This window comes from Scyliorhinus torazame, chromosome 2, assembly GCF_047496885.1.
Source record: "Scyliorhinus torazame isolate Kashiwa2021f chromosome 2, sScyTor2.1, whole genome shotgun sequence".
NCBI classification, from domain to species: domain Eukaryota; kingdom Metazoa; phylum Chordata; class Chondrichthyes; order Carcharhiniformes; family Scyliorhinidae; genus Scyliorhinus; species Scyliorhinus torazame.
In genome coordinates this window covers 37,190,185-37,262,273 of record NC_092708.1, presented here as the reverse complement: position 1 = coordinate 37,262,273, position 72,089 = coordinate 37,190,185, and the positions used below count along the sequence as shown (strand labels likewise).

General features: G+C 50.4%; 1 long non-coding RNA gene across 1 annotated transcript; it reads left to right on the top strand.

Annotated features, from left to right (window-relative positions):
- The first annotated feature begins 12,254 nt into the window (after positions 1-12,254).
- LOC140407761 (uncharacterized) lies at positions 12,255-71,529 on the top strand. The gene is made up of 3 exons (XR_011939784.1): positions 12,255-12,320; positions 69,221-69,301; positions 71,120-71,529. It is a non-coding gene; the product is annotated as an uncharacterized lncRNA (long non-coding RNA).
- Positions 71,530-72,089: the final 560 nt, after the last annotated feature.

Here is a 72,089-nt window from a genome sequence, read left to right as displayed (position 1 = left end):
CTGCTGAAAAAGGCAGGGGAGATTAAATACCGAAGATGTCATGAACAAAAGGAAGTGGAAATGCTAGTAGTAAAGAAATAAAGCAGAGTAGGTGTCAATAGCAGAATAAAGGTCAGCTCTGACTGCAAAAATATGAAAACAAGATACAAACTGGCATTAGGGGAAAGATATTTTCTTTTAACATGTTAATTCAGGGAATTTATAGATACTAGACAGTGGTGGCCATTTGAAACTATCTTCAGCCAGAAGTGGATGATCCATCTCAGTCTCCTGCATCATAGATGTGAGTTCTCAGCCAATTTGATTCACTGCAAGATATGGCTGGAGGCACTGGATATGGCTATAGGCCCTGACAACACAACCACAGTTATACTGGAGATTTATGCTCCAGAACTAGCCACATCCTTCCCTGGTCTGACCTACATGTGGATCCAAACTCACAGCGACAGACTCCTTTAAGCCACATGGTTTTATCAAATGAAAAGTCATGAAAAGGGACTCTCCATGCATTATCAACATAGAAACCGTAAATGACAACAGCTTACCTAGCCCCGTCAACCCTCCAAAGTCCTCCTTACTAAGACTGGGGCTTATAGAACATAGAACATACAGCACAGTACAGGCCCGTCGCCCCATGATGTTGTGTCGACCAGCTTGTGGAAAGAGTTTCTTTTTTACTGATTTGTGGGATGTGGGCATCAATGGTATTACCATAGCTGAATTCCACACTACTGAGCCTGTATATAGGTTTATATAACTTGTCCTGCACACCAGCAGGACAGACCCATCTTGGTGCACAACTGAGGGGTGTTTTCAGCATTGACTCCAGACCCCATGAAATCTCATGGGCAACGGAACTTCCAGCTTATTGCCACATATCACACCCCTGCCCGCCCTCAGATAATTAATCAGGGCTCTTCCATGTTGAACACCAGTTGGAGGAAGCACTGAAGGTGACAAAGGTGCAGAATGTCCCCTAGGCGGAGGCTTCAATGGCCATCACCGACACTGACTTGGTAGCACCACTACTCACTGAGCTGGCTCTGCTGTATCTTAAGGACATAGCTGCTCGATTGGGTCTGAAGCAGGTGGTGAGGGAACCAACAAGATGTAAAAGCATTCTTGATATCATCCTCATTAATTTACCTGTCACAGATGCATTTGTCCATGGGTTGTGTGAGCAGTGTGTACCATGCAGCAACTCAATAATGTTTCTTCGACAGCATCTTCCAAGCCTGTGGCCTCGACCACTTTGAAAGACAAAGACAGCAGATTCGTGGGAATATCACCACCTGCAATTTTCCCTCTCAGTCAACCCCCATCCTGACTTGGAAACATATTACCGTTCCGATACTATCACTGGGTCAAAATCCTGGAACCCCCTCCCGAACAGAACCTACACCTCCGGGACTGCAGCAGCTCAAAAAGGCCACTCACCAGCATCTTCTCAATAAGAATTAGAGAAGGGCAATAAATGCTGGCCTAGCCAGCGATGCCCTCATCCTGTGAAACAATAAATGAAAGATAATCGGATTCTGAGCAGGCTATCTTTGACATCTCATCCAGAGTGAAGGTTTCTGAGAAGCCTCTTCCCAACCTCCTTTTCAGATGACCTCCGGTTTTCGGCCAGTCATGACGGTGCCCCCATGATGACTGTCATGATATTCAGGTAAACATCGTAGCACATACATACTGATGGACAGATCAACGGACCAATCAACACACACACAACACCACAGCCAAACACAGGCAAGAGCATACACAGTACAAAACAGGGAACACAACACTTCCTGAGGATTCCAGCAGGGGACAGCTCAGGGCACAGAGCTCATAGCAAGCCACTCAGACATCCACCATGTGCTGAGTGCCACTACAAGATAGTATTAGGAATAGGTTCACAGATTCTAGGGTTATGATCGAACCTCAGTAACCGGTTTACCACTGTAAATAAATGTTAGCAATAAAACTGAGTTGTACCATTCGCCAACCGTGTTGGTTCGTCTGTGTAGCAGAGTACCCAACACATCAATGACAATGCTGCGAAGGGCACATCAGACTACCAAAAACTTGGAGACAGGCTCCAGTGTGCACCGGTGGGCTCCTCTCTGGGGTTCAGGTAACCAGAACATTGCTCCAGTCCAGCGGTGATTGGTGTGATTAACACAAGTGTTCCATGGAGTTTCGCGGACAAAACTGGAAAGACATGCAACAAATCAGCTGAATGGATGAGTAACATTTTGGTTGTAATGGTGGGATAGGGATAATTTCACTGGAGTGGTCATCTAGAGACGGAGGTTAGTGCTCCATGGACATGGTTTCAAATCCTCCAAGGCATTGAAATTCAATTAAGAAAATCTGGAACATAAAACTTGTTTCGGTCATGGCATCCAAGAAAACTCCAAAGAAACCTTTGTGATAAAGCCAATCTGGTTCACTACTGTCCTTGATGGAAGAAAATCTGTCAGCTTCACCCAATCTGGTCTACATGTGACTCCAGACCCACAGCAATGTGGTTGACTCTTAACTGTCCTCTGAACTGGCTCAGCAAGTCATTCAGTCCAGGGGCAATTAGGGATGAGCAGCACATTATGGTCTTGCTAGTGACACCCACACCATATGAACTAATAAAAGATTTGTTATCCAATCTCTCCTCACCAGACCCATTAATGCATGACATTATAGAATTATAGAATTTACAGTGCAGAAGGAGGCCATTCGGCCCATCGCGTCTGCATCAGCCCCTGGAAAGAGCACTCCACTTAAGCATACATCTCCACCCGTAACCCCACCCAACCTTTTTGGGCACTAAGGGCAATTTATCACAGCCAATCCACCTAACCTGCAGATCTTTGGACTGTGGGAGGAAACCGGAACACCCGGAGGAAACCCACACAGGCACAGGGAGAACGTGCGGACTCCGCACAGGCAGTGACCCAAGCCGGGAATCGAACCTGGGACCCTGGAGCTGTGAACCAACTGTGCTAGCCACTGTGCTGCACATGCCCACCTGGCATTCTGACCAGCATGGGATGCTGCCCAGGACACAGCAGATGTAGCTGATACCACAGCCCACACCGTTTTATTCCTTCAGGACCTCCGTGCTGGTACCAGTGACAATATGGAGCCTGACTTCAGGGCTCAACTGTGCATGATAATACCCCTGTAGAAATTTGCTTGCGGCCTTTTTAAATTTATTCTCAGTTAAATTTCAGTCATTATGTACATCGGCATTAAATGGGCCGATATTCTTAGTTATCCTCCTGGAACTGAATAGAACAGTGTTCTAATAGTCTTATTTAAACTGGAAGTTCGGGTCATTTCAGAGATATTATTGCTTCCCTTGCAGTCTTGTGATTTCTGTATAATCAATCACAATATGGCATACTTTCTAAACTTTGATAAATCATTATTGACATTTTTTAAATATGTAATGGATCCTGATTAGGTCTGTTGCCTTGATCATCATCTTTTGATAAATGTGTCACTGAATGTATTATTATGGGGTAATGTAAATCTCGCTTTCGTCTACAGATGTCAAATCTGTTTAGCAGAGACCCCAGTGGCATCTCCTGTTATAGGCACACATGATATAAGCTATGAAATGAAAATCGCTTATTGTCACAAGTAGGCTTCAAATGAAGTTACTGTGAAAAGCCCCTGTAACACTAACACTCAAAATCTGTTGCAACAGATTTGCAAACTAGGTGTCTTACGTGAGGAAAATCCTTTATTGCTTGTCGTCTGCTGCGGAATTTTAATCGTGGCACAATCTGTGAACAAATTTGCCACTCCACTGACCTCCAAGCCAGCTCAGGGCCAATGGCTGACAGTGGCTTTGACTGAGAGTGCCAATATTGACAGACACTGGGCAAGATTAGTTGGAGAGATTAAGCATTTTACAATGGATATTTAGTTTGTAATCCCTTCTGCAAGATCAGAGGTCGAATGCATTCCAGTGGCAATAGAAAGCATAGAGAATGGCTTATTGTCAATGGGGGTGAGATTAACCGACATTGATCAATGTGCTGTTCGACTGACCTTAAGGATGGAAAATTCATGGGCAGGTGATGGTGACTAGATGGCAGATTAAAAAATATGAGTTGTAGCAACAACTCTGAACTTGGATCCAGAAGGTATCAATGATTGGGTCATGATAAATTTTAAGCATATATTTTTTGCCTTGCATGGAATACACAGCAGAGAAACAGGTCATTCAGCCAAAACAGTCAATGCCGACAATTTTCCTTCACTTGAGCCTACTCACATCCTTTCTCATCTCACTCTATCAGAGTTCCGCTGTATTCTCTTGTCATTTGCTTACCTAGTCTACCTTAAATGCATTTATGGGCAAAGATTCTCCGTTTCCCGACGGCGATTTTGCAATCGGCAATCAGGTGAAGAATCCGTTTATCTGACAGAATCCGGGTCGACGCCTGTTTTACGCAGGTTTTGCCTGCTTCGCCCCCTCCAAAATGGTGTCATCGCAGCACGTTCGCACGCTGTTGAGACAGCCTCAGGATGTCACCTGAAGGCTCTCCCCGATGCTCTGCCCTCGATGGGCCGAGTTCATGACGGCGTGGGGGACGTGTCTTACAGCCATGCGGGAACCCGGCATGGTGGCTGCGGACTGTGTCAAGCACCGCCAGTCAGGTGGGAGCCGTGCTGCTGGCCGGGGAGGGGGGGGTGGGGCTGGGGGGTTCGGCCAGGGCTGGGGGGATTGGTGGAGGGTGTAATGCCATGTATATATGGAGATAACTAAGGGGTTAAACTGTAACACAACACTTGAGGGCACCACTAGATCCCGCTAAAAGTATCAGCTCCCAGAGCGTCTTGGTCTCTTTCCACCCAGGAGTGACCAGACAACAGTAGTGTCTGAGAAATCGATCACAGCATAATTCGCACGTGTAGTTTTGAATCAGTTAATACATTAATATTTAATTACTTGATTACTAGTGATAGTACTGTCGAGTGTCAAACTCAATTATAATTAATCGTTACTTTAATAAATTAGTTTGCTTTAAGTTGAAGACTCCTGGTTTCTTCAGGATCACACCATCAGACCCTTCTGGATCAACAGCAACTAGTAACTAAATATATTACTAAACCAGTAATATAATAGGGGGTGGCCAGGGGGTGTCCAGGGGGGCACTATCTGGCAGGTCGGGTCCGTGCACGGCCGACGCCGTGTTGTACCGCGTGACCGCTGTAGGTCGTCGCCGTACCCATGCGCGGCCATGGACCCGGCAATTCTCTGACCGTTTATTTTGTGGAAGCCGGGCATTTTACATGGCACAAATGCTAGCTCCTCATTGGTCGCAGCATCAGTGAGGGGGCAGCACTAATTTGGTCACGGACGCACTTAGTCTCAACATCGGAGAAAATGGCCCTGGTCTTTCAATGACTGTGTTGTAGTGAAATTTCGTATTTCCATCACTATCTGGATAATGAAGTTTCTTCTGAATTCCTACTGGATTTCTCATTGACTTTGCTTTATTCATGGTCTCTGGTTTTGCTCTTCCCCACATCTGAATATGGCCGGGATTTCCCCCCACACCCACTCCTTCCTGCTCCCACATCCGCCCCCGCAGCGTGTCTTGCGGCAGTAGACGCGGCTTGCCATTGGCTGCTAGAAGGATCTTCCAGTCCCTCTGGGGTCTATGGCATTTTGCATGGCTTGTCCGTCCTCCCATTGGTTAACCAGTCACCGGACGAGGCGGGGGGGGTTCCCTTCGGTGAGATAAGAAGATCCCGCTCTCAGGAAGAGTCAGAAAATCCTGCCCATTCTCTCTGTGTAATTAAGCATCTGTTTCCGACTCTTTTGAAGAGAAAAGAGATTAATTTGCTCATCCTTTCATGACATATATAACCTCAATGTTCAGGTATCCTCCATGCAAATCATTTTTGCACTCTCTTCAATACCCCAAAGGTAATCAGGGGGGCGACTCTCTGAGCCCCGCGCCAGGCCGGAGAATCGCCTCAACCGCGCGGCGACGCATCGACGCCGGCAGCGATTCACTGAGGTGCGGAGAATCGCCGCCATTTGCGCTGGCGCATTTGACGCAGCGCCGGCCGCGGGCCACTGGAATCGGCAGGGCCGGCGATTCTGCGGCCCAGATGGGCCGAGTGGCCGCGCGGATATGACAGAGTCCCGCCGGCGCCGTTCACCCCTGGTCGCTGCCGGCGGGAACTCTGCGCGAAGGGCCGGGGGGCGGCCTGTGGGGGGCGGGGGGGGGGTCTCCGTCCCCGGGGGGGGCCCCCGATGGGGTCTAGCCCGCGATTGGGGCCCACCAATCGGCGGGCCGGCCTCTCCCCCCCCCCCAGGCCTACTTTCTTGCGCGGCCGGCACCTGACCACCGACGCCATGTTATGTCGGGGCCGGCGCGCAGAAGATGTCCCCCCACGCATGTGCAGGTTGGCACAGCCCAACTGCGCATGCACGGATTGGCGCGGCGCCCATTTGGCGCCAGGAAGGGAGACTGGAGCGGCGTGAACTGCTCCAGCGCCGTCCTGGCCCCCTGTTGGGGACAGAATAGGTTGGACCCGGGCTTGGTTCGCGCCATCGTGAAACGCGACGGCGTTCACGACGGCGCGAACACTTGGGCTCCATTTGGGAGAATCGCCCCCAAGAAGTCTACATATAGGCTCTTTCCAAAGTTTGATACAAGTTTAGCTTAACTCTCTACTTTTTAATTCTATTCCTCTAAATGAGTAACCTCATTTTCCTGAACAAACTATATTAGCCAGAATTTGGTAAATTTCGAGCATTGTGATCGAAAGCGGCATCCGAGTCCTTGTCAATCGACATGGCAGCACGGTGGCACAGTGGTTAGCCCTGCTGCCTCACAGCACCAGGGATCCGGGTTCGACTTCCGGCCTCGGGTGTCTGCCTGTGTGGAGCTTGCACGTTCTCCCCGTGTCTGCGTGGGTTTCCCACGGGTGCTGCAGTTTCCTCCCACAGTCCAAAGATGTGCACGCTAGGTGTATTGGCCATGCTAAGCTGCCCCTTAGTGTCCATGGATGTGCAGGTTAGGTTATGAGGTTACGGGCTAGGGTTGGGTTAACCTAGCTAGAGTGCTCCTTCAGAAGGTCGTTTCAGACCCGATGTGCCAAATGGCCTCCTTCTGCACTGTAGGGATTCTATGATAGAGCAGCCTGGAGACATTTTACCGCAGGCATCTGCTGGCCCAATCAGAGGGTCAGCAATTCAACAGGCCCATCCATTGAGGTGGCTAATGTTGAGGCGGCAGGGAAAAAAAGGAGATGGCTCCTCCATGTTGAGGCATTTTTGAAAAGCTAGGAAGCTTTTCTTTTAGTTTAATGTGCCTGGACCAGCCAGGCAGGCCCTAGTGGTCAGAGGGATGAATCCTCCAGTGACAGAACAGTAGCTGGGGGGTCAGCTCTTGATGCTGAGGGCTGTCGTGTTGGGTGCTCTGCTACACAGATGAACAAACACGGTTGCGGATGGTACAACTCAGTTTTATTACTAACATATATTTACACTGGTAAACTGTTTACTGAGGTTCGATCATGACCCTTGATTCTGTGGACCTATTCTTAACACTGTCTTGGAGTTGCACTCAGCACATGGTGGAAGTCTGAGTGGCTTGCTGTGAGCTCTGTGCCCTGAGCTGTCTCCTGCTGGAATGCGCGGGAAGTGTCGTGTTCCCGGTTTTATAATGTGTATGCTCTTGCCTGTGATTGGCTGTGGTGTTGTGTCTGTATTGATTGGTCAGTTGATCTGTCCATCAGTATGTATGTATGTTTGCACCATGATGTTTACCTGAATATCATGACAAGGGCCATGAAAGAAAACCTCCACCCACAGTTTACCTCTTGTCTTGCAGCGAAGACCGCTTCCAACTCCAGTAAAATGTGGAAGGTGGTTATTAATTCACCAATTCATTGGTTTAATTGACCACCTGCCTCCAATCAGCGGGCAGGTGCGTCACTGAGGTTCCCAGCTTTGCGATTGCCTCATGATGGTTGGAGATATTGGGCTCCCCTTTCAACAACCCCCCTTTGTTACGTGTCCTACTGCCCCCCAGCCCATCTCCAAAGGACTGGTAAAGTCCAGTGGATTGCCTCACAGCTATCTGTGTCGAAATTCATTTGCCAATTCCATGCCCATTCTGGGAGCTCATTAAGAACATAGAACATAGAGTGCAGAAGGAGGCCATTCAGCCCATCGAGTTTGCACCGACCCACTTATGCCCTCACTTCCACCCTATCCCCGTAACCCAATAACCCCTCCTAACCTTTTTGGTCACTAAGGGCAATTTAGCATGGCCAATCCACCTAACCTGCACACCTTTGGACTGTGGGAGGAAACCGGAGCACCCGGAGGAAACCCGTGCAGACATGGGGAGAACGTGCAGACTCCGCACAGACAGTGACCCAGCGGGGAATTGAACCTGGGACTCTGAAGCACAGTGCTATCCACTTGTGCTACCGTGCTGCCCACCTTTGGTGTGTTTGATGTGTTTTTGGCAGTTTTTGCATTGATGTGTTTTTGTCATTTTTTGCAGCCCACTCCAATGTTGACCACCCCTCCCCATTAGTAGCTGGTGAAAAATGCGAAAATTGTGTTTTTGATTCCAAAGTCAAAATCATGAACATGAATTGATGAAAGGCAGTGGTCGCAGCATCGGTCATTGTAGGGGCCCCTCTTCTCACCTCCTGTCTCTTGGAAAGCTACCCTTTGTTCCTACTCTCTGCTTTCAGTCTTGTAGCCAACTTGTTATCCATTCTGTGGGAGTGACTACATCTTCAAAGTAATTTATTGGTTGTCAAGCACTTTGGGATGTCTACAGGTCACGAAAGGTGCTGCAAATGTGCATCTTCTTTCTTTCTGACAAGCTGCAATAAGAAATTGAAAGATTTCATTAGATGTTGGCAGCAAGTCCCAGAGACCCACCGAGCAGAATAATAGTCCTTAATTCACAAGATCAAGTTTTAATTAGTTATCACCTCATTTGAGGGAAGATCTGTAGATTCTCGGAAACAAAAGTCCCATTTACTCAGGTCGAGTCACTGAGCTCTTGGGATGCTTTTGCAATTTGACAACAGTCGATGGGCTCTTAAAGCAAGTGTGGTGTAGCAGGCTGTAAAGTTAAAAAGTGAGAATATTTGCTGAGATGTGAAGGATGCTTTTACTGCCTTGGCATCTGCCCTGTCTTTGATTTAAAATAGTCATGATTAAAGGTAAACGTGGAGCAGTAATCCCAGGATGTAAATGTTTTCCTCTTTGATGACGCCCCAAGGTGCTGAAAGAAAGTAATAAACACACAGGGACCTCCTGTAAAATTGCAATATTCTTCGACAACAGTTTTCAGCCATTGTTCATTCAGCCCCACCCCCCCCTCCCCCCCACCCATAACTGCCCATCCCTTCTTCATTCACCGGAATGAAGAAGGGATGGGCAGTTATGGGTGGGGTGGGGGGGGTGGGGAGGGGGGGGGGGGTTTGGGGGGGGGGGGGTGGTAATTAGTGAAGAGGATGCAGGAACTGTGAAATTTTTGGAAAAATAATTTCTGCCTGTCTGAAAGCAGATGCTTCAAAAGGCATACAGTCAGTCATATCTGTTTCAAACACACCAATGACTTTGCTTGCCACTTTACGTAAATGTTAATTTTCCACCTAAACGATCACACTGGTATAGAACCATAGAATGTACAGTGCAGAAAGTGGCCATTCGGACCATCGAGTCTGCACCAGCCCTTGGAAAGAGCAGCCCATTTAAAACCACACTTCCAACTTATCCCCGTAACCCAGTAACCCCACCTAACCATTTTTTGGACACGAAGGGCAATTTAGCATGGCCAATCCACCTAACCTGCTCATCTTTGGACTGTGGGAGGAAACTGGAGCACCCGGAGGAAACCCACGCAGACACGGGGAGAACATGCCGACTCCACACAGACAGTGACCCAAGCCGGGAATCGAACCTGGGACCCTGGAGCTGTGAAGTAACTGTGCTAACCACTGTGCTACTATGCTGCCCCTTAATGGTAATAAGGGAATAAAAGTTTCCCTGTGCTTTATAACTTCAGTGTTGGTAATACTGCAAATGACAATACTTCAGTTCAGTTCAGGAAATGAATCATAAATCATGTAGTTGAAGTGAGATACAATATTTGTATCCATTCGATTGTGGATGAAGGAATCATAGTTTGGACAGTTCCATTTTTATTGAAAGCAAAGCATTTGGTTAAAGATCATAGAATTTTGACAGCTGTGCAATTGCAGAGTAATAATCACTTTACATTTTTAATTCATGAGCTGCCTATTGCTTTCACTGTTTCTATCATTCAATTAAAATATAACTTCAGAGCTCAAGAGGCTGACAATCCATAACCAAATATAATGGTGGACTGATTGGGGGATTATTAATCATTAATGGATTGTGAATACATACCAAACTCTCAAGCAGACACTTTGGTCTGAATAAATGTCTGGAATGATGTGATAGATGAAGGTTTGAAAAGCTGGGTAATTTAGTGATATATTTAGAATTGATCAGATTCAGTAAAACGTAATCGGAGACTAATGCACTGGCTCCTATTTATTCTAACCAGAAGAAGAAAGGTTTGGATCAAAACTACAAACTGTGTTATTTATTTTATTCATTTATAGGATGTGGGCAGCGCAGGCCAGTATTTATTGTCCTTGAATTGAACAGCTTGCAAGGCCATTTCAGAGGGCATTGTAAGAAGTCTTACAACACCAGGTTAAAGTCCAACAGGTTTGTTTCGAATTACTAGCATTTGGAACGCAGCTCCTTCATCAGGTGAGTGAAGAGGTGGGTTCCGCAAACACATATATAGACCCCAAGCTTATTTCCTTGGAGAAAATCCAACGTTTTAAGTTTGGATATTCCTTCTACCTGGTTAAAAAAAATAATAATTTGTTAAGTACTTCAATAAATGTAGATTAGCTCTTTGTAAGTTATCAGTCTATGTCAAAGGGATTAACATAAACCCACTGTTGATGTCCCAGTACAAATTATGTTGTCTCCCTGTGATGATTGATTACTAGATTGCTAGAGTACCCCCGATCAGGTACATGTGGAGTTGGGGAATCCAGAGACCCCGTTGGGGAGTCTCAGGGGGGCCGAAAGATTGGGACGGCAGATAAAGATGGTGCCCCGATCTCTTCCTGCACAGCCGAGCTGAGCTTGTCAGTGCTGGAAATGAGGCAAGTGCAGTCGTGTTCCTCGCCAATACCAAAAATATGAACACAGTTCCGTTTGATAGTTGGGGTCTTCTTGGTGCTGCAGGCGCCAAGAAACACACCGCTAAACATGGCCAAAATAGGACTTGTTGTTTTCACGTTTTATTGATTTTTATTTATACCTCACAACAGTCATGACAGCAGAGAGGTTGCATAACAAAATGCCAGTTCTTACTAAATACAATACTATGGCTCCCTATCTAGCTTCAATTCCAATTCATCCATTTAATTTCTTACAGTCAGAGCAAAGCAATTTCTGGGATCTTGGTGTTCATAAATAAAGGTATTGAGCACAAAAGCAGGGAATTGATGCTGACCATTTATAATCACAGAATTGATCCAGCAGAGGGCAGTAGAGCGGAGCTACTGATTGGTTGTTGCAAGGGAAATTTGCATACCTCTGTTGTGGTCACCCTAACTTGAAGGTGTACCTGAGCTAGAGACCCTAGCTGTTCAAGTGAAGACAAGCATCCAGCAGAGGGCAGTAGAGTGGAGCTGCTGATTGGCTGTTGCAAGGGAAATTTGCATGCCTCCATTGTGGTCACCCTAACTTGAAGGTGTACCTGAGCTAGAGACCCTAGCTGTTCAAGTGAAGACAAGCATTCAGCATGGGGCAGTAGTGTGGAGCTGCTGATTGGCTGTTGCAAGGGAAATTTGCATGCCTCCATTGTGGTCACCCTAACTTGAAGGTGTACCTGAGCTAGAGACCCTAGCTGTTCAAGTGAAGACAAGCATTCAGCATGGGGCAGTAGAGTGGAGCTGCTGATTGGCTGCTGCAAGGGAAATTTGCATACCTCCATTGTGGTCACCCTAACTTGAAGGTGGTTTGTGGAGGAGCTGTTGTCAAGTGACACTTAAACCCTCCCTACCCACTCCTCTAACCAAAAAAAAAACAACCGCTGTAAAGATCAAGAGGAAGGCTCGAGGGCAGGTAGAAGCAGAAAGAAGTTGAACCGTGACATCACAGCCTGCAGGTAAGGGATTGGCTGGTGACTGGTAAGTAGTTTTCCTTTTATTTTCCCTCAGGTGTTATCATGCGGGTTGCAGAGGTTGCTGAGTGATAGCTTGCTGAGACGGGGAGTGAATAACAGGTAAGCTCTTTCTTTCTTTTTATTTTTTATCTAGAGGGGACGGCAGGGAAGGTAGTGCAATGTTCCTCCTGCAGAATGTTTGAGGTGAGGGACGCCGACAGTGTCTCTGCTGATTTCATCTGTGGGATGTGCATCCATTTCCAGCTCCTCAGAAACCGCGTTTGGGAACTGGAGCTGGATGAACTTCGGATCATTCGGGAGGCAGAGGTGGTCACAGATAGAAGCTTCAGGGCTGTAGTTAATCCGAAGAATAAAGATAGATGGGTGACGGTGAGAGGGGCGGGGAGGAAGCAGTCAGTACAGGGATCCCCTGTGGTCGTTCCCCTTAGTAACAAGTATACCGCTTTGGATACTGTTGGGGGGGGGACTTACCAGGGGTAAGCCATTGGGTGCAGGTCTTTGGCACAGAGTCTGTTCCTGTTGCTCAGAAGGGAAGGGGGAGAGGAGTAGAGTATTAGTCATTGGAGACTCCATAGTTAGGGGAGTAGATAGGAGATTCTGTGGGAATGAGAGAGACACGCGGTTGGTGTGTTGCCTCCCAGGTGCCAGGGTGCGTGATGCACCTGGGAGGCAACACACCAACCGCGAGAATCCAGCGGATAGCGATCGCTGGATTCAAACTTACTGTTGCCGGTTGCTGCTCTTGCGAAGGTCTCGCGCAGGCGAAGAGGAGAGAGAGAGAGATCTGAACTTGGCCCCTCACTTTTATAGTGCCCAGGGTCTTCCTGCCTCCCGGGGCGGCCCTTGACCCTGAGTCCCAAGTGATTGGATTTGTTCCCAATCCCTGGGGTCGATGTGTCCAATGGTGAGGCGATTCCTCGATCGGGGGGTGGTCATTCACCTGTCTTTGTTTCGGCCACTGCAGGCGCCGACATGTCTGGCCCGGTATTCAATTGCTAATATGTTGCAATTGTTCCCGGGGATAGCCGACTTAACTGCCGATGTCTGAATAGATGGGCTGCAAACAGTCCTGAATGTAACTGCAAATACCTGGGTTGATGGGCTGTTGATAGCCCTGAGTATTGATCTGGGCTAACTTCCCAGAGCCGAATATGCAATACTGTCTGCAGCTGCCTGCTTGTGTCTTCTTGGCTGCTTTTCCCAGCAGTCTTTCGGGTTAGCCGTTTTAAACTGGGTTTTGGCCAGGTTAATCGGAACGCAGCCATTTTACATGGATACACGCCTACGTCGAGTACCTCGACGGCAGGCAAGATACAGTTTCCCTCCGGGATCTGGCACCCGCTGGTTCCCCCACTACAGACGCCCCCTCCCTCACAGCTCCCCTGCAGGATCCGGCACCCACAACCCACAAAGGAGTCCTCATGGCTGTCTTCTTTCCTTCCTTTTCCTGTGTTCGCTGGTTTTCTCCGGACTTGGAGCTTCTGGAGTTCTGTAAGACAAGCGTAGTGTGTGTAAATACTTTGGTTTAATATCTGGTGTGTTAGTGTGTCTGTCCTTCTTGGGGCCAATTAAACCCTTATAATTGGTCACAGTATGTGACTCTCCCCCCATTTTCTTTTCAAAACAAATGTTTGGACACGGCACACTTCCCAATGGTGGACCAGTGCTAAGTTTATCATCCAAATGTTCCAGGATGTAAATAGCATGTGGCAGCAACCCAAAGGTTGCCTAAATAAAATAAAACATTTTTTTTAAAAGAAAAGTTCGAATGAGGTGCGTGTGGGCCGCGACGGGTAAGATTTGGGTGGAGTCCCCGGGTAGGACGGCTACCAATACCGTATCTTCCCTACCCGAGCGTTTTTGACCAACGGGGGGTCCCCAGACAGGGCGGGTCTCACGCCGTTTCTCCACTGCCTGAGCGACCAAGCACGGACAAAAATGTAGTCATCATGGTGGGGTTACTGTTCTGATTCTACCATCAAATCAGAAGAGTAGCTACGATCGGGTGTCTGAGGCAAGTCCTCAGAGGTTTCAGCAGAATGGGCGTGTGGCAGTGGTGGGTGTCAGTGGGAAAAGTTAAAAGTTCAGGTGAATGGGTGTGGGGCGGTGAGAAAATTCTCCTGTAGGACGAACAACATTTAACAAACAGACAGACAACATAAAACATTCTGCAGGTTCCATCAGGAAGGACAACACTTTTCACCAAGTGTCTCCTTTAAATCATCATGTGGACACCTCAGTTCTTGATCGCTATGGGCTCTGTCTTTTTCTTATTGAGAGTGCCTGTCGGTTGGGCACTCTGTGGTTTTTTAGGGCCATTGCATTCTTTAGCAAAATGTCCCAACTGACCGCAATTGTAGCACTCTTGCGGTTTGGCTGGGTGGCTGCTCTTTCCCTCGTTTACCCAGGCGGGGTTGTGGAGAGTGGTTCTTCCTGCCTGCACGTCTGTGGCGGCTTGGTTTTCCTCGGGGGCTCTAGTTGCTGATTTCCTCCTTTGGGGTTTTCCCTGCGCACATGCTCCCTGAACATATCTCTGCGCTGTCTCTTGCAATTCTTCCCAATCAGGGCCGTCTTCCTGGTCTAAACTTTCCCCAAAGGTTTCTTGAAATCCGTTTTGGACAGAAAGCAGTGCTTTCAAGTCTGCAATCTGCTTTCGGCACTTTGCATGGTCCAAAGTACTCTGCCTTTGTTCTGTGGTTGTGGCGTGGAGCGCTCTCAAGGCTGCCTTGAGATCACTGCGTTGTTTCTGGAGCGTCTCTAACTGGTTTTCTGTTTCTTTCTTTACCAGGACTGCACGCTGCAGGTCCTGATAAGCCTTTTCATATTGTGACTGGAAACTACTCAAGTGCGCCAGACAAGATTGGTGACCCCATTTGGCGTCAGCCACCTCTTCGTCCTTTGCTGCTAATTTCCCTTTTAACTCCAGGTTCTCTTTCTCAATTTCGCATACATCGATTTTACTCATCCGATGTATGCCTTCTATTTCCTTGTGGAGCGTCCTGACGACCTCCTCTGTGCCTCGCAATTGTGCCAGACAGGACACAATTGCCATCGGCTTGCGCGCTTTTGCTAAACTCTTTTTGTGGATCTGACTCAGGTTCTCCCACCAAGTATGCCCTATACTTCCAGGACCTGAGTCGTCGTTATTGCAGAAATCCTTCCACACGGGCCATCCTTTGCCCTGCAGAATTTTGCGGATTTCCACTTCCAAAACGGGACACTGTCCCGCTCCTAAGCTGCTGACTGGTGCGACAGCAAGATCTTCGGGGTTCATGAGGCGCTGCATCACTTGCATTGCCTGCATGGCTCTCTCTTATCTGCTCGTTACGTTCGAATTTGGAACAGGGGGCTAAGGTGGTGTGGTAGATGCGGGTACGGCTTGCGCTAATTTCCAAAATACCAACTGCCGACAGTTTTGACGCAACAAAAAATCTATCAGTTTTGCCTTATAACCCTGTTAGTTACGCATGCATATACACACTTCTGAATTGTGAATTATTAACCAGAACCGCTTGAACACTTGTGGTTTTTTTTTTTGTTTCCGATAGGATTCTAATTCAAATGTTGGGGTTCTCCCGGAGTGGTTTTCCACTTCTATGTCGGGTCCCGGCGGAGTCGCCAATTATGTTGCTCTTTTTAGCCTTAGTCTATTGGCTCTGATTATGTCACCTTTGCTCACGAGTCGCCAGGTATCTTTATGATACCGCCACGTGGTTCAAGTGCAGGTTATGATTAATAATACAGCACACCGTTTAGTAAGGATTAAAACAACAGTCATTTATTATATACAACAAGCAATATTAATTCACTAATACTACTTATCTATATAATAAACCTATCACTACTGGACAATACTTAACTTAGGAAGAGCCCACCAGGTCAGGGAAACGAATGGCTTGTCCAATCAGATCCGGCCCGCGGGATTCAAAAGGCTGCTACAGGTCGGTGGCTAGGTGTCTTTACCGGATAGCGATCGCTGGATTCAGACTTACAGTTGCCGGTTGCTGTTCTTGCGAAGGTCCCAAGCAGGTGAAGAGGAGAGAGAGAGATCTGAACTTGGCCCCTCACTTTTATAGGGCCCAGGGGCTTCCCACCTCCCAGGGCGGCCCTTGACCCTGAGTCCCAAGTGATTGGATTTGTTCCGAATCCCTGGGGTCGATGTGTCCAATGGTGAGTCGATTCCTCGATCGGGGGGTGGTCGTTCACCTGTCGTTGTTTCGGCCACTGCAGGCGCCGACAGGTCTGGCCCGGTATTCAATTGCTAATATGTTGCAATTGTTCCCGGGGATAGCCGATTTAACTGCAGATGTCTGAATAGATGGGCTGCAAACAGTCCTGAATGTAACTGCAAATACCTGGGTTGATGGGCTGTTGATAGCCCTGAGTATCGATCTGGGCTAACTTCCCCAGAGCCGAATATGCAATACTGTCTGCAGCTGCCTGCTTGTGTCTTGTTAGCTGCTTTTCCCAGCAGTCTTTCGGGTTAGCCATTTCAAACTGGGTTTTGGCCACATTAATCGGAACACAGCCATTTTAATTGGCTACAGTACTTATAGAAGCTTTGGTTATCCTGTTTTATATTTTGTGCTAGTTTTCTTTCATAATTTACCTTTTCTTTTTTCATTACTTTTTTTGTAACCCTTTGTTGACCTTTAAAAGTTTCCCAATCTTCCAGCCTGCTACTGGTCTTTGCAATGTGGTATGCCTTAGTTTTAGGCTTTATATTATCTTTAACTTCCTTGCTTAGCCATGGATGATTTTTTTTCCCCTCTTACATTCGTTCTTCCTCTCTGGAATATATTTTAGTTGGGAGGAATTTAATATTTCCTGAAACAATTGCTCATCAACTGTCCTACCTTTTACTCTTCCAGCCCAGTCCACGAGGAGAAAATCTGTCCTTTTTAAACTCCAGAATGCTAGTGTGGGACTCCAGTTTCTCACCCTCAAACTAAATTTGAAATTCCATCATGCTATGATCACTCTTCCCAAGAAGACACAAAACTATTAAGTCATTAATTAATCCCTCCATGACTTATTGCTCCAAGAAACAATCTCTAATACTTTCAATGAACTCTCCCTCAAGCTATCCTTTCCAATTTAATTCACCCAATTTACATGTGTATTAAAATCACCCACGATTATTGTCGAAACTGTCTTACAAGCCTCTCACCAGTTATTCCTTGAAACTCTAGAGAATATAGGTCCAGTTTGCACAATCTTGATTCGTAAGAAAGTTCCGCCATCACCAGAACAATCTGGTGAACCTTTGTAGCATTCCCTCTACGGCAATAATATCTTTTCTGATGTAAAGGGACCAAAACTGCACACAATATTCAGGTGCGTGTCTAACCAAGACCCCATGCAATTGAAGCAAGACCTCACTACTCCTGTACTCAAATCCTCTTGCAATAAATGCAAACATTCCAGTAGCCTTTCTAATAGTGTGCTGTACCTCCATGCTAGCCTTCAGTGACTTATGGACAACCAGGCCCGTTTGTACATAGAACATAGACCATACAGTGCAGAAGGAGGTCATTTCGCCCGTCGAGTCTGCACCGATCCACTTAAGCCCTCACTTCCACCCTATCCCCCTAACCCAATAACCCCTCTTAACCTTTTTGGACACTAAGGACAATATGGTATGGCCAATCCACCTAGCCTGCACGTCTTTGGACTGCGGGAGGAAACCGGAGCACCCGGAGGAAACCCACGCAGACACGGGGAGAATGTGCAGACTACGCACAGACAGTGACCCAGCAGGGAATCGAACCTGGGACCCTGGCGCTGTGAAGCCACAGTGCTAACCACTATGCTACCGTGCTGCCCGAAACATCGACACTTTCTAATTTCTTACCATTTAAGAAATACGCTGCATATCTGTTCCCTCTGCCAAAGTGGATTACCTCACATTTTTCCACATTGTATTCCATCTGCCATGTCCCGGCCCACTTCCTAAGTCTTTCCAAATCCTCCTGTCACTGCTTTACATCTTCCTCACAACACACATTCCTGTGTAGCTATGTATCATTCACAAACGTGGAAATGTCACAAGTGGCTCCCACATCCAAATCATTGATATATATTGTGGACAGCTGGCGCCCAAGTACTGACCCTTGCAGTACCACTAGCCGAAGCCTGCCAATAAAGAGTGAACCGTTCATTCCTATTCTTTGTTCTATGCCTGTCACCCATACCTCAATCCATGACAGTGTGATGCTTCCAATCCCATGTGCTTTTATTTTGCCAATTCACCCTTGCAGTCCCCCCTTTTGGCCCTTCGCCTAACACAAGGTAGCCGACTTCCTTTCCCGTTATTCTTCTCTTATCACAATTAGTTTTCAGATAACATATAATTGAAGCAGTATAATTACATATAAAAGCAGTGATAACACATCATTGCATAGACTAAAAGATTCCCCAGCTCTCCCTTCACATTATCCATCTTGTCCGTAATTATTATTCAGTATTATTTATCCCTAGCCTTCACTGGCCCCGTCCAAAATTTGCTTTTACTCCCATGTGACTCTTAAATTGTTTTAAAATCAATTCCTCTATGGGGTATGTGCCAGTGACTGATCATTTAAAAATGTTTGCTTACTCTTCAGGCCATATTAACCATTTCATGTCACGTGGTTTGCCAGGTAGCAGTTGTACCGCGTACTCTCGTATGTTACTTCACAAGTTCCAAACCACTTTTGCATTCTCACGTCGGTGTTCCAATTCCTTCTTTAATCCTCTGTTGCAATCATACATTCGTAAATCACCTTCACACATTTTCCTATCTGTTGGATGCAGTCTCTCATGTTTATTTAACCAGACTTTCTGTTCTTCTATTCAGGCAATATTCTTCCTTCATACCTGTTAGCATCTAACTGTCTTCTCCCACAAGTCCTTGTTTTGCATTTGTGGACGGGTTATCAAGTCTATCGGGATTGCGCTGTATCCCAATACACAAATACATAGCGGAGCCACGCTTCTCTTCTCGCAACTAATTCTAGATATAATTGCAGCAGTATAATTGCATATCAAGCAGTGATAACACATAATTGCAGCATAATTGCATCGACTCAAAAGATTCTCAAGCTCTCCCTTCACCTTATCCACCTTGGAGCTAATTCTCATGAAGTATTGATTCCCCCCAATTTTCATTTGTCCCAATCCAAAATGTATTTTAGCCTTTATTTAATTTTGTATGAGGTCAGTTTTAAAATCAGTTTCTCTATGGAGTATGTGTCAGTGCCTTGATCATTTTAAAATGTTTGCTTCCTCTTCAGGCCATATTAACCATTTCATGCCATGCTATTTGTCAAGTAGCTGAACAAGTCCCATTCTTCAGTGCAGATGCACCATGTACTCTCGTACACTCATTCACAAGTTATAAACCACTTCTGCATTCTCACGTCCATGTTCCAATTCCTTCTTTAATCATCTGTTGGAATCTCACATTTTGAAAATCATCTTCATACTTTTTCTATCTGTTGGATATAGTCTCTCATTTAATTTTGAACCAGAATTTATTTCTTCCACTCAGGCAGTTTCCTTTCTTCAAGCTTGTTTGCAGCTGCAGGAGTGTTTTCAAGGACTGAGTATTCAGCTGGCTTTTATGTGGGTTCCTCCCTCTTCATTACAGCTCAGCTAAACACAAAGACCTGCGGACACATCAACTCTGGTTAAGACGGCTTTCTTTTCCCAGCTTGGTCAACGTACGAGGGAGAGTGATTTGGATAAATGCCACAACCACTCTATTTTACACTGTTTCAGGTGCAACAGTTATACAATTTTCCAAAAATCAATACCAACCCCAATTGGTCTCGATTCAATCCTTGGAGCTGTCAATTTTACCTTGACCAATTAATTTTATTTTAGGCAGCATGGTGACTGTGTTCAGCTCATGATTTAACCCCATCCTGCCATCTGTTATTTTCCAGGACTCTTGCATCCACTATGTCTTGTTCTCCCCTGTTCCCATGTTGCTTATCTCAGCTAGTTCCTGCCTATCTCATTGTTCGTCTGGGTGCAGGATGTTGAAGCTGGTTCCTCTTTGTACCTTGGATTGTCTGAGCACAGGATACTGGGGCCACTGATAAGAACTGCTTACTGAGCTGGCTATATTATTGCTGACCACATTATTTCTGTCTGATTCTGTTTGTCTTAAGAACATGGGGAAGTTAGCTAGCTTAAATCCCATCATGCACTGCGGCCACTGCTTATTAGCCAGAGTTTGAATGCCTGTTACTGATATGTTCTAAAAATACATGTTTAATGGTTAATAATGATTACTGGGTATACTTTCTATGATTAGTTTTAACCTTCAATAAACTAACTTATGTAGAACTATTCTAGTGTTATCCGAGCTATCCGGTTTTAAGGGGTCTCATGTCAGGATCCCCCCTTCAGCAGCTCCCTGCCCTCTCCCCACAAGTAAGAGTTTTGGGTCATGATGGTGCAGGAGTTATGGGTAATCTCACACACCAGCATTCCTTTATCACACAGGAGAGTTGGGGGGGGGGGGGGGGGGGGGTGGGGGGTGGGGGGGGGGGTGGGGGGGGGGTGGGGGGGGGGGGCGGGAGATTGTTTTCAACTGCGTCAACTGTCAGGTCTTGGAGACAACAACTACAACTGTCCACTGATGACTGATTTGTATCTGGTGTTGTTTGATTTTAGCTAAACACGGGATGTAATCTGCTTCCGGGGAGACAACACCTTGTGGCTGAACTAACTTCCTCAAAGCCCCCACTGCATCTTTCAACTCCTCATTTGATGTGGTATTTTCTGACTGTAAATCAATATCTTGTTCCAATCTTTGGTCCAACAGCAGTTTTTTCTTTACCACAACACACTCTATTTTGTGCCTCCTGTTCCCAACATAACTGATTATTCAGGACAAACGTGCTCTCCTGCCAGCAATCAGTTCTATTCTGCAGCTCATTTACCAGTTCCCTTAACTCCTTGCACGTTTTAATCAGTTGTACCACACACAGATTTCCACAGAAGGCTAACTTATTTTGGACTATCTCCAACTCACTGTTTCCTTTCTGAATCTTTGTGTCCTCGTTGGCCACAGGTGAGATCCCAGAGGGTTGGAGGATAGCCAATGTTGTAACATCTTTTAAGAAGGATTGCAAGGATAACCTGGGTAATTATAGGCCAGTGAGCTTGACGTCAGTGATAGTGATATTGTTGGATAAGATTCTCAGAGATAGGGGGCTGGATTCTCCGATTCTGGGGCTATGGCCCAATACTGGCATGGGAACGGTAGCGTTTCACACCAGGAAAACTGGCGCAAAATGGCCACTGATACCCCGTTTTGCAGGGAGCTAGCAGGATGGCAGCATAGAGCACCCGGCTCCAGCTGCCGAAAAGCCCCGGAGAATTGCTGAGTCCATGGTTGCGCATGCACACGGTGGCGGCCTGCAGCGGCCGCGCCGTGCTTCATGGCGGAAGCCACTCGCGTGCCCCGGACAACCCCACCACAGTGCCCCCAGCCCCGAATAATGTCCCCACCTGCCCGCGGATCGGCCCTCCCCCGATTGTGTCGGCGCTGGACTGAGTCCGCAGCCGCCGCGCTGAGTTCCCGCCAGGTGAGACCATGAGAGACCCATGCCGTCGGGAACTCGGCCGGTCAGGGGCGGAGCATCGGGGGGGTGGGGCGGGCCTCAGACAATGGTCTGATACGTGGCGCAGCATATTCCTAGAGTACGCAGCTTTGGAGGGGGTGGAGCATCGCGAAAGCGCGGCACCCCCTGATTTGGTCGTAAACTTGGATTCTCCGGCCGTTTGCGAACGGGATTTCGGCATCAGCGACTGGAGAATCCAGCCCCGGATCTATTTACATTTGGAATTGAATGGTCTTATTATCAACAGACAGCATGGTTTTGTACGAGGGAGGTCATGTCTCATTAATTTAATTGAGTTTTTTGAGAAGGTGACAAAAATGATTGATGAGGGAAGGGCTGTGGACGTTGTCCACATGAACTTTAGTAAAGCATTTGATAAGGTTCCTCATAGCAGGCTGGTGCAAAAGATTAAATCACATGGGGTCAGGGGTGAACTAGCTGGATGGATTCAGAACTGGCTTGGCCATAGAGGACAGAGGGTAGCAGTGGAAGGGTGTTTTTCCGAATGGAGATCTGTAACTAGTGGTGTTCTGCAGGGATCAGTTCTGGGACCTTTGCTGTTTGCAATATATACAAATGACTTTGAAGAAAACTTAGTGGGTCTGAGTAGCAAGTTTGCGGATGATACTAAGATTGCTGGAGTTGCGAATAGTGATAAAGTTTGTCAGAGAATACAACAGGATCTGGATAGGCTGCAAAATTGGGCGGAGAAATGGCAGATGGAATTTAACCCGGACAAATGCGAGGTGATGCATTTTGGTAGATCTAATTCAGGTCGGAGCTATAAAATAAATGGCAGAACCATCAGAAGCATAGAGACACAGAGAGACCTGGGCATGCATGTCCACAGATCCTTAAAAGTGGCAGCACAGGTGGAAATGGTGGTAAAGAAAGCATATGGCATGCTTGCCTTCATAGGACGGGGTATCGAATATAAAAGCTCGAAAATTATGTTGCAGTTATACATTACATTGGTTAGGCCACATTTGGAATACTGTATCCAATTCTGGCCACCACACTACCAGAAGGACGTGGAGGCTTCAGAGGGAGTGCAGAAAAGATTTACCAGGATGCTGCCTGATATGGAGGGTATTAGCTATGAGGAGAGATTGAATAAACTGGGATTGTTCTCCCTAGAGAGACGGAGGCTGAGGGGCGACCTGATAGAAGTTTATAAAATTATTAGGGGTATAGATAGGGTGAACAGTTGGAGGCTTTTTCCCAGGGTGGAAATGACAATTACAAGGGGGCACAAGTTCAAGGTGATGGGAGATAGGTTCAGTGGAGATGAGCGGGGGAAGTTTTTTACACAGAGGGTGGCGGTGGCTTTGAATCCACTGCCAAGTGAGGTGTTTGAGGCAGATACGTTAGCGACCTTTAAGACTTATCTGGACAGTGTAGAGGGTGCCATCTCCGCTACTCCACTACTGGGCCGATATCTGGGGTTTGAATATCTGTGTGTGTCTCTCTCCAGCTGGCACTGAAACTTCAGAGGCCAGGGGATGTCGCACTGGGACACTTCCACTGAAGAGAGCACTGATTCAAGCCTGCCGTTTATTCCTCACCGACAGCCTGAGACTTATATCACACAGATCTCCAGTCCCCTACCAATACCCAGGTGATTCTCTCTCTTGCCGGTGGTACAACCCCCACCCGGTTCCTACTCCACTAGAGTAGCCTTCCCAAGAGAGAGAATAGGACACTGCTGTTTATTTCCTAACCAGCAGTCTGTCCTGAGTGAACCGCTCAAGATGACCCTCGATTCTTGAACCCGGAATTAAGGTGAGGAGTATTTTTAACAATGACTTGGTCAGAGATCGCTGGTGAAGGATTGAAGAATTTAAACGACTCCAATTAGCATCAAATCAAGATTTATTGTAAAACCCAGGTCAAAATCATCAACAGAAGAAACACAATAAAATCTTATGCTCTAATACAACTAAGTCTATTCAAAAGGTAATATAGCGGACACAACGAAAATTCTTACGGTTACACAGGTTTTAGCAAAATCACAAAGCACAAAACAAGTTCCCTTCCCCAAAGCCTCAACCACTATTAAAATCAAGGGAGTTTCGCAAGCTGCTGCGGGTTACTTACGGTCACAGGCTGCAGAGGTCAAGTCAGGGGTGCAGAGGTCGAGCCAGGAACGAAGAGACCCCTCTCGAAAACACAGCCCCTTTTATATAGTTATACCTGGCTTTGTTCTGTGATCGGCCAGCCCCTTTTGCATTGAGAAGGTAAGTTTTTAAAAGTTCCCGCTGGTCCCGCCCCCTTTGGGCCGGTCAGAGCTGTATGTTTCCGGGGTATTCCTTGCAGGTCCGCTTCTTCCAGCTGGGCAGACCTGCGCGATTTGAATTTGGCGCTGGCTCCGCCCCCTTCCTTCAGTGAGTTTCAGCCGGCAGCTTCTGTCAAGCTTGGAGTACCTCCCCCAGGTCCGCCTCCAACTTGGTTTTTCTGCCGGTAGCTTCTGTCAAGCTTGGAGTACCTCCCCCAGGTCCGCCTCCAACTTGGTTTTTTTCAGACCTGCGCGATTTGAATTTGGCGCTGGCTCCGCCCCCCTTCTCCCAGTGAGTTTCTGCCGGTAGCTCCTGTCAAGATTGGAGTACCTCCCCCAGGTCCGCCTCCAACTTGGCTTTTCTCTACCGCTGATTTTCTAGGGGCTTTTCCAGCGCAATATGCTGGACTCAGACAGTCTGATTTCTAGTTTTAATGAGGTTAGGCTCTTCTGTGGAGAATTTCAGTGTCTTCCAGCTGCTCCGGAGATGGCTGCTGTTCTCACCTCGCTATGTTGATGGGGTGCTAATTGGATTCTACTCTGGTGGAGGCCAGGTCATTTACATTTGCATGGGGCTATGACCATCCCATTGTCCTGCTTGCATGCAAGCCTCCTGTGTATTCCCGTGCCCCTTTGTCTGTGTCTTGATGTTATCTTGTTTGTCTGGCCCCTTCTTCCTTGTAGCTCCTAGGGGGGTGTTTGTAAATGTTTATGTATTTATGCCCTTACTCGGCTCAGCGGGCCAAGCCTGCTGGGAAAACTGGTTCTGTTCCCTTGGCTGGAAAGTCGGTTTAAAGTCTCTGAGTTTCTCCGAAAAGGGCCGAATTGCCCGAAAACCTTACAGATGCCCCTTCGATACGTCCCTACCTGCTTGGATCGTATCGACACAGGTGAAGGGCAATTGTGTGCCTTTGTGTGGACCGTAGGTCCCCCCCTCAGCAACATGCGAAATTACAATTCCCAAGACAGTTCCCTTAGTCTAGGCTACCCCTGGTTTCAATGAAAGGGAGAGACAAGACCATATCTAATTTAAACACACAGTAACATATACACATTTCACCGGAACCCCAAACGTAAGGGTCCCTGTACATATATCACAATCAAGTACACATTTCACCGGAACCCCAAACGTAAGGGTCCCTGTAACCCGCGAATCCATACAACTATTTCATCTGTTTATTTCACCAAGGATCCTCCTTTCTTGGCTGCACTTCGCTTCTTCCCGATGAGGGCTCTTCATTTACTCTCCATCGTCGATACCTGCAGCTGAGAGGTTTAGTCCAACTGAGGCGACAGCACAATGTACCCCCTGTACAACATTTCCTTTGTGGGACAAATACTAAACCATTCTCAGGCCCCCCCCTGGTGGTGATCGGACAGTTGTGAGGGTCGATCGGTTGGGCTGTGGGCAGGGGTCGCTTTACCTGAACCAGCAGTTCGGTGGCTTCTACAGTCATCCCTTCCCTGGGCGTTACACATCCCTCCCCACTGTGGTCAATTTATCCCGTTCCCTGGGTTCTGCCACCACCTTACAAAAGTGATTAATGCCCCTTGTGGGCACGCCTTGGTAGATCCCCATGAACACAAATAAATGCCCTGGTCAGAAGCCCACCCCTTATCCCCGCAAACGGTGATCCTACCCGGTGACCCCGTGATGGTCCAGTAGGTGTTGTCCAGTCTGTTCCCAGTCCGAGGACCGATCCCTCATGTCCAGCCTCAGCTTCCTGGGCCACCACCATCTCCCCAAAGGAACGTCCCCCTCACAGGTTAAACACACCCGCCTGCCCCCAGTCACCCTAACCCGGTCAGTCGAAGGACTCTTCTGTCTCGCCTCTGCGGAGTTCTCCCGGTCCCACCATCGCCAAGATCAGCAAACTCCACATCGTCGGGTGCCCCATCTGTAAAAACAAAACACATTCTTGCCTCTACAGCCCTACCTACCTTGAAGTGCATGGGTGCTATCCAGTGGCAGCAGCAGCTCCTGCTTTGAAGTTGCCGCAGCCTGTCTGGGGTTCTGTGTTTACAGCCCGGCTCCCCAGGGTCCTAGTGCCTGCCGCTATCCGGTGGCAGCAGCAGCTCCTGCTTTGAAGTTGCCGCAGCCTGTCTGGGGTTCTGTGTTTTACAGCCCGGCTGCACCAGGGTCCTAGTGCCTGGTGCTTCATCATTTTACCCTTGCACCAGGCGCTTCTGTGTTCCCACGATCCTAAATACTTCACACACAACTACACACTAATTAGAACTAACAGGGGGGGAATGCTATATACAATGCCACCCGTCTCCGGGTGGCCAAATTAAAACTGTGCCCCGCTAAACTGGGGCAGTTCACCTGTTTGGTCCAATGGCTCGGGCCAGACCGTCCCCTCCCGGGGGTTCGGGCTGCCCCTTGCCTCTCCTTTCCCAACAGGGTTCGGTGATCCCTCATCGCTCCCTTCCACTCGGGCCCCCTTACTGCGGGACCGGGTGACAGGGAGGTGTGATGGGGACCATCTTACCGGGGGCTTGGAGACCCGATTGCTCCCTCGTCCCCCGACTGGTTCCCAAGCCCAAGGTGATACCTTCACTTCCTCCGCCTCCTTAGCCTCTATACTAAGGCAGGCTACCTGACCCACAGGTAAGGGCTTGGGAATCCTTACTGTCCCTGGGCTGGGTGCTTGCAGCACGGTCGGTTTCTTTGGGACTGCCCCTTCGGGACAGCACCTTGTCACCGGTTGTGTGACCGTGGAGTCAGGGACCTCCCCCACCGTCGTTAATTCTACGGGGGGTTTCTCCACTACCACCCCCCGTCTTCCCCCCACCTTGCTCTTTTTTGTCCTTATGGGGTGGAACAATTTAAATTGACTGATGTGGCGTTCGCATGGGTCCCACCTTAAGGGATTTAAACTGCAAATAGCCCCTGAGGCAGCCTCCAGAATGGGACCCTGCACCTGGACCGGACCAGGGTCTGGGGCTAGAACTACCCCTGCGCTCCCTTTTTCCTGAGGCTGCTCCCTGGGTAGTCATACGGGTTCTTGTGGTGTGGGTGCGGGCAGGCCCTGGCCCGTTGCCATTGCCCCCTGTCCTGAGCCTTGCAAAAGGGCTAAAATTTTACTTATTTCGATGGTTCCCGGGGCAGCTGCTCCTACCGCCGGGGTCTGACTCTCTACTGCGGGAGCCCTCTCCTGCTTGCTAGGGTTTCTACATTCCCTCTTGAAATGCCCGGCCTTCCCACACCCGTAGCATACCGGTTTCTCGTCGGAGGTCCGGGTGCCCACATGCTTCCACTCTCTCTTAGGGGCTGCTGGCGCGATTTCATGCACCCTACCCTTAAGGAGCTTGTCCTCACCCCTCTCCCCATTACGATATGCAAGGGTGAGTTTCCTAAGGACCTCTGCCTCATTAAGGTCCGGACTCTGCGGGTCGAACCAGTGTTCGGCCTTTGCCCTAACGTGAGGGAGACAGTTAGCTACGAGGGTCTTCAGCCAGTGGGCTGTTCTCTCATCTAAATTCTGCCTATCCGCGGGAGCCCCACACGCCTCCACATAGACAGTCCACAGCCTGTCTGCGAACATAGTGGGAGATTCCCCTGGTTGCTGCTTGGTTTCCCCCACCCTCATGAAAGGGCTCCCCAGATTCAAGCCCATTGCCTCCAGAACAGCAGTCTGTGCTGCCGCCCAGGTGTCAGGTCTTCCCCCATTCCCAGAGGTCACTGTCCTGCATAGCTGGGCATCTAGGGTTATCAGGAGCATCTTTATTTGCTCCCCTTCGTCGCAGTCATTGATGTTGGCAGCCTGTTCCACCTCCATAAAATGCAGCGACGGATCCCCCTTTGGAGTTAGTCTGGGAACGTGGGCCACCATCCCCCTGAGCGCGGATGCCCCATGAGGAACGATAATGTCGCCCTCAACCGGTCCCCTGTTTGCCATCCCCGCCGGGGGACCATACCTTCTTTGCCTGACAGGGCACATCTGCCCTACCTGGGGTTCCTGCTCCTCCTCCCCACTATCCAGCTCTCCTGCCTCGTTGGGTAGCCCCCCTGTCCCCGGGCTAACTACCCATATAGGAGACGCCGCTATCTGGGGATACACCACTGACCCCCCTTGGACCTGCCCCTTACCGGGCGGTCCAAACCCTACCTGCTGACCCGGCCCCATCACCGGCATCCCAGGCAGCGGTCTGTCCCCATCCCATGGGGACCCACATACGAAACCAGGCGGACACGCCGCCAGCTGGGGGTACCCTGCCGACCCCCCTTGGACTTGCCCCTGAACGTGCAGTCCGATCCCCCCCTGCCGGCCCGGACACAATCCCGGTGCCTCAGGAGGCGGTCTATTCCCCTTGGCCTTTGGGGAATCATCCGCTGCGAGGAGCACCTTGCCCCTAGGGAACCCCCCTGGACCTACCAGGTGTATCTGTCCCCTGAACCTGGACAAGGCCTCCTCCAACTCCGTTATTCGTGCCTGGCACGGCCCATGGGCACAGTCCCCTACTTCCTCGCGAGCCACTCGGTATGCTGCCTGGATGTCCCGGAACTTCCCCTCCAGCTTCCTACACTGCTCTGTACTGCGAGCATAGAGTTCCTGGAGCCTCCGTTCCTTTTCTTTACCCTCCACTATCTGGCAGTGGAGATAGTCCTTCTCACACCGGTTAGACTCGCTTTCCTGTTTCATTTCTGCCATTTCTTCCCGCAGTCGTTCCGCTACACTCGCTCTGTCCTGTTTAATTTCTGTCATTTCTTCCCGCAGTCGTTCCGCTGCACTAGCGCTGTCCCCTGCGCTGGCCCTCACTTCTCTCAACTCCTGCTCTAACTCTTCGACCCTATCCTCTGTCTTGACTACCTGCTCGGACAGGCAAACCAGCCAAACTGCCTTCTCCAAGTGCCTTTTGTGCGCCTTGCTTTCTGTCCATGCAGCCGCTGCCATTACCGGTTGCTCCGCATTGATCAATTCTGAAACCCAAGGTTTGGTGAGGTTGACCTTTTGCCACAAATATGAGGATATTCTCTCCTCCATTTTGCTTCGTTCCCTCACCCCCTCTGCCAAGTCACATACTCCAAACCACCGGGGTCCCTTCGTGGTCGCCATTGTAGAGGGTGCCATCTCCGCTACTCCACTACTGGGCCGATATCTGGGGTTTGAATATCTGTGTGTGTCTCTCTCCAGCTGGCACTGAAACTTCAGAGGCCAGGGGATGTCGCACTGGGACACTTCCACTGAAGAGAGCACTGATTCAAGCCTGCCGTTTATTCCTCACCGACAGCCTGAGACTTATATCACACAGATCTCCAGTCCCCTACCAATACCCAGGTGATTCTCTCTCTTGCCGGTGGTACAACCCCCACCCGGTTCCTACTCCACTAGAGTAGCCTTCCCAAGAGAGAGAATAGGACACTGCTGTTTATTTCCTAACCAGCAGTCTGTCCTGAGTGAACCGCTCAAGATGACCCTCGATTCTTGAACCCGGAATTAAGGTGAGGAGTATTTTTAACAATGACTTGGTCAGAGATCGCTGGTGAAGGATTGAAGAATTTAAACGACTCCAATTAGCATCAAATCAAGATTTATTGTAAAACCCAGGTCAAAATCATCAACAGAAGAAACACAATAAAATCTTATGCTCTAATACAACTAAGTCTATTCAAAAGGTAATATAGCGGACACAACGAAAATTCTTACGGTTACACAGGTTTTAGCAAAATCACAAAGCACAAAACAAGTTCCCTTCCCCAAAGCCTCAACCACTATTAAAATCAAGGGAGTTTCGCAAGCTGCTGCGGGTTACTTACGGTCACAGGCTGCAGAGGTCAAGTCAGGGGTGCAGAGGTCGAGCCAGGAACGAAGAGACCCCTCTCGAAAACACAGCCCCTTTTATATAGTTATACCTGGCTTTGTTCTGTGATCGGCCAGCCCCTTTTGCATTGAGAAGGTAAGTTTTTAAAAGTTCCCGCTGGTCCCGCCCCCTTTGGGCCGGTCAGAGCTGTATGTTTCCGGGGTATTCCTTGCAGGTCCGCTTCTTCCAGCTGGGCAGACCTGCGCGATTTGAATTTGGCGCTGGCTCCGCCCCCTTCCTTCAGTGAGTTTCAGCCGGCAGCTTCTGTCAAGCTTGGAGTACCTCCCCCAGGTCCGCCTCCAACTTGGTTTTTCTGCCGGTAGCTTCTGTCAAGCTTGGAGTACCTCCCCCAGGTCCGCCTCCAACTTGGTTTTTTTCAGACCTGCGCGATTTGAATTTGGCGCTGGCTCCGCCCCCCTTCTCCCAGTGAGTTTCTGCCGGTAGCTCCTGTCAAGATTGGAGTACCTCCCCCAGGTCCGCCTCCAACTTGGCTTTTCTCTACCGCTGATTTTCTAGGGGCTTTTCCAGCGCAATATGCTGGACTCAGACAGTCTGATTTCTAGTTTTAATGAGGTTAGGCTCTTCTGTGGAGAATTTCAGTGTCTTCCAGCTGCTCCGGAGATGGCTGCTGTTCTCACCTCGCTATGTTGATGGGGTGCTAATTGGATTCTACTCTGGTGGAGGCCAGGTCATTTACATTTGCATGGGGCTATGACCATCCCATTGTCCTGCTTGCATGCAAGCCTCCTGTGTATTCCCGTGCCCCTTTGTCTGTGTCTTGATGTTATCTTGTTTGTCTGGCCCCTTCTTCCTTGTAGCTCCTAGGGGGGTGTTTGTAAATGTTTATGTATTTATGCCCTTACTCGGCTCAGCGGGCCAAGCCTGCTGGGAAAACTGGTTCTGTTCCCTTGGCTGGAAAGTCGGTTTAAAGTCTCTGAGTTTCTCCGAAAAGGGCCGAATTGCCCGAAAACCTTACAACAGGCACATGAACGGACGGGGTATAGAAGAATACAGCTGGTTGGTTCAGATAGGACACATGATCGGTGCAGGTTTGGAGGGCCGAAGAGCCTGTTCTTGTGCTGTATTGTTCTTTGTTACTTTGTTGAATCTCTTCAGAAAACTTATCAAGGATAGGCATTCTCTTCTAATGTTCCTGCCTCTGTTGTCAAACTTTCTATATGTCACATCTAGCATATGCCAAAGTCATTGTGATTGTTGCTACTCTACATATTTAACTATAATCTGGGGTGGTGTTCTGCCATAAACCTTGTGATGGAGCCCGTGGTTCCCCAGTTGAGGTTCATGGTTCTCCCTTCCTCTTTTCCTGATGGATTTCTATCCCTGCTCATCTCTGCATGGTTTGTTTTCAAACCTGAGTGTTTTTTATCAACTTGTTCACATTCAGTATCCTTTGATGGGTCTGGCCTCCCTGCATGGCTTCATCTACTGTCTTTCCCAACTGCAGCCCACCAGCATGGCTCCGTCTCTAGGCCTTGCATTTCCTGTCCTGAGCTCTTCTTTCAGATTCTTTTGATATTCTCCCAGGCCATCCTCGGGCAGGTTTGCTGCAATAACTAAAATAAAATATACTCCCCCTGTTTGCAGATCCAATTCTGATGGTCTGACATAATGCATCCTTCCAACTATGCCAAATTGTTGTCGTAGGCTTCTTCCAGCTAACCACAGGAGGCCCAGGGGCAGGTTGCAATCATTTATTTATGGTTCAATCATAGAGGGAACTGCCCCAAAGAAACCTCTGGAGCACCACTCTCATCGAATACAGCTCTCAGCTCTAACACAGCTCTCCTCACCAAGCCACAGATACAGACTGCTTATACAGTTAGTCAGTTCACAGAACATTGTTTTAAAATTATTATCTTGTCTGTAATGATATGTACATAGTTAGGTTAGTGAAGGGTTAATAATTACAGCTCTGTGTAAATCAAACACTAAAGGGCGCTACCATTTCTCTGTATTTAAGTCAGATTCCGAGGGAATTCTGCGAGTAGCATAAGGAGAAAGCATGGTGAGAGCATTAGAAGAAGATTGGAGTAGATTGAGTTAACACAACGTTAGATCATAGTATAGTTAGTGACTCTTTAGATTATTGAGTACTGTAAGACAGATTCAATATTACTTAATTCTTTTCTATAGCTCAGTAGAGTGTGCAAACTTCATTTAGTTAATAGTGTTACAATAAATCAGTTTTGTTTAAATCTTTTGATTGGTGAATTCTTTGTCAACAACACAATGGATCATTCTGGAAGGAAGGACAAAGAATATAACATATTACCACGAATGTAATATAACATTGTCTACATAGGTTTATTGTTAAGCCTTCACTCAAAAACCTGGCTGTTACCTCGAAGCTCGAGGCTGTCTTTTCTTCTTACAAATAAATACTGGCGGGTTATGCTGATCTTAGGTGCTTGAGGTAGAGAATTTGACTAGCATGGGCTCTTTACTCTACTGCAGGGGTGATTGATCGCTCCCCATTTTACTAAATCTATCCATTCGCCCTTACACTACTGCACTGAACCCTTCCTTTCTTATCAGTGCAAATCTACCTCCTTTCCTTCCTTGCCTGTCCTTTAATATTCAGTTCACAGTCTTGGTCACCATGCAGCCATGTTTCTGTAATGGCAATTATATTATACCCATTTACCTCTATTTGTGCCTTTAGATCATCTACCTTGTTACAAATGCTGCGTACTTTCAGGTAGAGCGCTCTTAACTTTGTCTTTATGGGCGACATGTGGCGCAGTGGTTAGCACTGGGACTACGGCGCTGAGGACCTGAGTTCGAATCCCAGCCCTGGGTCACTGTCCGTGTGGAGTTTGCACATTCTCCCCACGATTGCGTGGGTTTCGCCCCCACAACCCAAAAAGATGTGCTGGTTAGGTGGATTGGCCACGCTAAATTGCCCCTTAATTGGAAAAGAAAAATAATTGGCTACTCTAAATTTTTTTTTAAAACTTCGTCTTTTTGATACCATTCCACATTTGACACATCCTCAATGCTTTGCCTTGTTTCTCCTGCCTACTGGTCCCATTACTAATTCAGGTTACCAATGTTACTTCCTTCCAGTTTGGCCACCCTTCAGGTATCCAACCCCCTGACTAGCTAGTTTAAATCCAACCCAACAGCACTTGAATGAAGTATTTACTCCCTTCCCCGCTGATCACAGTGGTAGCAGTGTATACCATTTGCAAGATAAACTTACCAAGGCTCCTTCGATAGCACCTTCCAAACTCACAGCCTCACCTGCCTGAAAGTACAAGGGCAGCAGACAGACCTGCAAGGCACAAACCATGGTGACTTGGAACTACACCCCCATTTTCTCTGTCAAAATCCTGGAAGTTCCTTCCAAACAGCATTGTGGGTGTACCTGCCCTACACAAACTGCTGTGGTTCAACAAGTCAGCTCAACACCACCTTTTCAAGGACAATTAGGCATGAGCATCATTGGATAGGGAGTACGGGTGAGAAATTAGAATATCTCCCCTTGTTAGCGTAGGGCTAATTGTCATCATCTATCAGCATTCAGTTAAGACTTGCGATCCAGCCTTAAAAAAAATTGAACTTATGTTGTGTCTTTCACAACCACATGGCATCTTGAAGAATTTTACTAGCAATGAAGTACGTGTCACTGTCATAATGTGGGACCCAAATGTAGCAGTCAACACGCACACAGCAAACTACCCCAAACAGCAGTGGAAAATGATCAGATAGTCGGGTTTTGTGATATTGATTGAGGGGTAAACATTGATGGTGGTAAGATCTTTATCCTTCTTTGAAATAATGACAGAGTATATTTTGCATTTGGGCGAGAAGGTGAACAGAGCTTCAGTTTAATATCTCATCTGGCACACTGCACCAAGAGTGTAGTGCTCCCTCAGTAATGTACAGGACTGTCAGCGTTGCTTTCTTGTGCTTAAGTCTTGGAGCAAGGTTGGACTCCATAAACGTCCGACTTAGATGTCAGAGTGTTACAGACTGAGGCATGGCCGACACTTGCATGTGTTAATTGTGCAGCTCAGTTACTTATGGTCAGTGCACTGAAAGACCAGGGGTTAGATTGTCCGTTCCTGAGTCTAAGTGCTGACACCAACGGAAGATCCGTGGAGTTCCACACCAGCACTGATTCCACTACCGGTGAAGGGTTAGCATCGGTGCTGCATGGAACACCAGCAGAACACACGGAAAACAGCACGGGAATCGCCGAATCCATGATGGACATGGACAGGGCTGTCAAGCTGCAGCCGCTCGTGGACTATACACCCCCACACACTGACCACGGCCGAAAAGATGACACTGGTTGTGCTGGACTGCGCCCCCATCCACCCCGACCCCTCAGCCACCTCCTGGCCACCCCCCAATACTCCCCCCAGCCCTGGCAGAATACCCCCGGCCAGCGGCACAACTGTCGCAGAAGTATGGCGGTGTTGGTCTGTACGCCCTCTCCGCAGCCACAACGACAGGTTCGTGAATAGATCCTATCCCTCAGTATCTTCTCCAACAGTTTTCCTACCACTGACGTCAAGCTCACAGGTCTATAATTCCCTGGATTATCCCTGCTACCCTTCTTAAACAAAGGGACAACATTAGCAATTCTCCAGTCCTCCGGGAGCTCACCAGTGCTCAAGAATGCTGCAAAGATATCTGTTAAGGCCCCAGCTATTTCGTCCCTCGCTTCCCTCAGTAACCTGGGATAGATGCCATCCAGACCTGGGGACTTGTCCACCTTAATGCCTTTTAAAATACCCAAAACCTCCCCCTTCCTTATGCCGACTTGACCTAGAGTATTTAAACATCCATCCCTAGCCTCAACATCCGTCATGTCTCTCTCCTTGGTGAATACCGATGGAAAGTACTCATTAAGTCTTTGAGTGGGCCAATCCTTTCTCTAGTTACACTCTTGCTCCTTATATACGAATAAAAGGCGTTAGGATTTTCCTTAACCCTGTTAGCCAAAGATATTTCATGACCCCTTTTAGCCCTCTTTATTGCGCGTTTGAGATTTGTCCTACTTTCCCGATATTCCCCCAAAGTTTCATCAGTTTTAAGTCGCCTAGATCTTATGTATGCTTCCTTTTTCATCTTAGCTAGTCTCACAATTCCACCTGTCATCCATGGTTCCCTAATCTTGCCATTTCTATCCCTCATTTTCACAGGGACATGTCTGTCCTGCACTCTAATCAACCTTTCCTTAAAAGACTCCCACATTTCAAATGTGGATTTACCCTTAAAGAGCTGCTCCCAATCCACATTCCCTAGCTCCTGCCGAATTTTGTTATACTTGGCCTTTACCCAATTTAGCACTCTTCCTTTAGGACCACTCTCATCTTTGTCCATGAATATTCTAAAACTTACAGAATTGTGATCGCTGTTCCCAAAGTAATCACCAACTGAAATTTCAACCACCTGGCCGGGATCATTCCCCAATACCAGGTCCAGTATGGCCCCTTTCCGAGTTGGACTATTTACATACTGCTCTAAAAAAAACTCTCCTGGATGCTCCTTACAAATTCTGCTCCATCTACGCCTCCAATACCACATGAGTCCCATTCAATGTTGGGGAAGTTAAAATCTCCCATCACGACCACCCTGTTGCTCCTACATTTTTCTATAATCTGTCTACATATTTGTACCTCTACTTCATGCTCGCTTTTGGGAGGCCTGTCGTAAAGTCCCAACAATGTTACTGCACCCTTCCTATTTCTTAGCTCTACCCATATTGCCTCAGTGCTCGAATCCTCCATCGTGCCCTCCTTAATCACAGCTGTGATGTCATCTCTGACCAGTAATGCAACTCCTCCACCCCTTTTACCTCCCTCTCTATCCCTCCTGAAGCATCTATACCCTGGGATATTTAGTTGCCAGTATTGCCCTTCCCTCAACCAAGTCTCAGTAATACCAATAACATCATATTCCCAGGTACTAATCCAAGCCCTAAATTCATCTGCCTTACTTGCTACACTTCTCGCATTAAAAAAAATGCAGCTCAGACCACGTGTCCCTTGGCGTTCATCATCTCTTCCCTGTCTACTCTTCCCCTTAGTCACATTGAGTTTATTATCTAGTACCTTACTGGCTTTAGTTGCTGACTCTTTACTGACCTCTAACTTCCTAATCTGGTTCCCATCCCCCTGCCACATTAGTTTAAAACCTCCCCAACAGTGTTAGCAAAAGCACCCCTGAGGACATTGGTTCCAGTCCTGCCCAGGTGTAGACCATCCGATTTGTAATGGTCCCACCACCCCCAGAACCGGTTCCAATATCCCCAAAATCTGAACCCCTCCCTCCTGCAGCATCTCTCAAGCCACGTATTCATTCTTACTATTCTTGAATTTCTACTCTGACTATCTTGTGGCACTGGTAGCAATCCTGAGATTACTACCTTTGAGGTTCTACTTTTTAACTTATCTCCTAACTCCCTAAATTCTGATTGTAGGACCTCATTCTGTTTTTTACCTATATAGTTGGTGCCTATATGCACCATGACAACTGTTTGTTCACCCTCCCCCTTCAGTATGTCCTGCAGCCGATCTGAGACATCCCTGACCTGTGCACCCGGGAGGCAACATACCATTCGGGAGTCTCGTTTGCGACCACAAAAATGCCTGTCTACTCCCCTTACGATTGAATCCCCTACGACGATAGCCCTGCCAGTCTTTTTCCCGCCCTTCTGTGCAGCAGAGCCAGCCACGGTGCCATGAGCCTGGCTACTACTGCCTTCCCCTGGTGAATCATCTACCCCAACAGTATCCAAAACGGTATACCTGTTTTGGAGGGAGATGACCGCAGGGGATACCTGCACTGCCTTCCTGCTCTTTCTCTGCCTTTTGGTCACCCATTCCCTGTCTCCCTCACCAATCCTAATCTGCGGTGTGACCAACTCACTGAGCGTGCTATCCATGACCTCCTCAGCATTGCGGATACTCCAAAGTGAGTCCATCCGCAGCTCCAGAGCCGTCATGCAGTCTAACAGGTGCTGCAGCTGGACACACTTCCCGCACATGAAGGAGTCAGGGACATCGGCCGCGTCCCTGAACTCTCACATTGGAGCATAACACGGATCTGGGATCTCCTGCCATTTTTACAATTTATCTTAACTGATTACAAATATAATATCAAACAATGAATAAGTGAAAGGAATAAAGATTTTACTGACCAATCACAATACTTACCAACATATGAAGAGTTAAATTTATCCCAGCTACTGCTAATTGGAGCACTTTCCTTACCAGCCAATCAGGTCACTGCTTTGCTGTGATGTCACTCTTCAAGATAAGTTTTTAAAAGTTTTTAAAGAAGTCAACTTACCTTCCCGACAGACCCCCCCCGGCCACTGCTCCCGCCGCAAATCTGAAGGCTGCTTCTCCGGCAGCTGGGTCCCCTCCGCTCTCCTCGCGCTCTTTTATCCTGAGTCCCCGCCGCTCTCCTCGCGCTCTTACTCTGTGTCTCCGCCGCTCTCCTCGCGCTCTTTTATCCTACGTCCCCGCCGCTCTCCTCGCGCTCTTTTATCCTGTGTCCCCGCCGCTCTCCTCGCGCTCTTTCACTGTGTCTCCGCCGCTCTCCTCGCGCTCTTTTATCCTGCATCCGCGCTGCTCTCCTCGCGCTCTTTTATCCTGTGTCTCCACTGCTCTCCTCGCGCTCTTTCATTGTGTCCCCGCCGCTCTCCTCGCGCTCTTTCATTGTGTCTCCGCCGCTCTCCTCGCGCTCTTTCACTGTGTCACCGCCACTTTCCGTGTGCTCTTTCACTGTGTCCCCGCCTCTCTCCTCGCGTTCTTTTATCCTGTGTCCCCGCCGCTCTCCTCCCGCTCTTTCACTGTGTCTCCGCCGCTCTCCTCGCGCTCTTTCACTGTGTCTCCGCCGCTCTCCTCGCGCTCTTTCACTGAGTCTCTACCGCTCTCCTCGCGCTCTTTCATTGTGTCCCCGCCGCTCTCCTCGCGCTCTTTCATTGTGTCTCCACCGCTCTCCTCGCGCTCTTTCACTGTGTCCCTGCCACATTCCTTGCGCTCTTTCACTGTGTCCCCGCCTCTCTCCTCGCGCTCTTTTATCCTGTGTCCCCGCCCCTCTCCTCGCGCTCTTTCACTGTGTCTCCACCGCTCTCCTCGCGCTCTTTCACTGTGTCCCTGCCACTTTCCTTGCGCTCTTTCACTGTGTCCCCGCCTCTCTCCTCGCGCTCTTTTATCCTGTGTCCCCGCCCCTCTCCTCGCGCTCTTTCATTGTGTCTCCGCCGCTCTCCTTGCGCTCTTTCACTGTGTCCCCGCCTCTCTCCTCGCGCTCTTTTATCCTGTGTCCCCGCCACTCTCCTCGCGCTCTTTCACTGCGTCTCCACCGCTCTCCTCACGCTCTTTCATTGTGTCTCCGCCACTCTCCTCGCGCTCTTTCACTGTGTCCCCGCCGCTCTCCTCGCGCTCTTTCACTGTGTCCCGGCCGCTCTCCTCGCGCTCTTTCACTGTGTCCTCGCCGCTTTCCTCGCGCCCTTTCACTGTGTCTCCACCGCTCTCCTCGCGCTCTTTCACTGTGTCCTCGCCGCTTCCCTTGCGCCCTTTCACTGTGTCTCCGCCGCTCTCCTCGCGCTCTTTCACTGAGTCTCTGCCGCTCTCCTCGCGCTCTTTCACTGTGTCCTCGCCGCTTCCCTCGCGCCCTTTCACTGTGTCTCCGCCGCTCTCCTCGCGCTCTTTCACTGAGTCCCTGCCGCTCTCCTCGCGCTCTTTCACTGAGTCTCTGCCGCTCTCCTCGCGCTCTTTCACTGAGTCTCTGCCGCTCTCCTCGTGCTCTTTCACTGTGTCTCTGCCGCTCTCCTCGTGCTCTTTCACAGTGTCTCCGCCGCTCTCCTCGTGCTCTTTCACTGTGTCTCCGCCGCTCTCCTCGTGCTCTTTCACTGTGTCTCTGCCGCTCTCCTCGTGCTCTTTCACTGTGTCTCCGCCGCTCTCCTCGTGCTCTTTCACTGTGTCTCTGCCGCTCTCCTCGTGCTCTTTCACTGAGTCTCTGCCGCTCTCCTCGTGCTCTTTCACTGTGTCTCTGCCGCTCTCCTCGTGCTCTTTCACTGTGTCTCCGCCGCTCTCCTCGTGCTCTTTCACTGTGTCTCTGCCGCTCTCCTCGTGCTCTTTCACTGAGTCTCTGCCGCTCTCCTCGTGCTCTTTCACTGTGTCTCCGCCGCTCTCCTCGCGCTCTTTCACTGAGACCCCGCCGCTCTCCTCGTGCTCTTTCACTGTGTCTCCGCCGCTCTCCTCGCGCTCTTTCACTGAGTCTCTGCCGCCCTCCTCGTGCTCTTTCACTGTGTCTCTGCCGCTCTCCTCGCGCTCTTTCACTGTGTCTCCGCCGCTCTCCTCGTGCTCTTTCACTGTGTCCCCACCACTTTCCTTGCGCTCTTGCGCTCTTTCACTGTATCCCCGCCTCTCTCCTCGCACTCTTTTATCCTGTGTCCCCGCCTCTCTCCTCGCGCTCTTTCACTGTGTCTCTGCCGCTCTCCTCGCGCTCTTTCACTGTGTCCCCGCCGCTCTCCTCGCGCTCTTTCACTGTGTCCTCGCCGCTTTCCTCACGCCCTCTCACTGTGTCTCCGCCGCTCTCCTCGTGCTCTTTCACTGTGTCCCCGCCATTTTCCTTGCGCTCTTTCACTGTATCCCCGCCTCTCTCCTCGCGCTCTTTTATCCTGTGTCCCCGCCCCTCTCCTCGCGCTCTTTCACTGTGTCTCCACCGCTCTCCTTGCGCTCTTTCACTGTGTCACCGCCCCTCTCCTCGCGCTCTTTCATTGTGCCTCCGCCGCTCTCCTTGCGCTCTTTCACTGTGTCCCCGCCTCTCTCCTCGCGCTCTTTCACTGTATCCCCGCCTCTCTCCTCGCGCTCTTTCACTGTGTCTCCGCCGCTCTCCTCACGCTCTTTCACTGTGTCTCCGCCGCTCTCCTCGCGCTCTTTCACTGAGTCTCTGCCGCTCTCCTCGCGCTCTTTCACTGTGTCCTCGCCGCTCTCCGCGCGCTCTTTCACTGCGTTCCCACCACTCTCCTCGCGCCCTTTCACTGTGTCTCCGCCGCTCTCCTCGCGCTCTTTCACTGTGTCTCCGCCGCTCTCCTCGCGCTCTTTCACTGTGTCTCCGCCGCTCTCCTCGTGCTCTTTCACTGAGTCTCGGCCGCTCTTCTCGCACTCTTTTATCCTGTGTCCCCGCCGCTCTCCTCGCGCTCTTTTATCAGAGGTGGAGCATCGTGGCTGGGCCCACTAATGAGATGCGAACGCGATTGCAAATACGTATGGTGTGTGTCGCAATGATGCGTTTTCGAGGAGGCGGAGCATCGCAATTCGGTGTCAAACCGGTGCCTGCCTCAATTTCGGAGTCGGGAGCTATTCTCCGCCTGATTGCACGTCGGCCAACGGAGAATGGCACCTCAGGAATGTTAACTCCTGATGCATTATTGGTCTGCGTCTGATTTGATTCAGGGGCAAATAAATCAGGACAGCCAGAAAAAAATTCAGTTTGATGTGTCATGTACTCTGGGATAACACAGGCTGCAACTGGGTGCAGCTTTAACCAAAAGATACTCCAGACCTTGAAGTTAGTTCAATCTGATTTATTGAACCAGTAGCCCAGTTAGCACAGTTCTCTATGAGTTCGACTCTCTGTAACCTAAGTGTGGTTACTCTGTCTGACTGAACCAGACTACCTCTTAGCCACGTGCTGGAGGTGTGATACTGTACATACACCCTGACCCTCTCTGTAGATGTTCATCAGTGGAAAGAGGCGGAGTGTGAGTGCCTCGTGCCTTTTACAGTGAGATACCACCCCTGAGTGTCCTGCCTGCTCATTGGTCATGTCCTGTTCTCTGTGTTTATTAATTGCCTGTCTGTGCCAGTCTGTATATCATTATCTGCATGTCTGCATGTCATGACATCTCACATAAAAAAAAATGTTTTGTTGGCATATGGGAACGTACTTACATGTGGTGGCATATATTAACATATTTACATGTGAAGACAGCTGTCTAATGGGAGAAAACAGAACATAGCAAACAAAACAAATGTTCATAAGTCCAGTCTCTGGGGCTTGCGTCTGATCCTTGTCGACCGCCGGAGAGGTGATGGTGGGGACGACGGCGCCTTGACAGGCGGGTGGAAGCCTGACTGGTTGCCTCATAGTTTGAGGTATCAGGAGGTGGCAAAACAATGGACGGAAACAGAGAAGAAAGTGGTTGCGGGTAGGCAACTTTGCGCAATGCCCGTCTGTTACATCGCACAATTGCAACACGGTAGCATTGTGGATAGCACAATGGCTTCACAGCTCCAGGGTCCCAGGTTCGATTCCGGCTTGGGTCACTGTCTGTGCGGAGTCTGCACATCCTCCCCGTGTGTGCGTGGGTTTCCTCCGGGTGCTCCGGTTTCCTCCCACAGTCCAAAGATGTGCAGGTTAGGTGGATTGGCCATGATAAATTGCCCTTAGTGTCCAAAATTGCCCTTAGTGTTGTGTGGGGTTACTGGGTTATGGGGATAGGGTGGAGGTGTTGACCTTGGGTAGGGTGCTCTTTCCAAGAGCCGGTGCAGACTCGATGGGTCGAATGGTCTCCTTCTGCACTGTAAATTCTATGAAATCTATGAACCATCAGCCATACGTACAACATACGAGCGGGGCGCAGCCTGTCGAACAACGACAGCTGGAGCAGACGAGCCACCAACCGGTATCTTGATCCTGACAGTGTCTGCCGGGGATAACACGGGCAAATCGGTGGCATGAGCATCATAGCCCTGCTTTTGCTGGTTTCGGAGCTGCTGCACCTTCTGCAGCACAGGGAGGTGATCCAGGTTGGGCAAGTGTATGGCTGGAAGTGTCGTCCGCAGGTCCCTGTTCATCAGGAGTTGAGCCGGCGACATGCCAGTGGACAGTGGGGTCGCCCTGTACGCAAGCAGCACGAGGTAGATGTCAGAAGCAGAATCTGCGGCCTTGCAGATGAGCTGTTTCACAATGTGCACCCCTTTTTCAATCTTCCCATTGGACTGCGGATAGTGTGGGCTGGAAGTGACGTGTTTGAAATGGTATGACTTGGCAAACATAGACCACTCGTGGCTGTTGAAGCACGGGCCATTGTCACTCATGACAGTGAGTGGGATACCATGCCTGGAGAACGTCGCCTTACAGGCCTTGATGACGGTCCGAGATGTGAGGTCTGAGAGCTTCACGACTTCAGGGTGGTTGGAGAAATAGTCAATAATCAACACGTAGTCACGACCATTCGCACGAAAGAGGTCGATGCCAACGGTGGACCACGGGGTGGTCTCGATTTCATGCTGCTGGAGTGTCTCCTTGCTCTGTGCTGGCTGGAAGCATTGACAGGTCGCACAGTTGAGGACCATGTTCGCGATATCCTGGCTAATACCGGGCCAGTAGACAGCCTGCCTGGCTCTTCGTCTGCACTTCTCGACGTCCAGCTGTCCCTCATGGACTTGGCTGAGCATCAAGCTCTGGAGACTGAGTGGAATGACAATCCGGTCCAGCTTGAGGAGGATACCATTAATCACCGTCAGGTCGTCCTTTACATAGTAAAATTGAGGGCACTGCCCTTTCTGCCAGCCGTTGGCGAGGTGGTGCATGACATGCTGCAAGAGGGGGGTCTTTGACAGTCTCCTCGCGGATACGAACCACCTTCTCATCAGATGTCGGGAGGGTGCTAGCACACAGCTACACCTGTGATTTAATCTGCCGGATGATTTCCAGCGGTTCACTAGGCAATGTGATGGAGCAGGACAATGCATCAGCGATAATGAGCACCTTGCCAGGCGTGTACACTAAATCAAAGTCGTACCTTCTGAGTTTGAGGAGGATGTGCTGCAACCGAGGCGTCATGTCGTTCAGGACCTTGTGGATAATGTGGACCAGAGGCCTGTGATCCGTCTTGACAGTGAATGTCGGCAGGCTGTAGACATAGTCGTGAAGCTTGAGAATGCCAGTGAGAAGAACCAGGCATTCCTTCTCTATTGTGCATACTTTGTTTTGGTTGGCGTCATAGCCATCGGTGCCCAGGATGAAGTGTCATCGCATTGAAGCAGCACCGCACCGATGCCATCCTGGCTCACATCTGTCGAGATCTTCGTCTCCCTGTGTGGGTCGAAAAATGCCAAGACGGGTGCAGTGGTGAGCTTGGCTTTCAGCTCCAACCACTCTGCCTGATGGGCTGCCTTCCACTCAAAGGCAGTGGACTTTTTCACTAGGTTTCGGAGGGCCGTGGTGTGTGAGGCCAGGTTTGGGATGAACTTGCCCAGAAAATTGACCATGCCCAGGAAGCGCAACACCGCCTCCTTGTCTTCAAGACCTTCATGGCTTCGATGGCCTTGACCCTTTTCTGTGTCCGGGTGCACGCCCTGCTGAGAAATCTGATAACCTATGAACTTGTGTGTCGACATGCCAAAGCAACATTTGGACCTGTTCAGCTTAAGGCCATTGGCATGGACATGGCGGAATACCTGCTGGAGACAGGAAACATGCTCTTCAGGGGTCGTGGACCATATGATGATGTCGTCCACGTACACACAAACCCCTTCAATGCCCTTCATCATCTGCTCCATGATGCGATGGAAGATCTCCGATGCCGAGACAATGCCAAACGGCATGCGATTATTGCAGTATCTGCCAAATTGTGTGTTGAAGGTGCAGAGCTTTCTGCTGGACTCATCCAGCTGGATTTGCCAAAATCCATGTGACACATCTTACTTGGTGAAAAAACGTGCGTGTGCCATCTCACTGGTGAGTTCCTCCTTCTTCGGCATGGGGTAGTGTTCACGCATTATATTCTTGTTTACAATATATTCTTATATCGTCCAGCAGAGGGCAGTAGAGCGGAGCTGCTGATTGGTGTTTGTGGGGAAAATGTGCATCAGTGCATTGCGGTCACTGTATCTTGAAGGTGGTTTGTGGAGGAGCTGTTGTCAAGTGACGGTTAAACCCCAAACACTTCTTCACTGTTTCCCTCCCTACCTCCTCCTCTAACCAAAAAAAAACACACACATACACACACACACACACAATCACTGTAAGGATCCCAGCCAAGTAAAGATAAAGAGGGAGACTCGAGGGCAGGTAGAAGTAGAAAGAAGTTGAACCATGATGTCACAGCCTGCAGGTAAGTGATTGGCTGGTGACTGGTAAGTAGTTTTTCTTTTCCCTGAGGTGTTATCGTCCGGGTCGCAGTGGTTGCTGAGTGAGTGCTTGCTGAGAAGGGGAGACAATTTTTAAAAAACTTACTGTTGATAGTTTCCAGCTGTATCCGGTCAGAGTGAGGACAGAGTAACCGCTGGGTAAGTGGTAAAGATTTATATTGTTTGCACAGGCCCATAACAGCTGTTCTTGTGTAGGGCGCAGTGGTTGCGGGTTAAGTGTTTTATTTGTACCTGTATTTAAGTTGGCCAGTTCCTAAGCCCTAGACACTACACTTGTAGTGTCCCCCGCCCTTCCACCTCCTTTAACCTAAGGGGTAGAGTGAATGACAGGTAAGCTCTTTCTTTTTCTTGTTTTATCCAGAGGGGATGGCAGTGCAATGTTCCTCCTGCAGAATGTTTGAGGTGAGGGACGCCGTCAGTGTCCCTGCTGATTTCTCCTGTGGGAAGTGCACCCATGTCCAGCTCCTCAGGAAGCACGTTAGGGAACTGGAGCTGGATGAACTTCAGATCATTCGGGAGGCAGAGGTGGTCATAGATAGTAGCTTTAGGGATGTAGTTACTCTGAAGAATCAAGATAGATGGGTGACGGTGAGAGGGGCTGGGAGGAAGCAGTCAGTGCAGGGATCCTCTGTGGTCGTTCCCCTCAGTAACAAGGATACCGTTTTGGATACTGTTGAGGGGGACGACCTACCAGGGGTAAGCCACAGTGAACGGATCTCCAGCACTGGGTCCATCCCTGTGGCTCAGAAGGGAAGGAGGGTGAGCAGGAGAGCAATAGTTATTGGGGGCCTCGATAGTTAGAGGGACAGACAGACGGTTCTGTGGCAGCGAAAGAGACTCACGGGTGGTATGTTGCCTCCCGGGTGCCAGGGTCCGTGACGTCTCAGACCGTGTTTTCAGAATCATTAAGGGGGAGGGGGAACAGTCACAAGTCATGGTACACATCGGTACCAACGACATAGGTAAGAGAAGGGACGGGGATTTAAAACAGGAATTTAGGGACCTAGGGTGGAATCTGAGAGCCAGGACAAACCATGTCGTCATCTCTGGTTTGTTGCCGGTGCCATGTGCTAGTGAGGTGAGGAACAGGGAGAGAGTGCAGATAAACACGTGGCTGCAGGGATGGTGTAGGAGGAAGGGTTTCAGGTACGCGGATAATTGGAGCACATTCTGGGGAAGATGGGACCTGTACAGACAGGACGGTTTGCACCTGGACCAGAGGGGCACCAATATCCTGGGAGGGAAATTTGCTACGGCGCTTCGGGGGATTTAAACTAATTTGTCAGGGGGGGTGGGAAAACGAGCTGTAGTCCAGAAGCCAGTATTGAGAGTAGTGAGGTACTGAGGAGGGTATCAAGGTTGCAGGATTGTACCGGCAGACAGAAAGGTGGGTTGAAATGTGTCTACTTCAATGCAAGGAGCATCTGGAATAAGGTAGGTGAACTTGGAGCGTGGATTGCTACTTGGGACTGCGATATTGTGGCCATTGCGGAGACATGGTTAGAACAGGGTCAAGAATGGTTGTCGGACGTTCCGGGGTATAGATGTTTCTGTAAGAGTAGGGAAGGTGGTAAAAGAGGTGGAGGAGTCGCATTGTTCATCAAGTATAGTTTAACGGCTGCAGAAAGGCAGTTCGAAGGGGATCTGCCTACTGAGGTAATATGGGCCGAAGTTAGAAATAGGAAAGGGGCCGTCACATTGTTAGGAGTTTTCAATAGGCCCCCAAATAGTAATAGAGATATGGAGGAAGAAATTGCAAAACAGATTATGGATAGGTGTGGAGGTCTCAGGGTAGTTGTCATGGGTGGCTTTAACATTCCAAATATTGATTGGAAACTCTATAGGTCAAACAGTTCAGATGGGGCAGTTTTTGTACAGTGTGTGCAGAAGGGTTTCCTGACACAATATGTGGATAGGCCGACAAGAGGGGGGGGCCACATTGGATTTGGTACTGGGTAATGAACCGGGCCAAGTGTTAGCTTTATTTGTGGGAGAGCACTTTGGAGATAGTGACCACAATTCGGTGTCTTTCACTATTGCAATGGAATGGGATAGGGCAGGGCAAGGTTTATAATTGGGGGAGGGGTAATTATGATGTGATTAGGCAAGAATTAGGGAGCATAAGATGAGAACAGAAACTGTCAGGGAAAGGCACAAATGAAAAGTGGAGCTTGTTCAAGGAACAAATACTGCGTGTCCTTGATAGGTATGTCCCTGTCAGGCAGGAAGGAAATGGCCGTGTGAGGGAACCATGGTTCACAAAAGAGGTTGACTGTATTGTCAAGAGGAAAAAGGAAGCGTATGTAAGGATGAGAAAACAAGGTTCAGTTGGGTCACTTGAGAGTTACAAGGTAGCAAGGAATGAGCTAAAAAAAGGGCTTAGGAGAGCTAGGAGGGGGCATGAGAAGTCCTTGGCGGGTCGGATCAAGGAAAACCACAAGGCTTTTTTACTCTTATGTGAGAAATAAAAGAATGACGAGGGTGAGGGTCGGGCCGGTCAAGGACAGTAGTGGGAACTTGTGCATGGAGTTAGAAGAAATAGGAGAGGCGTTGAATGAATACTTTTATTCAGTGCTCACCAAGGAGAGGGGCCATGTTTTTGAGGATGAAAGTGTGATTCAGGCGGGTAGGCTGGAGGAGGTAGATGTTCTGAAGAAGGATGTATTAGCAATTTTGAAAAACCTGAGGGTCAAAAAGTCCCCTGGGCCAAATGGGATAGATCCAAGGATTTTTTGTGAGGCAAGGGATGAGATTGCAGAGCCTTTGGCTTTGATCTTTGGGTCCTCACTGTCCACAGGGATAGTGCCAGTGGGCTGGAGAGTGGCGAATGTTGTTCCTCTGTTCAAGAAAGGGAATAGGAATGACCCTGGTAATTATAGGCCAGTTAGTCTTACTTCGGTTGTTGGTAAGTTAATGGAAAATGTCCTGAAGGATAGGATTTGGAAAGATGCAGCTTAATCCGGGATAGTCAACACGGATTGCCTCACAAATTTGATTGAATTCTTTGAGGAGGTAACTAAGTGTGTAGATGAAGGTAGAGCAGTTGATGTCGTATACATGGATTTTAGTAAGCCGTTTGATAAGGTTCCCCATGGTCGGCTCATGAAGAAAGTCAGGAGGTGTGGGATAGAGGGAAATTTGGCCAATTGGATAAGTAACTGGCTATCACATAGAAGACAGAGGGTGGTGGTGGATGGAAAATTTTCAGACTGGTGACCAGTTACCAGCGCTGTACCACAGGGATCCGCACTGGGTCCTCTGCTATTTGTGATTTTTATCAATGACTTGGAGGGGGGGGGCTGAAGGGTGGGCCAGTAAATTTGCTGATGACACCAAGATTGGTGGAGTAGTGGATGAGGTGGAGGGCTGTTGTAGGCTGCAAAGAGACATTGATAGGATGCAGAGCTGGGCCGAAAAATGGCAGATGGAGTTTAACCCTGCTAAGTGCGAGGTGATTCATTTTGGTAGAAAAAAATTGAATGCGGATTACTGGGTCAACGGCAGGGTTCTGAGGAATGTGGAGGAACAGAGAGATCATGGGGTTCATGTCCACAGATCTCTGAAGGTTGCCACTCAAGTAGATAGAGCCGTGAAGAAGGCTTATAGTATGTTAGCGTTTATTAACAGGGGGCTTGAGTTTAAGAGCCGCGGAGTTATGCTGCAACTATACATGACCCTGGTGAGACCGCATTTGGAGTATTGTGTGCAGTTCTGGTCACCTCATTATAGGAAGGATGTGGAAGCATTGGAAAGGGTGCATAGGAGATTTACAGGATGCTGCCTGGTTTGCAGGATAGGTCTTATGAGGAAACGTTGAGGGAGTTAGGGCTTTTCTCTTTGGCGTGGAGGAGGATGAGAGGCGACTTAATAGAGGTTTATAAGGTGATGAGGGGGATAGATAGAGTGAACGTTCAGAGACTATTTCCTCGGGTGGATGTAGCTGTTACAAGAGGGCATAACTATAAGATTCAGGGTGGGAGATATAGGAGGGATGTCCGAGGTAGGTTCTTTAGTCAGAGAGTCGTTAGGGTGTGGAATGGACTGCCTGCTGTGATAGTGGAGTCGGACAGTTTAAGAACTTTCAAGCGGTTATTGGATAGGCACATGGAGCACACCAGAATGACAGGGAGTGGGATAGCTTGATCTTGGTTTCGGACAAAGCTCGGCACAACATCGAAGGCCGAAGGGCCTGTTCTGTGCTGCACTGTTCTATGTTCTATCCTTGGGATCAAGGCAGGTGCGCAGGTCTCCCGAAGGCTTTCTAACACATACCATCGTGCTGACCCAGTCAGTCAGTTCGGTTACCTTGGAAATGATGCCCTGTTGCTGAAGATCCTTGAGCTGTGCCTTCGGGCGCTCCCTCAGCAGAGCCAGGACCTGGCGTGGTGCGTGGACCACTGGCTTGGCATCAGGTCGTAGCAGAATCTTGTATCTATATGGCAGTGTGCCCATCCCGTCGAACACATCCGGATACTGAGCGATGATGTCGTCAATTCAGGCCTGAAGATCCACTTTGGAGGATGTCGTTGTGTAAACCCGCTGCACGAGGTTCAGCTGCTTGCAGGCATGCGCGCCAAGTAGGGATGCCCTGCCTGGCTTGACAATTTCAAAACGTAACCATGCATGGGTGCTCCGGTTGGAGACGAGTAAATGGCAGGATCCCAGTGCCGTGATGGAATTTCCATTGTAGCCCAGGAGCCTGCAGGCTGCTGGAAGGACCTTGGGGGGCTTCTTGATGCGTTTGAAATCTGCCTGTGAGAGGAGGTTGGCAGAAGCACCTGTGCCCAGCTTAAACTGGATGGAGCAGTGGTTGACCTGCATCACCGCACGCCATTCGTCCGCAGAATCCACAGCGAGGATGGATTGAATTTGTGATGAGTTGGATGTGGCATATTCACATTTGGTAATGATGCCCACACAGTAGGCGGAGTCCAGGCATTCTTCCTCTGGATCCATTGTGCTGCCAGGATCAGAATCCTGTAATCGTTGTTGCACACTCTGAACGTGCCGTCATCGGAATTGGGAGAACTGACCCCTGACTGGTGGTGCAGACATGCACAAGACTGCATAGTTCCAGGCTTCCCGCAGTTTAAACATTGCCTGCCTCTTGCAGGGCAGTGTTTCTTTAAGTGGGCGTTGCCACAGTTCGAGCACGTCATGACACCGGCGTTCTGACGCTCCGCGCGTCATCACACAGGCGCAGTCCGGGTGTCGGTCGCTTCGTTGTCCCGTTCGCATCGCGCATGCGTGGGGCCCCGGGAAAAGCACACAAAATGGCCGCTTTCATCAAATCTGAGGCGCTGCATCTGGGAGATGGCCTGCACAGTCTCTGCCTCGTGGGAGGCAAGTTTCTCATTTTCAGCCGATTTGTACTGGGCATAGCGATTTGTGGCATGCTCATGCACTGCGCATGTTTCAATCGCGACTGGCAGGGTCATATGCTTGATTTTCAGTAGCTGCTCTTTCAGAGGATCAGAGTGAACTCCAAAAACGATTTGGTCTCTGATCATGGAGTCAGCAATATCACCAAAGTTGCAGGACAGCGCAAGCAGGCGGAGGTTAGTTAAGAAGGAGTTGAAAGATTCATCTTCACCTTGTAGACACTGTTTGAATATGTAGCGCTCGAAGATTTCATTGGTGTCCACTTCACAGTGACTGTCAAACTTGTCCAGGATGGTCTGAAACTTTGTCTTATCATGGCCTTCGGTGAAGTGAAACGAGTTGAAGAGTTTGATGGCTTGATCACCCACTGTTGAGAGGAGAAGCACGATCTTCCTTGCATCAGACGCACCCACAAGGTCTGAAGCTTCGATGTACAGCAGAAACTTTTGCTTGAATGTCCGCCAGTGGGCATTGAGATTGACGGAGGTCCTGAGCTGGTGAGGAGCCTGAATCTTCTCCATGGTGCCGGGATACATTCGCTGGTCGTCACGGAACGGACTGAGGAAAACCACCTAGATTAAGCAGTCTCCTGGTAGCATGATGTGCTATGTACTCTGGGATAACACAGGCTACAACTGGATGCTGCTTTAACCAAAAGATACTCCAGACCTTGAAGTTAGTTCAATCTGATTTATTGAACCAGTGGCACAGTTAGCACAGTTATCTATGAGTTTGACTCGCTGCTAACCTAAGTTACTGTCTGACTGAACCAGACTAGCTCTTAGCCACGTGCTGGAGGTGTGATACTGTGACTCACTCTGTAAATGTTCATCAGTGGAAAGAGGCGGAGTGTGAGTGCCTCGTGCCTTTTATAGTGAGATACCACCCCTGAGTGTCCTGCCTGCTCATTGGTCATGTCCTGTTCTCTGTGTTCATTAGCTACCTATCTGTGCCTGACGGGATATCATTATCTGCATGTCTGCACATCATGACACAGTTTACGCCATCACATGTTTTGCTGACAGAGGAAATGAGGTGAAATTGATGACTGGTAACTTGTAACAAGAAGGTCTGTTAATATGGATATGGCCACATACGACTGAGGGTCTTTCCCCCTTCCCATCTGAGTCGAGGTAAAGAGCATAGCCATTGGTGAGGAATAGTAATATTGAATACCTGAAATTATTGTCAAACATTTTCAGCTACATTGAGTTGAGCCCTGATGGAAATGCAAATTTTAAGCCACCATCATTATCCTTCTGAGAAATAGAGGTCCCTGCAGCAAAAGAATTGATGAAAGAATTTCATTCACATTACAAGGCAAGCATTACTAGAGGGAGATAAAAACTAATTTGAGAATCATCCCCACACATGACATCTGAAATGATTTCTTCCCAGTTACTTTATTATGCCACACTGATGACTAGAAGGAAGATAATCATCATAATAATTAAACTGTAAGAAAATAGTCATGGTAAATTTGGTGTTTATTGACTTCTGGGCAGGTGATTAGAAAACGCTCCTGTCAGATTGGCTCATTCATTACCATTCTTGCTGCTGAGTTAGATGGTTGTATATTCAAGTCTCAGCCCAGCTTTGAAACAGATATTCCGCATTTTAAAACTGATGTATTGTTGGCTGTGTCATTCCCGAGAGCCGTATGGTTGAGTTTCCTCCCTTGGACACACAGGATGAGACCACTACAATGGAAGACCCAAAGTGCTGGAGGACATTTCCTTTTTGGATACCTTGTCTCCCCTCACCCCCAAATGTTCCAGAGCCTGGCTGTGCTGCTGTTTGAGGACCCGACCACCACATTCTTCCTCCATCTTTTCCTGTGATTGCCCTCTCTCGTCGCACAGTCTGGACCTGAAAATACTTAATTGCCTGCAAAGTCTTGCATTCAAAGTATCATCTTGCATCAGTGGCTTTTGTCTCTATATGTGTTTGTGTAATCTACCTTTTCACTCACCTGTTGAAGGAGCAACGCTCCGAAAGCTAGTAATTCCAAACAAACAAACAACCAAGGACAGGGCCTTCCTCATTATCTGTTATTGTAAGACTTCTTACCTTGCCCACTACAGTCCAATGCCGGCATCTCCACATCATCTTTTCCTTGCCGCTACCACACCACAAAGCTTCTCCTCTTCACCCCTCTTGTGCTACTGAATGAGACAAGGACAAAACGTCACCTCATATCCAACGATTGGACAACCTCACCTGGTACATACTGTTCGGAAACAGAAAGCATGAGTTTCACAAGCGCAACTGTCTTGACTTTAAAGGAAAGGTTAACTTGGTGTGCTTCACATTCAAAGGTCGAAATTTGACGGCCTTGCTTGCCAGTGGGATCAACGGGGAAACCCATCGGCAGCAGCGGGACCAGAAGATCCCCCCACACCGGTCAATGTAGATCCACCTCCACCGCCGCAAAACACGCCTGAGGCGGGTGGAAAATCCCACCCAGTGAGTGTTATAAAAATGCAAAGTTAATAGGTTCCTGTCAGTGGACAGTGCGATGCCCATTCCATCACTGATGCACTGTCGACTTTAGAAATACAACCTGGCAGGATTAATAAATTCCCCCCTCCCCCTCACAACAATCTCATATCCTGCTTTTACAGGCCCCAGTCAATTCTGCCCATTTGTGATCACAATGAGAGTGTGGAGCTCCGAAGCAAATAGAGGTATCAGACCACACAACTATGCAATCCTGGTAATTTGTGATTCAAACATATTTGATTGGTGATAATACACTTTGTATTTCTTGAGGAAATTAATCCAATTTCTTTCTTGTGCAAAAGATTTGATGTTCACCTGCACTTGCCTCTGATAGAATTTTTAATCGTGAAAGATGTACCTGCATCTATATATCAAATTTAATGACCACAGCATCCCCTATGTGCTTTACAGCCCATGAGGTGTTTTTGAAGAACAGCTGTAATTTTGAAAAAAGAGCAACCAATTTGCGTACAGCAACTCCCACAAATAGTAATGTGCTGACGACCAGATAGACTTTTTTCAGTGACGCTTAGTAAGAGTTAAATACTGACATATCTATCTGAGAGGGCAGAGAGTGCCTTCCTCACCTGAAAAACCTGCACCTCAGACAGTGCAGCACTCTCTCAGTACTGCCCTGGATTATCAACCTAGATTTTTGTATTCAAGTCCCTCAAGAGGAGCTTGAACCCAACACCGTCGGGCTCTGATGTAATGTCACTCTCCACTGAGCCACAGCCAGAACTATGCTCTGTCCTAAAGTTCAGAATTGTTGTGACTCGTGACATTTCTCGATAATTTATTCACTGTTGTTTATTTGAATGAGCTACTTGTGTTCAACATGGCAAGGAACAGTTTCTCTTTTTAGCATCTGGCCTCAGAACTGAACACTCACAGCTGAGGCGCCGAGTAAGAAAGATACTGAGTAAAATTTCCTCTCCGCTTTACAACGTGCCTTAATCACCATATTAGGAGAGTATTTAATTCTGCACCAGAGTGAATGTTTTCTACATTTACAACCCTTATGACTCCTTTGGGTACGATTGACAATTTACTGTTAATTTGTGCTGAATCTAAATTGTGGAACGAGGAACTGTGTTAAAATTTCCAAATGTAAGGACAAATCCAGCATGCCTGCCCTTCTGGAACACTAGGGGCGGGATTCTTCGGAATCCGGTACGGAGGGTAACTCCGGCGCGAAGGAGTGGCGTGAACCACTCCGACGGTGGGCCGCCCCGAAGGTGCGGAATCCTCTGCACCTTTAGGGGCTAGGCCGGCGGCGGGGTGGTTTGCGCCGCGCCGGTTGGCGCAGAAGGGGCTCTGCCGGCCGGCGCAAGTTGGCGCATGCACGGGAGCGCCAGCGTGTGCTGGCGTCATCCCAGCGCATGCTCGGGGGGGTTCATCTCCGCACCGGCCATCGCGGACCGGTACACCAGCCGGCGCGTAGGAATTGAGTGCCCCCACAGCACAGGCCCGCCCGCAGATCGGTGGGCCCCGATCACGGGCCAGGCCACCGTGGGTGCACCCCCCGGGGCCAGCTCCCCCCGCGCACCCCCCCGAGGACCCCGGAGGCTGCCCGCAGTGCCAGGTCCCGCCGGTAAGTACCAGCTCTAATTTACCTGTGCCTGGAACTCACTACCGGAGGAGGTAGTGGAGGCAGGGACGATAGGGACATTTAAGGGGCATCTTGACAAATATATGAATAGGATGGGAATAGAAGGATACGGACCCAGGAAGTGTAGAAGATTGTAGTTTAGTAGGGCAGTATGGTCGGCACGGGCTTGGAGGGCCGAAGGGCCTGTTCCTGTGCTGTACATTTCTTTGTTCTTTGTTCTTTGTACACCGGCGGGACCGGCCTAAATGGGCGGCCGCTCAGCCCATCGTGGGCTGGGGAATTCGGGCGGCCCCGGGGCCCATTGCATCGCCCTGGTCCTCGCCCTTCTCCGAGGCTGGCGGCGCGATTCACGTCAGCGGGATTTTTCGGGGGCCAGAGAATTCGGCAGCCGGCGGGGGCGGGATTCACGCCGACCCCTGGAGATTCTCCGATACGGCGGGTGTCGGAGAATCCCGCCCCAGATGTGGGCATATTTTGGTGAATTGGGGCTATTGTTCATCATTCTGGGCGTCATTCTCCGACCCCCCCACCGGGTCGGAGAATGGCCGTTGGCCGCCGTGAATCCCGCCCCCGCCGAAGTCTCCGGTACCGGAGATTGGGCGGGGGTGGGAATTGGGCCGCGCCGGTTGGCGGGCCCCCCCGCTCAATTCTCCGGCCCGGATGGGCCGAAGACCCACCAAGAAATTGCCTGTCCCGCCGGCGTAAATTAAAGTAGGTATTTACCGGCGGGACAAGGCGGCGTGGGCGGGCTCCGGGGTCCTGGGGGGGGGCGCGTGGCGATCTGACCCCGGGAGGTGCCCCCACGGTGGCCTGGCCCGCGATCGTGGGGGCACTCTTTCCCTTCCGCCTCCGCCACGGCCTCCTCCATGGCGGAGGCGGAAGTGACTCTTCCCACTGCGCATGCGCGGGAAACTGTCAGCAGCCGCTGACACTCCCGCGCATGCGCCGCCCGGGGATGTCATTTCCGTGCCAGCTGGCGGGGCAACAAACGCCATTTCCGCCAGCTGGCGGGGAGGAAATCCCTCCGGCGTCGGCCTAGCCCCTCAATGTCGGGGCTCAGCCGCCAAAGATGCGGAGCATTCCGCACCTTTGGGGCGGCGCGATGCCCGTCTGATTGGCGCCGTTTTGGGCGCCAGTCGGCGGACATCGCGCCGTTGGGGGAGAATTTCGCCCCCTGTTTCCAATTCATGTTTCTGGCACTAAATTTCTGCTCACGAAGCCAGCCCAGCTTTGTGAATGCTGCAATACAGCAAACATTAATTCACTAAGACTCTATCTTACTTCAGTCTGATATAAATTCAAGCTTACATCATAGAAATCAAAGGACAATTATCTGATAGACTCCCTCTCAACCTGTCGTGATAATTATATTTATCTTGGATAGTGAATAGATCTCTATTAATGCTAAATTTTGCATATGTGGTTGGGAATCTTGCCCTTGTTATTATCACATTGCCTGTGATACGGCACGGTAGCACAGTGGTTAGCACCGTTGATTCACAGCACCAGGGACCAGGATCGATTCCCGGCTTGGGTCACTGTCAGTGGGGAGTCTCCACGTTCTCCCCCTCGTTTTCCTCCAGGTCCTCCAGTTTCCTCCCGCAGGTCCCAAAAGACGTGCTTTTAGATGAATTGAACATTCTGAATTTCCCTCAGTGCACCCGAACAGGCGCCGGTGTGTGGCGACTAGGGGATTTTCACAGCAACTATTTTGCAGTGTTAATGTAAGCCTACTTGTGATACAAATGAAGGTTATTATTATACCAGTTACATACGAGACATTCATATGAACATACTTTGCCTGTTGGGCTCCCACACAAATATTGTCTCAAGAAGATAAGCCCACCTATTCTGATCACTTAGACAATGAAGAAACTCACCAAATCCAGAAAGTTGGATCCGTTGACTTTGTATTCCATTATATTTGCTGTACATTTCAAAGTATATCCTCAAAGTACACCCCAATTCTTGATTTCACACTGACTGCTCTTTGTAATGCGGATAATCCATAAAATTACATCTGATAATCAGATCAATTATTTTAAATAAAATTAAGATTAAATGGCCTGCCCTTGATTGCTTTTGTTTTGTCACCCTTCTTTGAATATTTGAATGAAGATAGTTTACTGCCATAGTTTGTGAAGAGCGTTGCAAATATAATTGAACACAGCTTTAATGTTGGAGATGGTATGAGGGGAATCACTCCCTTTCCAACCCATAAGATTGCCATCAAGGGAGGCACGGTGGCACTGCTGCCTTACTGCGCTGAGGACCGGGTTCGATCCCTGCTCTGGGTCACTATCCGTGTGGAGTTTGCACATTCTCCCCGTGTCTGCATGGGTCTCACCCCCACAACCCAAAGATATGCAGGATAGGTGAATTGACCACACTAAATTGCCCCTTAATTGGAAAAAAAAAATGAATTAGACAGTCGAAATATATTTTAAAATAAGATTGCCAGTCACAAACTGTGTTTTGCTCCTCAGCCCGATTATCCATATCTGCACGTAAACCTTATGAGCAGCCAGGTATCAACATGTAGTGATCGAAATACTACAGCATTTGGTATGTGTTTCATGACCTTTGACTTAATTGGAGGTAACAATGCTGCTCTGGAATTATTGGAGTTCTGACTTTTGCGGTCTCCTGCTCAAGTGGGGTAACAGCGGTTAGCGATGACAGGAGAAGACAGACAAGAGCCCAGTGAGCAGCAAGTTCCTCACATCAGTCTTTGACAACTCAAGCAACTATGCCATCATGGCCAGGAGCTTATCTGACCGACACAGCCGAGGAGAAAGGTTCAAAGAGAGCGGGAATTGCCGCATTTTTCATATTGAAGCAACAATGAATTAAATGACTGGTGACAACTTGATTAACTTGCAGATGAGCGTGATAGTAGCGAAAAAAGTAATTAGTGTTGGAAATGGAAGTCTTTTTCTCTCCTGCCACTTGAACAGTTGTCAGTAACTCACATGTTCACAACATGCCAGAGATTTTTTTTTAAAGCTCGTTCAGTTTTATCTCAATTTATATTGATGTGTCGACATGCTTGTCCTTTTGACGCGCTTTGGTATATTTTGCTTTTTTAATGGAAACTTTACTTTGAGGACAATGGGGAATACATTAAAGCCTCCTGCTGACAAAAATTGCAATAATTTGTTTAAGATTGTGCTGGGTCACCATATATTTTGATGGCGACTCTGATGGAAATTGCTGGTCAAATTGGTGTTTGTATTTCACCCATTGTGTGTATCCACTCATGCAGCTGGCAAGACTGTCTGAAAAACTAATTGCGCTGTTAGTTATCAGTGGTTCATTGAGTTTCCAGATAGGTCTTCCTCACCTCTTTAACTGTCACCCATTAACTTTCGTCCTGACGACTCACTTTCTGCTTCCTACATGAACTATATATTAGGGTTGAAGCTAGATTCTTTGTTCTTTCTCACACGCCCTGTCAACATTGGAGTGATGAATCACTCATACAGTAATTCCATAGTGACCTTAGTCTACGACGGAACCATTGTTTCCCCAGATCATAAAATCATAGAATCCCTACTGCACAGTAGAAGGCCATTCAGCCCATCGCGTCCGCACCGATCCTCCTAGCACCCTACCTAGGCCTGATCCCCAGCCCTATCCCCGTAATCCCACCTAACATTTGGACACCAAGGGGCAATTTAGCATGGCCAATCCACATCACCTGCATATCTTTGGACAGTGAGAGGAAACCGGAGCACCCGGAGGAAACCCACACAGACATGGGGAGAAAGTACAAACTCCACACAGACAGTCACCCGTGGTCGGAATTGAACCCGGGTCCCTGGCACTGTGAGGCAGGAGTGCTAACCACTGTGCCACCGTGCCGCCCAGATGGTGGACTCTTCCGCATAATGTGGGGGCCGGCCGGGGGGGGGGGGGGGGGGGAGCAGTTATAGAACATAGAACAATGAGTGCAGAAGGAGGCCATTCGGCCCATCGAATCTGCACTGACCCACTTAAGCCCTCACTTCCACCCTATCCCTGTCACCCAGTAACCCCTCCTAACCTTATTGGTCACTAAGGGCAATTCATCATGTCCAATCTACCTAAACTGCACATCTTTGGATGTGGAACGAAACTGGAGCACTCGGAGGAAACCCATGCAGACATGGAGAGAACGTGCAGACTCCGCACAGACAGTGGCCTAGCGGCGAATCAAACCTAGGACCTGTCGTGTTGGGTGTTCTGCTACACAGACGAACCAACACGGTTGCAGATGGTACAACTCTGTTTTATTACTATCAATAACAACATCTGTAAACTTGTTACTGTGGTTCGTTCTTTACCCTTTTACCTGTGGACCCAGCCCTAACACTATCTTGGAGAGGTACTCAGCACATGGTGAATGTCTGAGTGGCTTGCTGTGAGCTCTGTGCCCTGAGCTGTCTCCTGCTGGAATGAGCGGGAACTGTGATGTTCCCCGTTTTATAATGCGTGTGCCCTGGCTTGTGATTGGCTGCGATGTTGCGTGTGTGTTGATTGGTCCATTGATCTGTCCATCAGTGTATATGTGTGTTTGCACCATGATGTTTATCTGAATATCACGACAGGACCCTGGCACTGTGAAGCCACAGTGCTATCCACTTGTGCTACCGTGCTGCCCACACCTTTGAGATGACGGCAATAGAAAGCTAAATGATTCAAGAGACGGCTCAGCAAGGTGAAATGTAGAAAAAAGCTCGGCATCTCAAGCGAATTGTTAGTTGAAGGAAAAATAATAGTGCCGCAACAGTGAAAAAGCAACTGGATAGGTGGAGGCCATACAATGAGACAAGTGGACTCACAACGAAAGATAAACATTGAATTCTTCCTTCCACAAGAGCAATACGTTTTCTCCAGACTGAGATATCGTAAGTCTGCAACCGGGCCAAAATAAATAAATTGCCAAGAATATATGGATATTATTCCGAGATTTGTGAAGCATTGGCAATCATTCTGAGGAAGTTAATAGATTTTGGGAGCCACCAGTTGATTGGAAATGGGCAAATGTTCAAAGAAGGTGACAAAACAAAAGCAATCAAGTACAGGCCATTTAATCTTAATTTTATTCAAAATAGTTGATCTGATTATCAGATGTAATTTTATGGATTATCTGCATTACAAAGAGCAGTCAGTGTGAAATCAGAATGGAGATGCACTTTGGGGGTATACTTTGAGGTATGCAGCAAATATAATGGGTCAATGGATCCAACGTTACAGTGATGACTTGAATGCTGCACCCAGTCCTGATTGCCAAGAAGCAACATGGCCAGGATTCTCCGACTGCGCCGGGTCGGAGAATCCCCGGGTGAATCCCGCCCCGATGCCGGCTTCCCTATTCTCCGGCGCCGTTTTTTGGGCACTGGCGGGATTCCCGCTGCGCCGGTCGGGGGCCGTTGACAGCGCCTCCCCGCCCCGCCGATTCTTCAGGCCCCAATGGGGCGAGTGGCCGACGGGTTTTGCCCAGTCCCGCTGGCGTGATTTACTCACGTCACACATGGCGGGACCTGGAAGGTAAGTGTGCGGGGACCATCCTGGGGGGTGGGGGGGAGAGATCCGACCCTGGGGGGGCCACCACGGTGGCCTGGCCTATCGATTGATGGGCGGGTCTGTTCTGTGGGGGCCTACTTTACTTTGCGCTAGGCCCTGGTCACACTTGGGCAAACGTGCACCAAATCCCCGGAGGATTTCCTGCTGTGGTGATTGGAGCAGAACGGAAGGTGGAGACTCACACCTCCAGCCTGTTAATCAGATGGGAATGGATGCAAAAGGTATGAGGCGAGTACTGCGCGAAGGCCGTATTTCCCTCAATGCTCCACTCTCCACCCGATCGGGAATCCAGAAACTGAGGTCAGGCAATGGAAAATGCACGCCATTAAAATCCCTGAAACCAAAGTAAGCTGAACTTTCATATTCTTTAACCTTCGCTATTTAGAGAATCCAGGTAGCGCTTTAACAAATCCGATCCATGCACTGTGGATATACAGCCGTTGTCAAACACAACGCAATTAAACATGTTCATGACTAGAAAACCCATTACTGGGCCAAAGCTTCTAGTGACCAGTAAAGTTCCTTCTGTCTGATCAGTATTTCCGCTTCCCCTTACTCTTCTACCTTGTCATGTGTCATTTCAAAAACCCTGCTATTCTGTTGTAGACAATTCATTGCATTATGATATTTTGAGTCACATCTGAAACACCGGGGGCGAAATTCTCCGTTATCGGCGGAAACTCCGCCGATCGGCGCAAAAAACGGCGCAAATCCCACTTGCGTCACGTCATAAAAATGGGCCGATAGTCTGCGGCCCGAAATGGGCTAGCAGCGACGTAACGGGATCCGCGCTTGCGCAGTGGCTCATAAGGCCGCGCAGCTCCCCCCCACCCGACCGGAACACCCGACCGCAACACCCGACTTGATGGCTGGCCGTCGCTCAGCCCCGAGGTTCAAGTCACGCGATGTGGAGGCGCTCCTGGACGCGGTGGAGCAGAGGAGGGACGCCCTGTATCCCGGGCACGGCCGCAGAGTTGCCCCACGCCACAGCCAGCGTCTGTGGAGGGAGGTGGCAGAGGCCGTCACCGCTGTGGCCCTAACACCACGGACAGGCACCCAGTGCCACAAGAAGGTGAACGACCTCGTCAGAGCAGGCAGGGTGAGCCTCCCCCATATCCCCCATATCCCCCCCTCCCCATATCCCCCATATCCCCCCCACCCCATATCCCCCATATCCCCCCTCCCCCATATCCCCCCTCCCCCATATCCCCCCTCCCCATATCCCCCATATCCCCCCTCCCCCATATCCCACATATCCCCCCTCCCCATATCCCCCCTTCCCCCATATACCCCATATTCCCCCCTCCCCCATATCCCCCCTCCCCCATATCCCCCATATCCCCCCTCCCCCATATCCCCCCTCCCCCATATCCCCCCTCCCCCATATCCCCCATATCCCCCCTCCCCCATATCCCCCCCTCCCCCATATCCCCCCTCCCCCATATCCCCCCTCCCCCATATCCCCCCTTCCCCATATCCCCCATATCCCCCCTCCCCCATATCCCCCCTCCCCCATATCTCCCCTCCCCCATATCCCCCCTCCCCCATATCCCCCCTCCCCCATATCCCCCATATCCCCCCTCCCCCATATCCCCCCTCCCCCATATCCCCCTCCCCATATCTCCCCTCCCCCATATCCCCCATATCCCCCCTCCCCCATATCCCCCCCTCCCCCATATCCCCCCTCCCCCATATCCCCCCTCCCCAATATCCCCCCTCCCCCATATCCCCCCTCCCCCATATCCCCCCTCCCCCATATCCCCCCTCCCCATATCCCCCCTCCCCCATATCCCCCCTCCCCCATATCCCCCCTCCCCCATATCCCCCCTCCCCCATATCCCCCCCTCCCCCATATCCCCCCTCCCCCATATCCCCCATATCCCCAAGTGAATCCAGCCCTAACCTTAACCTCTGCAATGCACGCGCAACCGATGGCGTGCATTCATATACCTGCCTAACACTGTTGCCTTTTACCCCTGCCACCACCCCCCCCCCCCACAGGAGAAGCGCGCACACAACAATAGGGAGCATGTGAGGACTGGAGGAGGGCCCGCTGATGAGAGGCCACTGACCGTACACGAGGAAAGGGCCCTGGAACTGGCTGGCGGACCTGAGGACCGGGAGGTTGCTGATGCAGAGGTCGGGGCCCCACGAGCAAGTGAGCCACCAACAGCCCGTCCCCATATCCCCCCTCCCCTATATCCCCCTCCCCCGTATCACCTGATCACTGCCTGATGTCTAACCATGCATGCTTCATTGTGTATCGCAGGACCAAACGTCCAGGCACCCATCCCCGCAGATGCAGACCGCCCGCAGGATGCCCCTCAGAGACCACAGGAGACGGAGAGACCCGCACCCTCCAGCATGCGACGCCCGCAGGATGCCCCTCGGAGACCACGGGAGACGGAGAGACCCGCACCCTCCAGCATGCGACGCCCGCAGGATGCCCCTCGCACACCACGGGAGACGGAGAGACCTGGAGCAACAGGGAGACGACACCCCCGTCACGTGCGGGAGCGACCACCCAGCGATGAGGGGGGCAGCCACAGGCCCCCGTCACATCCGAGCCAGGACACCACTACCCAGGACACCACTATCCAGGACACCCCTACCCGGGACACCACTACCCAGGACACCTCTACCCGGGACAGCACTACCCGGGACAGCACTACCCGGGACAGCACTACCCAGGACACCCCTACCCGGGAAGATGAAATACCGGACAGTGACTCAGAGTGGATGGGTGGAGACGAACACCCACCCCAAAGTGCCATGGACTCAGAGTGGGACGAAGAGCACGACACAACGCCACTGCTGTCACCAACACCCTCCACCATCGCAGAAACACTCACCACGGTTGGGCACTTTAGTGATGAGGCGTCTGGTACACTCACTGGTGCGCACAACACAGCCGTCCCGGTACAGCAGGTGGAGGTAGGAGCAGCAGAGGGACCGGGCGGTCGGAGGGCAGCCCAGGCCAAGCGAACATCTGCCGCCCAGATGGATCCCGGGTTCCTGCAGTTACCACACCCACACATAGATCCGATGCAACCACCGACACGGAGACGAGCGAAGAGGGTGACGGGTGGCTTGCGGCGGCTGCGGTCGCAGGTGGAGGAGTCCACCCGCGTCCAGGAGCTGGGAGTGGTCCCAGTCATGCGTGCCACCCAGGCTGACACCGCACGGGTGGCGTCCGCGGTGGAGGCAATGGGTGCGACGGTGTCAGACATGGGGAACGGTTTGCGAGGCCTGGGGCCTTCCGTGCAGGCGGCGTCTGTGGCCCAGGAAATGGCTGCCCTCTCACAGGAGGCCATGAGCCAGTGCCAGCGCCAGATGGCAGAGGCGCTCAACGCCATAGCCCAGTCTCAGCAGGCCATGGCCCAGTCTCAGCAGGCCATGGTCCAGTCTCAGCAGGCCATAGCCCAGTCTCTGCAGGCCATGGCCCAGTCTCTGCAGGCCATGGCCCAGTCTCAGCAGGCCATCGCTGAGGGCATCGGCACCAGTGGCCATGTGCGAGCTGGCGTCGCACTGTCGCAGACAGGGTTCGACAACCCCCTGGGCTCCATGGCTGCAAACCTGCAGACCCCTGTCGATACCAGCACGGGCCTCCAGGACTGGCAGCGCCAGATGTCGGGGGCGCGTCGGATGGCCAGTCCGTTCGCATCCCCCACCCATGTAGAGGCCTGGGGGCCATCGGGCACCCCGAGGGAGGAGGAGGTGGTGTGGTCCGTCCCGGCTCCCTCTGTAGGGGAGGTCCCGGTACACCGCGACACCTCGGACTCCCCCCCTTCCGTCCCAGGTGCATCGGGTGGGCAACGGGCAGGACAGGCTGGCAGCTCGGCATCCCAGTCGCCCGGGCCGCAGCCTGGCCCATCTAGGCCAGGACGCCTCAGGAAACGGCCGCCAAAGGGATCCGGTGTCAGAGGGCAGGAATCACAGGAGTCCACCTCCAGTTCTGCTGTACCGTCTGGGGAACCACGTAGACGTAGTCAAAGGGCCCGTAAGGCCAAACAATTAGACACTGAGTAAGTTGGCACGGGTGCAGGGCACAGATGAGTTTTAGGGGCTAGGGCACGTGCATGAACTCCTTTGGTTATTAAAGTCAATGTTACACCTACCGAAGCTGCCTTTGTGCTCTGTCCAAAGTGTGCGGGCGTGTCATGTACGTTGAGCGCAAGTGTGTGTGTGACGGGTGGTCTTACCTCAGCCCCAGGTGAGTCTTCCCCCTTCCCCCTGGGCCGCCATCAACATCCCCCGGGCAGAGGACGGGACCGTGCGCTGCAGTGTCACAGCCGCATGCAGGGATGGTCCGGGTGGATGGTGGTACTGTGGCCATGGGTCAGACATAGTCCAACGATGTAGAGCCAGGAGCTCATCGGAGGCGGGTTGTCATCATCCTCCATGGCCTGCGATAGACACGCGTCCACCCGCAACTGGGTGAGCCCGGCCCATTGTGCCGCCGGTGGATCGGCAATTGGGGGTGGGGGGGTGGTGTGCATGCGGGTGGGGTGTGTGGGGTTGGGGAGGGGGGTGAGTGTGCTGGGTGGGTGGATGGGTGGGGGGTGTGGGTGGTCGGCTGTTGTCATGGTGTGCGGTCTGTGGCCATACTACCCGATTCCCACGCCCATCTAGTCAGTGAAGCGGGCCTCTATCAGTCTGTCCCGTGCCCGCTGGGCCAGCCGGTAACGGTGGACAGCCACCCGCCTGTGTCTACCCCGTCTGCCCTGACCATTGCCCCCATCCCCCTCATCTGGGAGGACTGGGCCTCTTCCTGCTGCTCCTCCACTCCGCCCTCCTCTGCCTGCGGCACATCGCCCCTCTGCTGGGCTATGTTGTGCAGGACGCAGCACACCACAATGATGCGGCCGACCTATCTGACCGATACTGGAGGGCGCCCCCAGAGAGGTCCAGGCACCTGAAACGCATCTTCAGCACGCCAAAGCACCTCTCGATCACTCCCCTTGTCGCTACATGGGCATCATTGTAGCGGTTCTCCGCCTCATTGCGTGGCCTCCGTATAGGAGTCATCAGCCACGATCGCAATGGGTAGCCCCTGTCGCCCAGCAACCAGCCCCTCAGCCGGGGATGGCGTCCCTCGTACATGCCGGGGATGGATGACCGCGACAACACGAATGAGTCGTGTACACTGCCTGGGTGACGGGCGCAGACGTGCAGGATCATCATGCGGTGGTCGCAGACCACCTGTACGTTCATTGAGTAGGTCCCCTTCCTATTCGTGAACACGGCCCTGTTCTCTGCAGGTGGCCGCACGGCGACGTGCATCCCATCGATCGCGCCCTGGACCATGGGGAACCCGGCAATGGCAGAGAAGCCCACGGCCCGGGCATCTTGGCTGGCCCGGTCCACGGGGAAGCGGATGTAGCGGTGCGCCATGGCATAAAGGGCATCTGTCACTGCCCGGATGCACCGATGCACCGATGTCTGCGATATGCCGGACAGGTCCCCACTCGGTGCCTGGAATGACCCCGTTGCATAAAAGTTCAGGGCCACCGTAACCTTGACGGACACGGGGAGAGGGTGTCCCCCGCCAGTGCCACGCGGTGACAGGTGTGCCAACAGGTGGCAGATGTGTGCCACGGTTTCCCGGCTCATCCGGAGTCTCCTCCTGCATTCCCGGTCCGTGAGGTCCTGGTATGACTGCCGGGGCCGGTACACACGGGGCGCCCTCGGGTGCCTCCGTTGCCGTGGGGCCACGACTTCCTCCTCCCCCTCCTCGTCCTGTCGGTCAGGTGTCCCTCCAGCCTGGGCGGCTGCCACCTGCCCCTCTGCGGCAGCCTGCGCCGCCTCTCTGGCACGCTCCTCCTCCTCCTCCTCCTCATCCAGGGCAACATAGACATGAGCGGCTGCCACCACGGCGGCCAACATCGCTGGATGGTCTGAAAACATGACGGCCTGGTGGGGGGGAGGGGAACGACGACATGTCATCATTGCCCATATCCCCTCCTCCCCCCAGCCAGGTGGCATGGACCGCATGGGTCCAACTGTTGGAGGCTGGCACCTGGCCAGGTGGACCAACTCATTTGCACTCCCATCACCCACACCGGCACGGACCCCCTCCCCAATCCCCAACCTCCACCCCAGCACGGACCCCCCCCCCAACCTCCACCCCGGCACGGACCCCCTCCCCAACCCCCAACCTCCACCCCAGCACGGACCCCCCCCCAACCTCCACCCCGGCACGGACCCCCTCCCCAACCTCCACCCCAGCACGGACCCCCCCCCCCCAACCTCCACCCCAGCACGGACCCCCCCCCAACCTCCACCCCGGCACGGACCCACTCCCCAACCCCCAACCTCCACCCCAGCACGGACCCCCCCCCCAACCTCCACCCCGGCACGGACCCCCTCCCCAACCTCCACCCCAGCACGGACCCCCCCCCCAACCTCCACCCCGGCACGGACCCCCTCCCCAACCTCCACCCCAGCACGGACCCCCCCCCCAACCTCCACCCCGGCATGGACCCCCTCCCCAACCTCCACCCCGGCACGGACCCCCTCCCCAACCTCCACCCCAGCACGGACCCCCCCCCCAACCTCCACCCCGGCACGGACCCCCTCCCCAACCCCCAACCTCCACCCCAGCACGGACACCCCCCCAACCTCCACCCCGGCATGGACCCCCTCCCCAACCCCCAACCTCCACCCCAGCACGGACCCCCCCCCAACCTCCACCCCGGCACGGACCCCCTCCCCAACCCCCAACCTCCACCCCAGCACGGACCCCCCCCCAACCTCCACCCCAGCACGGACCCCCCCCAACCTCCACCCCGGCACGGACCCCCTCCCCAACCCCAAACCTCCACCCCAACACGGACCCCCCCCCCCAACCTCCACCCCGGCACGGACCCCCTCCCCAACTCCCAACCTCCAACCCAGCACGGACCCCCCCCCAAACTCCACCCTGGCACGTACCCCCTCCCCAACCTCCACCCCAGCACGGACCCCCCCCCCCAACCTCCACCCCAGCACGGACCCCCCCCCAACCTCCACCCCGGCACGGACCCCCTCCCCAACCCCCAATCTCCACCCCAGCACGGACCCCCCCCCAACCTCCACCCCGGCACGGACCCCCTCCCCAACCTCCACCCCAGCACGGACCCCCCCCCCAACCTCCACCCCGGCACGGACCCCCTCCCCAACCTCCACCCCAGCACGGACCCCCCCCCAACCTCCACCCCGGCACGGACCCCCTCCCCAACCTCCACCCCGGCACGGACCCCCTCACCAACCTCCACCCCAGCACGGACCCCCCCCCAACCTCCACCCCGGCACGGACCCCCTCCCCAACCCCCAACCTCCACCCCAGCACGGACCCCCCCCCAACCTCCACCCCGGCACGGACCCCCTCCCCAACCCCCAACCTCCACCCCAGCACGGACCCCCCCCCAACCTCCACCCCGGCACGGACCCCCTCCCCAACCCCCAACCTCCACCCCAGCACGGACCCCCCCCCCCAACCTCCACCCCAGCACGGACCCCCCCCCAACCTCCACCCCGGCACGGACCCCCTCCCCAACCCCCAACCTCCACCCCAGCACGGACCCCCCCCCAACCTCCACCCCGGCACGGACCCCCTCCCCAACCCCCAACCTCCACCCCAGCACGGACCCCCCCCCCAACCTCCACCCCGGCACGGACCCCCTCCCCAACCTCCACCCCAGCACGGACCCCCCCCCAACCTCCACCCCGGCACGGACCCCCTCCACAACCCCCAACCTCCACCCCGGCACGGACCCCCTCCCGGCACTCCCCCGGAGCCCAGCCTACTCTAACCACCCCCCCCCCCCCCCGCCGCACACACACACAAGCCGAGACACACCTCTCCTCACGCAATCAGTCTGCGGCCACGCCATTTCCTGCCCAGAGCCAACCCCCCAGGGCGTCACTCACCTCCTCGCTGGTCGGCGTGAGCCTGGAGCACCGGGTCACGCCGATGAAAAGGAGGTTTGATTGACGTCGACGTGAACGGTCATCACGTCGACGGGACTTCGGCCCATCCGGAAGGGAGAATATCGGCAGGCCGAAAATCGGCTGCCTTGCGCAGACCCGTGACATTCTCCGCGGCAGCGGCGCCATTAACGCCCCGCCGACTTTTCTCCCTTCGGAGACATCGGCGGGGGCGGGGGCGGGATTCACGGCGGCCAACGGCCATTCTCCGACCCGGCGGGGGGTCGGAGAATGACGCCCCGGATTACTATTCCTTGGTTATTCCTAGGGTTCATACCCTTGCTTAGTTACTCACTTCCAGTTGCCTGTTAAAGTTACCAAAGGGGTCGCTCTCCTCATTTATTTTGTTCACGTTTCTTTTTTTTTAGAAGGTTGTATCCCATATCAAAACGGTCTTGAAATACTGCCAGTGTTGAATCCGTGTGACTTGCGAATGCCATGAAAGTGGTTGGAAATTAATACTTCCCCAAAAAAGTTTCAAGGCTTCAGGATATCTGTTCTAAAACTGTATCTCTTTCTGAGGATCTAACTCCAGTCAAGACCAGGGGCCTATCCATGTCCGATACTAGAGCACAATCCAAATATTTGTAAGCAAGTGCTGAATTAAGGATCTCCAAATAGAATTTCTGCAACGTGGTATATAACTTGTTCAATTCCATCATGTATTCTCCTATGGAATAACCATCCATCCTTTTAATTTTCCCAAAGTCTGGCATACCTCAAAAGCAGATCTTCTTTCAGACAAATGTTGTCCATAAACCTTAGGAACCTCAAACTCCGAAAATACCTTGCACCTGATTCTGCTGCTGTTGAGAAGAAAAAGTACCTTGCTTTTGGTCAGGATGTAACCCGTGTCCACATATCCATTTCATTCTTGGTTTCATTGGTCAGAACATTGAATATAGGAGTTGGGACGTCTTGTTGAAGTTGTACAAGACATTGGTACGGCCACACTTGGAATACTGTGTGCAGTTCTGGTCACCCTATTATAGAAAGGATATTATTAAACTAGAAAGAGTGCAGAAAAGATTTACTAGGATGTTGCCGGGACTTGATGGTTTGAGTTATAAGGAGAGGCTGGATAGACTGGGACTTTTTTCCCTGGAGCGTAGGAGGCTTAGGGGTGATCTTATAGAGGTCTATAAAATAATGAGGGGCATAGATAAGGTAGATAGTCAACATCTTTTCCCAAAGGTAGGGGAGTCTAAAACTAGAGGGCATAGGTTTAAGGTGAGAGGGGAGAGATTCAGAAGGGCCCAGAGGGGCAATTTCTTCACTCAGAGGGTAGTGAGTGTCTGGAATGGGCTGCCAGAGGTAGTAGTAGAGGCGGGTACAATTTTGTCTTTCAAAAATCATTTAGATGGTTACATGGGTAAGATGGGTTAGAGGGTTATGGGCCAAGTGCGGGCAACTGGGACTAGCTTAATGGTAAAAACTGGGCGGCATGGACTGGTTGGGCCGAAGGGCCTGTTTCCATGCTGTAAACTTCTATGATTCTATGATTCTATGATTCTTCCTTTGGTCATAGGGTTCAGCTTCACAGGACAATGGTGGAAAATCATACCCTGACAACTCGCACTTGGTTCCCGCTATTTTTCTCAAAAGTAACTCTGATAATAATCCCCTGTCTGAAAAAATGTTTTTCCTAGTTTCCAAACTGTACCTTTAGGCAGCCATTCTCTGCTACCATGTCCAATGAATCCTCACCAGTTGGTGAAGTAAAGGCACAGAGGGCAGGGGTTTGCCAGGGGTTTCACAACGGCGGAAAGTGGCCCACCAATGGCTGGTGGTGGTACCTTCTGGTGCCACCATTGTCAACAAGGTTTCCCGTTGAATTCATTTCTCGCTGCCATGAAACCTGTGGTGAGGGGCGCACTGTCGGCGGGACCAGCAGATCACACCAGCGTAAATGGCCGGATAATTCTAGCCAGAGTTTCTCTTTGCTGAGAGAGTTTATTGACCTAGCAGAGTCAACACTGATCAACCATATCCCAGCTATCCCCATTTAGGGTCAACACCACCAGTGTCCCAGCTATTCCAATACCCGTCACCTGATTGACAATGTAATTATGTAATTGACATTAAACCTGAATAATGTTATTGATACGATATTGACGCCACAGGTCTGAATTACAAGGACAAACCTGGAAAGGTGCTATCGATCCTGGAAATGAAAGCCTAACAGGGGAATCTCACAAAGACATGTAAGATCGTTAAGACAATCGGATAGCTTAACATGCAATACAGCTTAAGATAAAAGGTGAATTTAGAACTGCTATTAAGAAATTATGATTCACACAGAGCATACTGAATATGCAGAATAGATACCAAATAGAGTAGCAGAGGGGAAAACCTCAGAACTATTACAATGGTGGTATGGTCAGATCTTTCTGGACAGATAAATGAAGACGGCCTTCACAGTTGTAATTATCTTGTGATCTCAAGAACACCCTCCCCAAAAACAGAACTAGCCTGACACACTGTACTGTCTGCACAACCTTGATCGACAAGATGAACGCTGCCCCAAAGAAAATCTTCCAGGTAAGGATGTAGAATAGCTTTTTTTTTGCCATAAAGCTGACCCACTATGCAAGATGTTAAGTATAATCATGAAGGGTTTTGATAGTGGAAATAAAGAGAAATTGTTTCTATTGGGAGATGACCCTTTGACTCGAGATCCTGGATTTACGACAAGTTCTTCAAGAAACAAATGCAACGTGAAGAGATTTATTTTTTTAATGTAGTGAGTTGTAACCTGAAAAGTACTGGCTGAAAGAGTAGCGGATGTAGATTCAATACCAACTTTCAAAAGGGAATTGGTCGAATATTTGAAGAGAAAATACGTGCAGGGCTATGACTCAAGGGCGGGACTGTGCAGCTAATTGGATAACTCTTTCATAGAGCTGGTATAAGTACAATGGGCCGAATGGCTTTCGTCTGTGCTATATGATTCCTTAACTATGGTTTCCCATCCCTGGCACAGTATGCTTATGCTCTCTATAATAATGTCCTCTCCATAATGGGATACACAAAACTATGCACAGAGCTCTAAATGTCGAACATATGGCAGCAATTTTCATTGGTTAGCTGGGTGGCTGGTTCGTGCTACGGAGCGACACCAACTGTGCGGGTTCAATTTCTGAACTGGTTGAGGTAATTCATGAAGGGCCTGCCTTCTCAATCTTGCCCCTCGCCTGTGGTGTGTTGACCGTAAGGTTAAATCACCACCAGTCAGTTTTCAAAGGGTAGAACAGCCTCTGGGACTGTAGCCACATTTACATTTTAATCTCCATTGCTTGCATTCTGAAGGAGATATGTAATCTGCTCCACCAGCTTACTCTATTATGTTTGCCGTCTGTCGACCTTTTCTATAAAATCCATATTTTCTCAGCTAGAAATACGAGAAACAATTTTAGTAAATAATATTTAACGTGGGAATGTAAAGATAAGAATACTTGCTGAGCTGTACTGATCTTTAACAAGTCCAGCTGTGGTTCCTCAACTTCCAGGTACTGACATGATACTCGGACAGGAAAGAAATCAGAAGCTGCATTAGTCAAACCTTATTATTTTTTGCTTATTTAAAACTAAACTTTGCTGAAACAAAGGATGGTTGCCACGAATCACCTGATGGAGTGAATGATAAGGTAATTACTAAGGCCTTATATGGATTGCACCAGAAACATGCCCTGGCGTATTGTCATGGAATCTCATGCCTCCCACTGTCAAGATCTGTTTCAAAAAGGATCTATTGAAAGGAAATGGATGCCATTTGCATCTGTATAGGCTTACCCCTCTAGTGGAGTCCAGGGTTCACCAAGACAGCAGCTATCAGAAACAGGGTCATAAAAATGAACAATGCCTTTCGCAGGCTAATGACACCAGATAAACCTCTTTATGAAATCATTGTTGAGTAAGGAGCTTATAAGGCTTCAGTGACCATTTTAAAATCTCTATATACAGTTGAGAACTCAGAAGCCAGGCAGTCTGCTGATTTATCTCTCTCCCACCAACACCTACAGTAGGACTCCAAGCTGGCAAGCTGTCTGCAAGAAGCCTTCCTCTGAGCCTATTTGTCTGGAAGCCACTGGCCACTGCCTGCCAAGCCGACCTATTCTCTGAATTTCAACCTCATCTCATTGTGAAACAATCATCTTAAAGGAATGTTGTACTTCTGTCTTTAGCCCTGAACTGGAGGAAACCTCCTCTGGATTTGGACTCCTGAACTCTGGAAATCACCGGAACAGATATATATTTTTGTCGTTCTTTTCAATGTTAAGTTATTCATAGTTGTAAAGCCGCTTTTTCCAATACCGCTATTATATACGCGTGTATGTGTTTGTGTAAAATTGTGTGAAGCTGCAATCGTCTCCCCCACCTCCCGGGTTTGAATGTGTGAATAAACTAAACTTTCTATTTAATCCTAAAAGAATTTGCTGCAGGTCACTTTAGAACATAGAAAATAGAACATAGAACATTACAGCGCAGTACAGGTCCTTCGGCCCTCGATGTTGCGCCGACCTGTGAAACCACTCTAAAGCCCATCTACACTATTCCCTTATCGTCCATATGTCTATCCAATGACCATTTGAATGCCCTTAGTGTTGGCGAGTCCACTACTGTTGCAGGCAGGGCATTCCACGCCCTTACTACTCTCTGAATAAAGAACCTACCTCTGACATCTGTCCTATATCTATCTCCCCTCAATTTAAAGCTATGTCCCCTCGTGCTAGACATCACCATCCGAGGAAAAAGGCTCTCACTGTCCATCCTATCCAATCCTCTGATCATCTTGTATGCCTCAATTACGTCACCTCTTAACCTTCTTCTTAACTAACGAAAACAGCCTCAAGTCCCTCAGCCTTTCCTCATAAGATCTTCCCTCCATACCAGGCAACATTCTGGTAAATCTCCTCTGCACCCTTTCCAATGCTTCCACATCCTTCCTATAATTCGGCGGCCAGAATTGCACGCAATACTCCAAATGCGGCC